The 55,000-nt window shown below is 44.2% G+C and overlaps 1 protein-coding gene across 3 annotated transcripts; it reads right to left on the reverse strand.

Moving 5' to 3' along the window:
• Positions 1-13,487: 13,487 nt before the first annotated feature.
• On the reverse strand, positions 13,488-36,487 carry sema6d (semaphorin 6D). 3 transcript variants are annotated; one of them, XM_084044013.1, is made up of 20 exons: positions 36,281-36,487; positions 28,645-28,816; positions 27,636-27,747; positions 26,670-26,730; positions 26,424-26,486; positions 26,199-26,300; positions 25,963-26,053; positions 25,259-25,378; positions 24,833-24,921; positions 23,930-24,147; positions 23,183-23,314; positions 22,185-22,340; positions 21,853-22,026; positions 21,444-21,584; positions 21,126-21,203; positions 20,868-20,926; positions 20,311-20,367; positions 19,531-19,713; positions 18,065-18,306; positions 13,488-17,969 (listed from the first exon to the last, which is right to left on the reverse strand). In XM_084044013.1, the coding sequence occupies exons 2-20, from the start codon at positions 28,766-28,768 to the stop codon at positions 16,833-16,835; spliced, it is 3,339 nt and encodes a 1,112-aa protein (XP_083900139.1). In that variant the 5' UTR covers positions 28,769-28,816; positions 36,281-36,487; the 3' UTR covers positions 13,488-16,832. The 3 variants fall into 3 exon arrangements, with proteins under 3 accessions (XP_083900139.1, XP_083900140.1, XP_083900141.1); XM_084044014.1 differs by lacking the exon at positions 20,311-20,367; XM_084044015.1 differs by lacking the exon at positions 19,531-19,713.
• Between the last annotated feature and the right edge of the window lie 18,513 nt (positions 36,488-55,000).

A 55,000-nucleotide genomic window follows, 5' to 3' on the forward strand; every position in this document is an offset into this window, starting at 1 on the left:
TATTGTCGCTTTGGATAAAAGCGTCTGCTAAATGACTGTAATGTAATGTAATGTAATGTAAAGGGTAAAAATAATTGAGTACAAAAGAATATATCAGTCCACCGCTAATAGGAAGCATCATAGATGACAGGGAAGCACCATACCATAGAAGACAGTGAAGCACCATAGGAAGCACCATAGAAGACAGGGAAGCACCGGTAGTAGTAGATAGGAATAATGTCAATGACATTGAAATCATGTCATTTTAGTTCTGCCTGGCTCTAGACTGGAGCAGACGGCTCATCGTGGTCTTGAACGCGCCAGGCTGGCTAAAACCCTGGTTTAAAAGGTTGTTTCAACCCAAAGATAACTTTTTTCCACACGGTTGGAACTACAGGCATCTGTTGCTTAATGGGAAGCACTATAGGATGCACCATAGAAGACAGGAAAGCCCTATAGGAAGCACCATAGAAGACAGGAAAGCCCTATAGGAAGCACCATAGAAGACCATAGGAAGTAGTGATCAACCGTTAATGTTTTTTCAGTGGCCGATGCCGATATTTAGAGAATAGGGAAGGCTGATTGCCGATCAAAAAACAATTATCCTTTATTTTATTTGGCCCAAAAAAAAAGCCAAAAATTCAACTGCTATCGATAAATTATTGCCGTTTCATCGATCCATTTTAGGCCGATTTCTTTATCCTTTTTTGACTTAATGTCTATAAAGGATAAACATAATTGGGTATTCAAAAATATATATAAATAAATAAATAAATAAATACACCAGGCGGTGCTTCAACATAACTATGGTTTCACAAGACGCTAAAATGGGAAGCCATGACTACTGTAGTTTTGGAAAGGGGTGGGTGAGAGGCGGAGTTTGGCAGTGAAGTTCAGCGCATATTGCACCCAGAACTGGCTTATAAACTGAAATAAAAAATGTTTTTTTGTGCCATAAAAACATAATAAAGTACGTTTTTTTATAGTATAAAATGGCACCTTTAATGTAAAAAACAACAGCAACAACAGATGTTTAGTTGAGATTTAAAAGCATTAAGTTAAGATTGATTGTGTTAATTGTGTGAGTACTCATTACTAAGTAATGTTAAATGTAGCAGGGAGTATGCCCCACTGTTTTTGCCTGTTGGGCTTGAGTTTCCCATATTATGATTCGAGCATATTATGCAGAAGCAGTAGCTAGGTGCTGCTGTTTTTGTGATCTTCTGTGTACAATATTTCTATAAACAAAACAAGCCACAACCAGGGGATGTTGATGTGGATGTTGCCAAACAAACAAACAAACAAACAAACAAACAAACAAAGCAGCTAGGAAAACAAAGACAGACTAGCTAACTTAAGAAAACAAAAGCCTGCCTACCCAACTACTCTACCCAATGTCAATAAATACAGAATACTGAGAAGATGATGAGGTGATTGGTGATTGGAGGTGACTGCAGAGAAAGATAGAGAGACAGGGGAGGACGCAGCAAACCAGACACAAACACTAAACGATGTGTAACATAACACACACGCGCACGCGCGCACGCACACACACACACACACACACACACACACACACACACACACACACACACACACACACACACACACACACACACACACACACACACACACACACACACACACACACACACACACACACACACACACACACTAAATGCACTTAGCACACTTTACAATGAGACCATGTATTATCTGACCTTGCAATTGAACAAAGCCTATTAACAACCAAACATCCCTGTTAAACGACAAAGGAGCTTAGCAGACTATTTTCCATGCAGCCTTTAACTGCATTAACTATTAAGCAGAATGGGCTATCCTACAATGGAGGCTGACACCTTGTTTACGTTCCATAACAATCAATCTGTTTAACATAAACAAAGCTCTAAGGCCTAACGAGAGCACAGCGGACAACAGCCTGTGTTTATCTGGCTCACTTATCCCTTTACTTATCCAGTCACTGATGAATGTATACCCATGGACTCATTTACTTTGACAAATATTGATGTTGCTTTGTGTATGTAACATGGGGATAATGGGATATGTTGATCAATATTAATACCCACTGTATTCAGAGATAATGCTCTGATTTGTTGTTGTTTGATGTTTATTTGACTCATTTCATTTGATTGTAACCTCTATTATACCCATCTGTTCCTCTTCAGCCTTGTGTGTGTAAGACTCTTGAGAGGAGGAAAGGTGATTCAATAATTTGAAGGATTTGTTAGAACTCATCAGATTGTATTGAAAGTGTCACAATGCTTCCAGAATGCACTTCTTCTTTACATCTCCCTATTATACATGCACCTCATTCCACCCGCACAGCGTTGCCAAGCTGTTTTCTCATCTCATTTCTCTTTCTTCCAAATATTTGTCTTTTTCTTCTTTCCCCTCCCCTTGTTTTCTTCCTCATACTCTCTCTCTCTCTCTCTCTCTCTCTCTCTCTCTCTCTCTCTCTCTCTCTCTGTCTCTGTCTCTGTCTCTGTCTCTCTCCTTCTCCCCCTCTTTCGGCTGTCTCTCTGTAGAGCTACGCTAATTAAAGCCGGGGTCGGTGGCAGTACGAAGTCTTCCAGCCGAGCAGAGGAGAATGGCCCTAATTCCAGCTCTCAGGATGGCGCTCTGACACACAATAGCCCTGCCATCCTCTCTGCCCCCCACCGATTCCCTACTGAAAGCCCTCTCCTCAGGCAGCTTTTTAATAGGCCTCCCCTTGTCCATGCACGCACATGCACACACACACATATATGTGTACTCACACATAGAAGACGCGCGCACGTACAGTATACATACAGACCCAGACGTGCATGTATGCAGTGGCGTACACGTGGATTATGTGCACGTGAAAAAAGACAACGCGCACACAATACATCAACCCCCTGTGTGTGTGTTTCTGTTTCTTGTGCTCCAGCCCAGTGCACTCTGGGCTTTTTGAAGTGCTTCACGGGCCATGTCAGCCAGATGACAGCCTTTTTACCGTCCCCTTCATTCAGGCATGTGACAGAGCTAAAGCTGACACTCTGGCAAACCAGTATTGTTGGGATTTTTATTTCTGTCTCTGAATGTACACAGTTCTAAGTTGTATAAGCCGGCGAGGACATACTATACTGTATACTACTAACTGAAGGGGTCATCAAAATCAGTACGGTTCATTCTGCAATCTTAGATTATGGGGTATTGTGTGTGTAATGTGCACATTTTGGCCTGAGTGTAGCAAGAGGAAATGACAGGGCATGCACTCAAACGGTTAGGGTTCATTGCCCAGGGAACATTAACCCATTAAGACCTGAGGCCGATTTTAAAAATGTTTTCTAAATGTTTTCTAAAATGTTTTCTAAATCTAAATCTACTTCTAAATATTCAAATATTATTATTATATTATATATATTATATTCATTTTTCAAAAATAGCAGATTTCCAAATAAATCTAAAATGACACAGATGCGTTCCCGGTCTTAATGGGTTCATATACTGTAGATTCACGACAATCTACCAGTAACATTTTTTAAGTATCTTGTCGTGTGCAAGTGAATATTTTGGCCTTAGAGTGGCGCTAGTCGAAAGGTAATGCTAAATCAGTACTGTTCATCCTCCAGGGAACATGAAACTGCACTAGCAAATTCCATGGCAGTCCAGCCAGTCGTCTCCAGCCAGTAGCCAGTAGTCTCCTGCCAGTTGAGAGTGAAGAGGTGGACGGACAGACAGCGCCATTTTTAGCCCAGCTAGCGGCGGAGCAAAAGAAAAAATGAATTGCCCAAACTTGGACGTCATTCTAGAATCTAGAGCGATGTGAATGACGAGCCACGTGTGGGCATGTGTTATTGGAGCGGGAAGGCGCTGTGCCATATCTTGTAAATCCAGGCTATTGGATGGCTGTTGACACGGTTTTGCCCCGAATGATAATGCTGCTGCGTGTTGGAAAGAGAGAGGGTGTGTGTGTGTGTGTGTGTGTGTGTGTGTGTGTGTGTGTGTGTGTGTGTGTGTGTGTGTGTGTGTGTGTGTGTGTGTGTGTGTGTGTGTGTGTGTGTGTGTGTGTGTGTGTGTGTTGGGGGGAGGGCGGGGATTGTGTAACACTTTGGCAATCAGTCCTTCCCTCAGTTTGGTGCCATCTTCTCCCCTTCGGCACTTGTTTTTCTCTCTCCGCCGCCCTCCTTCAATCCCTCCATCTCTTTTGGATCGGAGGTGCTCCTTCACAACACAAAGGGACAGTGTTCAGTGAGGACGGGGGGAGAGAGAGGACGGGGGGGGGGCGAAGAAGGAGAGAGCTACAGCGGGAAAGAGAGAGAGAGAGTGAGAGAGCTGAGCTCATCCGCTCCGCTCTAAAGCCATTATGTATTGATCAGTTTATGTGGGCAAGGGCTGGGACGGCAAGTTTCTGTTAGTTTCAGTGCGGTCGGGAAAGCGAGGGGCCGAGTAGAAAGCCGTGTGTTGTTTAGCAGGCATCAGTGTTGATCTGATTTCTTCCCACTAATGAACCGGGTTGGTGGGGGAGGGCTATGGAATACAGGCAGAAAATCAGGCAGCTGATACAGCAGCCGGCCTGTGAAATCTCTCTTCGTTGATGTGCATGGACCATAAGCCCATTGATCTGTGGGTAGAATTAATTTGCTCTGGCACTAATGCAGGAAGGAGCAAACTTCATGTCGTTAGCCAACCTCAGATCCAAGCTATGTTCAATTAAGCCAGCGTTAACAGAGGCACTGTTCTGCACTCATGACTGTCTTGCACAGTTTGATCCATAGGACACACTTGATCACACACACTGAATATATTGTAATTCCTTTGCCTTTCTTATAATGGCAGGCATGTTCTGATCAGCTTATAGCAGATAATATATTTTGCATCAGAGTTTCCTCTGCACTGACATACTGTCAATACGATTACGATGGGTCTCAATTGTCTGCTGTATGTGTGCATCTCTCTCTCTCAATGTTCAGTATCTCTCTGGAAGTGCTAAACTCATGAATCTTCCTGGAAACATTTTTATTGTGTGAAGGCTTTATTTGCTATAACAAATTGTTATGACCCTGGCCTAGGGGTGCCAGAGAACATAACAAAAACCAGGGGAGACAGTTTACAAAGCAAATGAGTGTTTATTAAATAATCCAAAACAAATAAACAAACAAAGACTAAAGAGTAAAGTCAGTAGTGTACTGCTTGTGTGCATGAGTGGATTGTGTAGTGTGTGGGAGGTGTGCCGCATGTGTTAACAGAAATGTTGACAATGGTGGATAGTAGATGAGCTGCTAAATCAAATTACAGTAACTACCAAGGGACTGGAGAGACAGGCTTTTAAAGGTTTCATGACATTCAGTTTTACAACACATTGAAAGTATTCATCATGGTCCTTCAAACGTGTATTAAAAGTTTTAACTGAAAAATCCACTCCAGTGATCCATGGCAGATTTTTTTCTCTCTGATTTCTAAAGCCTTTTCAACAGCAATGAAAAAATACATCTTTGCCTGCGGGTGTCGCTGTTGAGGGATTTTGACTGTCAATCTTGCTCTGCCCTCCCCCCCAATAAGAGAACACAGAAGGGTGAAGCACACACAAATCATAACCAAATAAACAAAAAAAGGTGACATAACTAATAAGCAGGGAACCGTCACAAAATGTAGTCCAGTCTGCTTTACTGGGTGTGCATCGGCCCATGCACTTGTCAGAAAGCGTGCAAGTGTGCAATGTTTTCTCAGCTAAACTAAAAGAAGGTGCTACCCCCTCGCCCCTCTGACTATAATGATATAGTCAGAGGGGCCCCTCCATAATACTCTGATCCCCCATAGGTCCACCATTGCAATGGGAATATGATATGTGAAATACTAGGCTATGTTTGTATAGTACGTTGCTCCATATGGCATAAGTCTTAGTCAAGTGTTTTTTCATTATTGCACCATCATGCTCCTTCATCTGCAGCATCAGCCCCAGGCAGGCCTAGGCTACACCAGAGGCTGCGTGTGTGTGTGTGTGTGTGTGTGTGTGTGTGTGTGTGTGTGTGTGTGTGTGTGTGTTTGCGTGTGTATGCCTTTGTGTCAGGGGCTTTCCCAGACTCAGGGCTTTGCAGGTGATGACGGGCCTGCCGTCTGAGATGTGTCTGTTCTCGTCGCCCTTGGGGGGTATAGGGTGTGTGTCGGGGTGTATCCCAGGGTGCGTGTCTGGGAAGATGTGGTTTCTCCCAGTGACAAAGCGCAGTAATGGCAGGCTAGGCTTTAGTCATAAAGCAACTGAGATAATCTTGGTTTACCAACAAAGCTCCCAGAACACCCACTATGTGAAGGGCCTGAGTCAGGCTCCAGAGTGGGAGGATGAATAGAATGGAAAGACATTTTAGTAATGGGAAAGAAAATCTCTTGTGATTTTCCAAGGACATGGGGGTTATGTGGTCATCAATTGGACACTGTTCTACTGATAGACCTTTACCTGTGTCGTGTCCCCTACTCCTTCCTGAAGCAAGATTTATCACACTCGGTGGCAGATGTTTACAGTCTCACTAAGTGAATGTGTGTGTTTGATAGACCTGCCGGTACTTGCTCCCTATTACACACACACGCACACACACATATATGCACGCATATACATGTGCATGCGAATGCACACGCACCTGCACACGGAGTACAGCACACACAGAGACCCTGATGAGCTGATGAGAACTGACAGCTAAGCACCTCTACCTGCAGGTGTTGAAACACAACCTCCATGCTGGAGTGCATATTAAAACCCCCCACAGTGAACAGATACCCATCTCACATCTGAGCATCTGTGTTTTTAACCTCCCTCCCTTACACACACACACTCGTCCCCCCCCCCGTCCCTTTGTTTCAGACGTGTTTGCTTTATGGCCGGCCAGGTCAGCAGTTTTGCTGGTGAAGGACGGTAGCATGTCCTTCTGAGAGCGGCCGTTGGCCAATCCGCAGGATCGTCCTGTGCAGCAAAAACAGTGTTAATTTAACTGAAAGTGTACAAATGGACTGGGAGTTATATGGATGCCCCAGGTTGTGCTGCTGTGCAGGCATGCCATAGGGATGGCTTAAGTCCTTTTAGATGTTAACTCATCCCATGGAAATATACAGTAATATAGCGAAATGCGCGTAATTATGTGTGTCAGTCAGTGAGCGAAAGAGCAAGCAGAGAGGAAAAGGGTCGCTGGGTGCGTTCGCTTTTTTGTTCGCCGTCAATGTTATAGATAGAGCCATTAGGCTGCGGATCGGCCTAAACAAACCCCCCCCCCCCAGGCCGGGAAGCTAAGGGCTAGGGCGCATATTTATTTGTGTGTCAGAGAGCAATATGCAGCGCATTTAGCTGTGTGGGATTCTGTGTGTGTGTGTGTGTGTGTGTGTGTGTGTGTGTGTGTGTGTGTGTGTGTGTGTGTGTGTGTGTGTGTGTGTGTGTGTGTGTGTGTGTGTGTGTGTGTGTGTGTGTATTATCTTTGTTTCTCGTTAGTCGTTTTCTCGTTTTCACTGTAATGGTGTTCTATCAGGCCCGCCATGTATGATTATAGTGGAATCCATGTGTATGGTCTGCTGTTTAGTGTTCTCTATCAAAACCACACACACACACACACACACACACACACACACACACACACACACACACACACACACACACACACACACACACACACACACACACACACACACACACACACACTGTAATGAGGACATAATGAGGGGTTGTCTTTAGTAGAGCTTCTTTAGAGCAATTATATAATACACCAAAATCTCTCTCTGTTGTCAGTTTCATGGCTGTAGATTGTAGAGCTTGGTGGAGCATTAGTAAGGAAGAACTGGCAGAAGGCCATTAATATGCCAAGCACCCCCCCACCACCCTCATTAAGAATGTTAGTTTATATGGCTTAACCTCAATTCAACTGCCTTTACTTCCAAATGGAAGGGACAGGGAGTGCCTCTCCTCTAGAATTCACTTCGCTGCTCATCTTTGCAGTCACTCCTCAGTAATGTGTGCCATAAGCTGCTATTTAGCATAAAGTTTGGAACAGTACAACTTTGTAGTTCCAGTAACAAAATGTACAGTACCTTAATTGACATTATATTGTACACAGTAAAATCCTGTGAGCGTGCACAAATGTAACCAAACGGACCCTAAATTGATACATTTTGCACACTCTACAAATGGACAAATTAACAATGAGGATTTTACTGTGTAAGGATCAAATGCGGGCTATGTGGTCTCTTAATCAGGCTGTATTCTGAATGACCTTCATAGTGCAGTGGATGTATCTAGAAAAAGTACTTCTCGGAGTACAGGTCAGGTAGGTTATTGTGGGCCAGCAATGTTTGGAATTAGCCAAGCAGGATGGAATATGAAAAATCGGATGGATCCGTCTTGATCACTTGACATAATAATAGATAATAAAGAGATAATGTGTACCGATTTGCGTGATGTTTGGACAAAATTTGTAGGAGTAATATAAAATAAATGTTTAGCAAAAATCAGCCTCCTGCTAGCGCTATAATAGGGCAATGTTAAAAGGGTGACATTTGTTCCTCAACGTAGTGCGAATTTGGGTTATTCACCGCAATCGGACGCTGCATTCATGATTTTATTTTGTTCAAAACGGGCCCTCCTGCAAACTTTAGAGATGTCAGTCTTAGTCAATCAGGATGGAATGTGAAAAATCAAATAAATCCGTCTTGATCACATGACTATAGAGTTCATGTGTACCGATATGCGTGATATTTGTATAGAATCTGAAGGAGTAATTTAAAAAAATAGGTTTTACATAAGTCGGCCTCCTGGTGGCGCTATAAAAGGCAGATGTGAAAAATGCAGGGCAAAGGTTTTTCCTTGGCCTCTAGGAAGTGTGCATACAAGGTTTTACACAGATCGTGCAGTTATAGGTAAAAACACAAATTTAAAAAAATGAAGAGGCATTTCTTCATGATTTGAGGCATTTTGTTCAAAACAGAGCACACCTCCAATCTTAGGATCAGGATGGAATATGAAAAATCTGAAAGACCTGTTTTGTTTAATGACAGTAGACCATACCCGGGGATGTGCGCACTCAAATCATGTGCAGACTTTGGGTTATACACACCACCATGAGGCTGATTTGAAAAATGTAAGGTGGCATTTCTTCCTTGGCCTAGTGGGGATGTGTGTACAAAGTTTCACGGAAATCGGAGGCTGCGTTCATGACTTTTTACCAATGGACAGAATGCCCCCGCCCCCCAGTTAAAAAATCACTAAAATCACTATAACGATAGAAAGCAATACATGATTTTTTTTAACACTCATCTTTTATTTTTTTTCATTACAAACTAATAAAACAACCCATGTTGTAAAAAAAAAACTAAGTTGTCCTTTAACCAAACTAACGTACCTTGAACATAAAAATACTAATTTAAAATATCTGCCTTATCTCTAAACAAGTGTGTAGCTGTAGCGGACAGGCAAATTGACAATTTAATGAGGCACAGTGGTGTGTTTTTCTCTGCCTGGGTGTTTGGTATTTTGGGGACTCACTGTGCACCGATGTGGGACAAGAGGTGCAGTACTGTAGGTGGTGTGTCGTGTGTTTATTGTTGGAGGCAAATCCAAATATAAATCTAAAAAAGAAGACAAACCTGCTTCATATAGGTGTCTGTCTCACTTATTTTTAACATGTTTTTATGCATTCGTCTAAACCCACACGTGACAATGGATAAATGCTGGCATTCAACAAAACTGTTGTGCGTCATCATGATGCACAGAGAACATTGAAGGCATATTATCCATATGGGTGTTTGGCTCATTGCCAGAAATCATCAAACTGTTTAGGTGCTTGGTGTTTAAAACAGGAAGCAGATACATGGATGAAGAATCTAGTGAAATCGAAGCATAGTCATGTAAAGAGTTTACAACCCCATTTTATATACAGTATATTAGAAATGTATATCAGACAACATTTACCTGAGCAACAGCTCAGGTTACACTTTGATTTTGCCATATGTCCATGCGGATTCTGTAGGTCATCCGTCCACATAGTTTATTTGGTGACAATGTTTTGGGCGGCGTATGGAACTGGGCTTTCTAGTGAGCTTCTCATAAGCTATTTTCTCAAAATAATTGAACATAATGTGCTCATGCCAGCCTGTTTGAGGTGCTGTAGATTTGTTGTTTTGAGGACATCTGTTTGGTCTTGGAAAGAATTAGGTTTCTGAGGCTTTTCTTCCATGGTACTGTGGAATTTACCAGTACGCTGTTGGGCAGGGCACAGCTCGTGAAGGTAATGAATTGTGATCATTTAATTGTTCATTGATTGAATCCACCTGCGTTACACCCACAGACAATATTTTCAGTTGCTTTGCCATCCGGTCCAATGACATTGCCCCATCTGCTATGCCATTGTCTGTGCTTTGCACGGGTTCACCTGTTTCCCTGAAATAGGGCCCTAAGTGTAAAGCTCTGTTAGCTATACCGAACTAGACCAAAGGAGTTTGAAGTTGAACCGGCATTGCGAGCCACACACTCTCCCTAGAGGGGCTAAAAAAATATTATTTAAAATATATAAATTATTATTAGTGCCATAATGGGGGGGCGGGTGTATGTATATTCAAAGGATCAACGCATATTGTAAGCAACAGCAGAATCTAAATTATGTAGTAGGCAGGGTACCGTCCATCAGAAGTTCCAATCTGCAATCTCGCCCAGTACATTTTGCGATATCTTGTGACTTGTGTGCAATTGAAACATTTGGCCTAATGTTGGCGCTAGAGGAAAGGCGATCTGGTCACCATCCATGAATGAATAAATTGCAAATTCCATGGCAATCCAGTGATTCGTTTTTCTTTTTTTGGGGGAGTAAAGAGAACAGACCAACCTACAGACCAACACAACTTCTGGGCTGCACTAGGTTGGTTTACACACACAGGATTTTAAGTGTAGGGGATAAAGACATATATTATGGATGATATGAATTTATCAACCAATGAATGTAACTGGTGCACAGGTGGATTGTGTATTTACATGTTATTGTATTTGTTTGCACATGGATACTTTTTATTGATTTAGAGTGTGTATACTGTAAATACTGTAATCTGTTATTTTGGGGGATTATGACACATTGTCTGTATATTGTTTGGAGAGAGAGAGAGAGAGAGAGAGAGAGAGAGAGAGAGAGAGAGAGAGAGAGAGAGAGAGAGAGAGAGAGAGAGAGAGAGAGAGAGAGAGAGAGAGAGAGAGAGAGAGAGAGAGAGAGAGAGAGAGAGAGAGAGAGAGAGAGAGAGAGGGGGGGGGGGTCAGAACCTTCTCGTGACTGAGGCCTGTAAATGTAATTGCACCTTCCAGCTTTTAAGAAAAGGACAGGAATTAATGTATTTCCAATCTAATCATGAGCCTGGAATCCCTAAACAGATGCCGAAGTAGCCTGGCACAATGTCACTGTGTGTATGTGGTTTGGGTAGAGATGTGCACAAATAGTATTCAAAGTAATTGAATTGTGTCCTCCTGTGTCCAGATGAGTGACCTTCATGAGGTCACACACACACACACACACACACACACACACACACACACACACACACACACACACACACACACACACACACACACACACACACACACACACACACACACACACACACACACACACACACACACACACGCACACACACACACTCTCATATACCAGTAACAATACTAAAGTGTGGCCAGGCGGATGGACAAATGAATGCAAGTGGCTACAGAACGACTGGCTGTGTTTACACCGCCTTCACAGATTCAAAGAGCCTGTTTGATAAAGTGAGAGTATGGGATATACATTACAATGGCGAGGGCCAGCTTTTTGTCCTGTGCTATTCCCAAACCAAACCCGGAGGGAGGGGAGGAGGAGGGGCAGAGAATCTCTCATTCCTGGGTTGCTAGGAGGTGCGAGTTTTCAGGAGGTCCTGCTGAAAGCAAATGAAGGAGCACTTGTGTCAACATTGCCATGATGGCAACGGCGGGCCACAAAAGGCCCCTGCCCCAAACCCCCACTGTGGTTGTTTTACGTCTCTGCAGTAGAGCCCTCCCTACTGGCTCTGCCTTCCTTCATACGTAAATGCAAGGAGATGAAAAGCCCCTTTCATGTCTCTCCTGTGTTTTTGGACTTCAGATGTTTGTCCTTGACATCAACTTTGAGGTGTTCCTCATGCTCTTTGAGGAGTTGCGCTTGTTAAAATTTGATACTGGAAATACTAGTTTTTACAGCGTGACTCTCTGTAAGAGGTGAGATTGTCTAAAAAGTGGTCTGGCTGTGTGTGTATGTTATGTCTGTCTTTGAGTCAGTGGCTAATCTTGCAAACTCCTGGACCGAAAGGGAGGAAGGAAGGCCGGGTCGGGTGATGGATCAGGCTAAAACCTTGCCCAAAAACGTCAGATGACTGACGTCATACACTGGCCACATGAAGTCCCAGATCTTCATGGGAGCCACGTACGCTGCTATTTAACCCAGTCTTGCCGAGTGACGGCCAGCTTCATGCATAACGTCCTGTAAGGACAATTTGGATGCACAAGTTAATACTCCAATTAAGTCATGGCTTGTGTGTAATAGCATTTGTGCAATCTGGGAACCCTTGATATGTTTTTGCCTCTGGGGGCACCATGCACCTCCTTTTTCGTGTATAAACGAGAACTCAGTTTGGCTCAGATTAGCGTTTGTGTGATGGCTGATATACTCAAGCCATGCAGTATTAACAACTAGAACAGAACATGTATTTTTGCTTAATACCTGTGCAAGAAATTGCAGCATTAAGAAACAGGTAAGCAAAGCTGCAGCACTCACGTGTGAGGATTGTCATTCCTCAGTTGGCAATGTGATTGTCTGTTCAGCGAATCATAACCAAGAATAATGTAATAAGCCTTCCCACTACCACCTCTGTGTTATTCTCTCAGTGAGAGCTGACCTTATCACAGCCATACTACAACCCTTTATTTGCAGCTGCGTACACACTAACAGCATACTATGATGTGTGTGTGTGTGTGTGTGTGTGTGTGTGTGTGTGTGTGTGTGTGTGTGTGTGTGTGTGTGTGTGTGTGTGTGTGTGTGTGTGTGTGTGTGTGTGTGTGTGTGTGTGTACAGTATGTGGTCAGAACCTCCGATGTTGAGCACAGAGCAGTAGTAGTCGTCCAGATGTTTGGTCTCTACGGCAACAAACGACTTTGGAAACGTTCCCACATGATAACTGGAGTGGTTGAGTCTCTGCTGGCCTCAAACATCAAAATAACCGATATCTAAAAATAACCCTGTGGCTCATAATCGTTCCACAGCCTCTTAAATTCTCCGATATACTCCGTTCAGCTGGGCACAGGACATGCACCAGGCCCAGCCAGGTTGTGTTCAGGAAGCCTTTGTTAATTCTTATACTCTGGATACATTTACAAAGATGCCAATGATTTTTCTCCTGGCACAGGAAATCTGATGTCGAGAGACATCAGAGACACGTGTGAAATAAGGGATCTAAAAGAATCTTTGCTTCCATTTAGATCCAGCCTGGGCAAGAACGCCACATTTTCTGTGCAGTAATATTTTATTTCAACTTTACATGCCGTGTTAAAAAAATCAACAAAAAATAGAATGAAAACAAAAGACCATTATTATTTACACATTCACAGTACAACTTTACAACATTATCTACACGCTCAAATACTCTGGAGAACATAATATACAGCTGGCCTTGCATCGCCACGTTGCACAGTATTTCAAACAAAAGTACACACTGACAAAAAAAATCTGGTTTTATCTGCACATACATGGAGCTCAGAGTGAAATCATAAAGGCTTCAATTGAGATTGCAACAGAAACACCCAGTTCATATTGCAATGTACAAGGCAGTTGAGCATAGCCGGCATGTGTGTATGTCTGTGTATGTGGGTGTGCCTGCGTGTGTGCACGTAAGTATGTGTGTTTGTGTGTATAGGAACAAGCCCAAACACTGGTTGATGATTGGCAGAAAGTCTTTACATACAATCATCACTTGTAAACAAAATGTGGCTTTGGGCTCAACAACAGGCAACTGACACAAGTATTATAGATATAACCCAAATCATGTACCCATGTACCCATTACTAAGGTTTTGTTCAGACTGCAGGCAAATCTGATTCGTTTCTCAAATACCATCTTTAGGACTCTGTCCATACTGTTTGCAAGAGAAGTAGGATTTGTGTATTCAGATATCATAGACACTACTTTATCTGGATTGGTTGCTGTGATAACTTAATGATTTATTCAGACTATTGCTGTGTCGTGAGGTTGTAGATTGCCTATTTATGGCGAGAGACAGTCATACGACAAAATATATATCAGGCTTGAGTGTACCGAGTGTCCAGACTGAGACGCATCTTCAGAACTCAGATTGGAATAGTATTTCAAACCACCTAGGAATGCGTTCACGTTTCAAATGCCACTAGCAAAAGCTTCAAAGTATTCTTTTTTTTTTGTTTTACTTGATTAATCCGATTCCAATCTGGATAGGGCAAAAATATGATTTGGGCTGCCAGTCTGAACACAGCCTGAGAAACAGTCCCTCGGTCCTCTATCCTGGCTACTGAAGACAATCCCTGTCACTGTACAATCCGGGGGAATTACAGATGTTGCATGACCACTGCTGACACATGGCAATAAATGGCTTTCACGTGAATACTGTGTTGAGCCTAATTTATAAGTCACTGTACAATCTCCAGGGGAAAAAACATAATTCAACTAAAACATTTTCGGTGGAAAATCTTCAGTATAAAATTTGCCAATAGTATGGGTGGCTGTGTTGAGCAAGGATGTGCTGTGCTGAGAGGACTACTCCAGAGACTGTCAAGTGATACATACGGTGCCTCAACACCCTGGTCATGAAAATAATACATTCACTGCATGGCACCTTTATGTGGCAAATTAACACCCTTCTCTCAACACCGGAGTGAATCAAGGCGTGAATTAATCAATGCCCCCCCCCAAACAAACGAACCATGCTTTACCTTCAACTAGCATTTGCAGGTGGAATGTTTGTAGGTTCATTTAGTCTTTGTTTCCACATTAGAGAGTGTGTTTTTTCCTTTATTCCCAACACACACTTTTATGAATTGCTATCAAATTGAGTATATAAAATTCCTTATATAATACATGACAGTAAGATACTCAGGACCAGTTGGGACATAGCCAATATAATACAGTAGATCATTCATTGGATAAGGCACACAATGCACAGATTCAGGTTCACTTGCCTAAAAATATGTATACTTCTATATATAGGTATGTACAGGATCTTGTCATTCCCAGCATGACTCTTTAGGACACATTGGTTAAGTGTTGTGTTGATTGTACACTGGCCACTCACAGGGAAACTGCACAGGGAACATGGGCTACAGAACCAGCAAGGCAGATGACAGATCTCTCAAATCCAGGCATTGGTCTTAATTTCTTGATCAAAATGAATATGGGAAGAGGCTGACCTGATGCTAATGTGTTCACACAGATGGCTTCTATCAGTGCACGTGTTCATTTGGTAGGCGATAAGACTGTCACCGTGCCTGGAATTTTAAACGCACACACACAAGAACTGATCCAAAGGTGTTTGAATTTTAACACGTGTGAGTGGGGTAGATGAAACAATACCAAGGCAAACCATTTGTTCATTCAAAACGCATTTAGGCTAATGTGAGAAATGTAATCGTTTTTACAATTTAAAAACAAAATCATTGCTACATAGAAGAAAAAGAGTCTCTTCAGCCATTATTATGATTCCTACATGGGGGAAGGAGAGGTAAAGGAAGAGTTCAGTCCTGGAGGAAAGAGGTTTCTACTGTGTCTAGCCAAACAATTTTATCTTCTAACAGTGCATTGGCTTGATGGGCAACCGAAATGGTGGGTGGGCACAACAATATACACAAGCTCTCGCGCACACACACGCACACACACACACACACACACACACACATATTCAAGTCAGGGGACATTCTAAGCAGGTAGAAAAATTAATTGAATGTGTTGGAGACTAAAACACACTCCACAAACAGCTTAATTTAAAACCAGTAGCAGCAAAATGGATTCGGTATAGAATAACAGTGAGTTAGAGAGCCTCTGTCCCAGCCGACATCTAGACCAACCTAACCCATGACTCAACAGCCCCTAAATAGGAGGGCCACACTTAAGTTGTTGATCAAGGTTTTAAGGTAGATCCTGTGGTGTGGGGCCACCATTCGTGATTGCAAGGGTGTGCGCCAAGCTGTTTTCCAAACGACACACTTAATACACACATTTCATTTTCCCCTTAACTGTGATTCTGTCCTGCGTCCTATCGGATTGTGTTTTATAGTCTCATCATGTATTTCAATAATGTACTGTATATTATAATTTTAGTCTTCTCTCCTCTCCCAAACGCCTAGCTGACACACCTCTCTGTACAGTTCACATTAGTGGGAAGACAGTGCTCAAAGGCAGTGACAAAACAAGAGCCATTCTTCAAGTATTCCTATGTGGGCATCATACTACAGACTCAGCCCCACATAACGGCCCCCACTGGTGTCATAAACCTCGTACCAAATACAGAACAGGCTACACGCAAGCCCAGAGGTGCTGTAGGCCGGGGCACAGCAGACACCCTACTCTCTGTCCACGGGCTGGGGCTGCCATGACAAGGGACAGAGATTGCGACATAAGAAGCAAGCCCCCCATGGAGTATCTTTGGCCACTTGTGTGATTTTCCCTTTTTTTTCTTGTGTGAACGGATGTGCGATTCGATGGGGGTACACACCTCAGCACACAGACACACACTCTAGGCCCCTACCCCATCCTCAGGTTTCCCTGAGCCCTCGGGGCTCCTCTAACTCAGAAGAGTCTAGTCTCAGAGCTCGCTCAGATGTGTCCACACTCCTAATAGCTGTACTTGTTGACAACTCTCATCTGTGAAGTCTGTGGCGAGAAGCTGCTGTTGGGTTTCGGCGGCACGTCAGGCTTTAGCGATGGGGTCCGTTTGACCCCCGTACGGGGAAGTGAGCCATGCCCGCTATAACTGCTCTGTCGGGATAGGGAGGGAGGGTGCGGCGAATGCATCCCGTACCCAATTGCTCCGCCATGGGAGTCCAGTCTGGAGGGCGGCGCTGGGGCCATGTATCCCCCTCTGTTCATGCTGTGATGTCGAGATACAGAGACCCCCATGGTCACCCCGTTTGGTGACGTGGACAGGGAGTGTCTCTGGGAGGCGCTCCGGTGGAGATGGTACCCTGCTCGTTGCCTCTCCAAAGTACCGCCCATGCTCAGGCTCAGGCTGCCTGTCGGCGAGGTCGGAGTGCTGGACAATGGAACGTCGACTCTCTTGGTCGGGCTGTGCCTGGGCAGGGAGGAGGAAGGGGAGTACAAGGAAGCCTCCCGGCTGGGAACCTTAGGGGGAACCTCCGTCAGGGCCTCCATGGGCTCTAGCATGAGATGTTGCCTTGGCCGGGGCCCCCCCGCTCCGTCCTGGAGGATGGCCTTCGGGTTGGCCCCGGCATCGTTTAGGTGCTTCAAAAGGTCATTCAGGGTGTTCCTCGCATCCACACACTTCTTCTGCTCTTTACGGCTTCCTTTGGAGTCAGCGCTCTTTGACTTCTTTTCAGAGGAGCACTGCAGAGTGTCATCGTCGTGGTTGCCACTGTCGTGCGTGGCATTGGGCAGCACCACAGCGCTGGGGATGTGGGAGTGGCCCAGCGCAAGGTGAGGGTGGTGGGGGTTGGATTGAGGAGGCGGCGGGGAGGAAGGGAGGAACTGCGGGCTCTTGGCAGTCGAGTTGGACTCCTTGCGAGAGCTGCTGACCTTCCCATGCGGCCGCTCCCACTGGTTCATGATAGGCTGCAGACCTTTCTGCTGCAGGACCGGTGTGGATTCGGGCGTGGGCAAGGCAGCCAGCTCAGGCGGCTGGCAGCCATCCCGCAGGATCATGGTCTTGGTGTCACCGTTGGGTGCGTTTATATCCTTGCCGTTGCTCAGCAGGTTGGTGTACAGCTTGGGGGAGTCGATGTCAGGCTGGTACTCCTGGGGGACAACAAAAGGAGACAAAACAAGGTCACTTCCTGTTCCACCATCAGTGGCAACAGTGACATAACAGGGTGCTGCTGTGGTGGCCGTACCTTCACAGGGCTGTCGAAGAGGCCGTTGAGCTTGGCAAAGCTCCCGGTGGAGTCTGAGCAGGACGGTGCCGACTCAGCATCCTTGTGGACGTGTCTCGGCTTGCGGAGGAAGGAGTCTCGGTAGCAGAAGACCACCAGGCCGGCGAGCAGAGCGCCCAGTAGGAAGGCGGCAAACACACAGGTAATGAGGATGTTCATGTGGACCATCTGATTCGCGTCCCCCGACTGGATCTCCCAAATGCCTACAGATTGACAGGGGATTGATTAAGCCCACGATGAAGCCCGTCTTGATAGCACCTCCCCTGCAGAAGTGTGCATGTTTGTGTGTCAACTCAACCATGCATGGATTTCTGCCTTTACCCCCTTAAGGTAGCCTGTGAGCCAGAGCCAAAATGTTTATACTGTATACTTAGACATTAATATTACATTAAACCCAGTTGAAGAAGACACATGGTGAAAATTGCCATAAGCCATTTGGTACCCACATCCAGATCACCATCTATAATAAGTAGTACTATGTTAGTTTAGAAGGGAATAATTTAAGTGTTGCCTCGTTCCACTAGAGACATCTTGTCATGCATTTAACCAGAAGAAAAAAGTTGTTAGGTGTGCAATCCCTTTTTGGGACAAGAAAAAACAAACCGTTCCCCAAAAGATCAACCACAGGAGGTTTGTCAGATGAAAGAGGCACAGTGTTTGCCTTCCAGGTGTAGAGGAACCTTCCAGCAGAACTGGAGGTTTGTTAGTAACCACAGACATTACAAAGAGTTAGTCATCCACGGTGCAGTTGAAATTGCAATGTGGCGAAGGTGAAGCAGAGCTGGCCAATCATCTACCATCCTGGGTAAACTGTTACCACAGCCAGGATGACAGGAGCTTTATACCGGCAGGCAGAGAAATTAGGGCCAAAGAAAAGATGCAAGAAGAATGCTAGAACAGCCACTGAAGGGTGTAATGTTAGACAAACTAGGAAAGCTATAGAAAATAAGTTGAAAGAAGGAACATAAATAAATAATATTTTCACCATGGATAATAAAAATACACAAATAAAAATATAAGTAAATCAAGATGCAATATAACAAATGAAAAATCAAAATGATATGTAATAGATACAAAAAAGTGAAGTCTGCCGTATTATCTGATGGTAACCCTTAATAGTTGCCTGTGTGTGTGTGTGTGTGTGTGTGTGTGTGTGTGTGTGTGTGTGTGTGTGTGTGCCTGTGCCCATGCCCATGCATGAACGGTGCATGCATGTGCACCAAGTGAGCATTTTAGTGGTGGCGTGTGTGTGTGTGTGTGTGTGTGTGTGTGTGTGTGTGTTTATTCAGATGCATGCGCTGTGCATACATGTACACTGAGTGTTATGTGCATTTGCATGTGTGCGTGTCAGCATTTGGAGTGTGCTTTTTGGCAGCTATCAGATAGGGCTCCATGCAGCTAGCAGGCTGCCTCCCTGTGGGCCTTACCCTCGTGGCCCCTTGAGAGAGAGTCTAAAGAATGGGAGGTGGCTGGGTCATCCTGCTGCACAAAGCCTGAGCCGTAGAGCTCTGGACCGGGCCCAGGGATGGGGCCCTGAGTGGGAATGAGTACAGGGGGGTGTATGGGCCCACTGGGCTGGCCAGTGACTGGCGGTGATGATAACTCCATGTCTGTGGTGACAAACAAATTGTTAATAAAAAACCCGACGCGGACACGGGGGCAAAGCACAGTGTTGTTAACATCCCCGTTAGTAGGCATGGCTAATGGCCACTTTTAGAAAGAGGTTAGTGTCCCAAGAACCAAGACAGGTCTTCACTGAATACGTTCCGTCATCAGAAGGCTGTCATCACCATTAACCTTAAGCAGAATCTAGGCTATTTTTGGCTAAAGAATTTGGCATTCACTGATCAACGGAAGTACAATTTTCGCTCAGACAGTTTGAAAGGGGAAAAGGCCCTCGAAGATTGAAAGAGAAGTTGATATACAACAGCGATGATATAAGAAGAAGGTGGGGGACCAGTAGTCATGCAAGAGGAATAAGGAGGTGGCACAGGAAGTCATGAGTGACAAAAGGAGGAGTCTTGTGTCAAGGTAGGCCTGGTGGATCTGTTTTCGGTAATGACGAGAAATGACGATGACGATGAGGTGTTGAGTAGGCGTCATTGTTGAGAAGGATGAATGAGAAAAGGGGGGAGAGGGAGTAGAGAGACAGGGTAGCAATGCTGAACTCAAGGAGAGAAACCATTTGAGTAAAAGATCAAACTAACCAGAGGTTGGGTCGCCAAATGATTTGTAATCTGGCGCTGATGTAGTAGCCAAAAATGCTAAAAGAATTCAAAAAAGGACAAGAAATCAGTATAACGGAATCATAAAGGGGAAAAAGTAAAATTAAAGAGTGCAGTTTATTTGGATTAACTATAAATAGGCAAAGCACTCGCTGTAGGAGACGTTTTTTCTCCAGGCCTGAACACTGAAGCCTCTGGAAGTCCTCTGGTTCTGATCAGTACTAAAGTTCAGCCTGGGCCATGTTCAGCTGGTACAAACGAAGGGACCAGTTGGATCATAAAAGTTCATTGTGTTTACACTAATATAGACCTCAGCATCTTGTACCAGCTGAACATGCCCCTAAGGTGTACATGTCCATGTTTCTGTCTTACAAGGTGGCATTAGTTGCATGTGGCCATGTACTGTATATGTAGATGTACAACATGTTAATACTGCACATAGAGTCATGTAGGGGCAGGTTACTGGAGTGGTGTTGAGTGTGCGGGCTTTTCTTGTGTGTGTGAAACTAGATGATGGGACATGGAAGTTAATGCCCTACCATGACAGTCTCCTAGATGGGCGGTGTTTCCAAACTCGACATCCTGTTCATATCCAGCCCTAAGAGAGAAAACGACAGACAGAAAGCAGACAGAGGGAGACGGAGAGAAACAGAAAGAAACGGAAAAGAGACATTAGGTAATTCAAGCTGCGAGACAACTTAGGATAACACTTTATTAATCCCCCAGGGGGATTCTTCCCATTACGTTATCTACTCTTTGATGCAACTGTATCCTATCTCTGTGGGGCTAGTACTTACAGAACACCAGGCTGTATCCTCTCACATGCGGCATGAGGCTTCCAGCCACAGTAGGGGTCTCTTGATGCGATGCAGGACCTGGATACACACACACACACACACACACACGCACACACGCACACACACACACACACAGAAAACACCACCATCAAACACAAGGTGTAATAATTCGGGGAGGAAAGCCATTAACCTTTGGCTGACTGAACGTTAGCCTCCAGGCTGAAGGTATTATTGTTATGACTTTCGCAGAAAAACAAAACAATAAAAAGGCGCAAGTGTGGCACAGAGTAACCTCTGAGGTGTTTTGCAGTCACTCACTTGTGGCAGGAGGAATGCCTCTCGCAGCGACTGAGGGGCATGCGAATGACGCAGCTGGAGAAAGCCACGTAGATACTGTGCGTGTCTTTGTCCACGTGCAGGGAGAGGACACGCTTGTCGTCCTCTCGGCTCGAGAGGCACCTGGGGAGAAAGAGAGAAAGATAATAAGCAACCTGATCAGGGTTGAATCAGATAAGTCTGTCTACTGTTTCACTCTCAACGACTAATCAGATGTTAGGAGGAATGGATCACAAAAAGCTTTTCCACGGTTTAACAGGGTTGTAACCTCTGGCACACGGGCATGCACATTTACACACACAAAGAATTACTGACTAACCGGAAAGGAAAGGAACGAGAAGAATAGAATCATGGCAGGCAGAGAGTGAAACGAGGTGGATGCTTTTCGTACTTAGCCGTGTTGAAGACGTCCATCTCTTCCAACAGCAGGCTATCGTTCAGGGATACAGCGGAGGTCTTGGCCAGAACCTTGAGCACCACTCCGGCCTCTGAGCCAACGAACACCACTGTGTAGTTTTTGTAGGGCCCCGCTGTGTTGTCCACTGCCAACGCTGTCAGCCTGTACCTGCAAAGCCAGATGGCTTAAAGTCACAGGCAATATTTTTCCGCGAAAAGCAGACACGGCCATTTGAATAATAAGGGAAAACACATGGGCCCTCCGGCTACGAGAGGTCATGAGATCAACCTTTCTGGATGCGTTTGTATATGCCTTCCTCCTTTTACCTGACACGTGTCTTGGTGAACCAGGGCTCGTCGCCTATGGAAGGAACAGCTGTGTCCATGAGGGGGTGGGACTTGATGAACTGCAGCGTTTCATCCGGGAACTCAATGGAGGTCTTATAGGACTCAGCTGGAGCGTGACCTGCACAGCACCCAGGCCTGGGGCACAGGACACACACACAGAGGGCAAAGGTCACACAATGGCCTATACTATCACCCACCAGGGACTAATAAAGCGTATTGAAATGGATTGAAGCACGGAGAAAGGGGGTGGGGGAGAGGCGCAGGTGCTTGATTAGGTCCACAAAAAGGCCCCCCAAATGGAAACATAAAATATACATATATAGTTATCCCCATCAATGATTTACATGGGTAATGAGGCGCCGCATGGACTTTGTGTTTTGGTCACAGGGCAGGGCTGCCGGCATATGCGATGACTGTACACACGTTAAATATGCAACGTGTCTAATTGTGACAGATTCATTATTTATTCATCAGCAGATGGTGAATGTGTTTGATGGGTCATAGCTAATAACCAGTCCTGTCTCTGATGACAAAAACGATTTGATTTCGTTGGGATTAACCCGGACAGAGAAAGGTTAGGGAGGGGTCAGATGACAGGTGGCTTGCACATAACATGTCAAGTGTCATCGTGGGTGTTCCCGATGCCTGATTTATACTTGGCAGCACATTGTGTCGTGCACTGAAAATAGACAATCTAAAAGCTCACAACGCATCGCATTGTGATCTTGTAGATTTGCTCTTTTCTGTGCGACGCTGGTGCACAATTAAGTATAAATCAGGCTTCAAAGTTGCATCTAAGGTCGACATTGACCATACTCACACGCAGGCCATTTTACTTCATTTGTATTTTGTACAAGAGCAAAGAGCAAGAGCAAAATGACCAGCATGTGAATATGGTCAATTGCTGTTTTATTTAAAAGTTGCCGGGTTAAAAGTTATAAGCCAACTTGGCATAGCACCACCTAAATGTTGTCTACCTGGGCTTGGGCAACTTGTCCTCTGGGAATGGGGTCCACACAGAGTCAGCAGTCTTCTGCTCCTTGAAGCGACCCTGGAAGACCTTCTCTATGTCGACCATTGAGAACGCACAAACCGCAGATCCTGGAATACTGGGGGGGGGGGGGGGAAACACAATGTCAACACCTGATGCCAGTGATTGAATTACCATTGCTGGGACTGGGCATGTGAAATACTGTCCATTGTTATCTGTTGTATGTTTTAAAGTGAGGATGAACTTTGGTACAGCCATGGGTTAAATAGCTACGTGGCCATGGTATGGCCATATAATTGACAATAAATCAATTATGTTTATCTGTTTGTCATCCTTTGCAATGTGGGGAACAGCAGTAGCACTTTCTTCCCTCTCGCCATTCACTCACTCTACATAGGGAAACAGGTCTTAAAATCACACTATTTTGACACATAAATGAACAAAAGACTAATCTCCAATATAACATTCACACTTTAGATACTCTGTGTGTAATAAGGTTTTAAAAATGCATTTAGTTTTAGCTGAAAGAGATACTAAACAGCTGCTCTTGCTCACCTGGCCATAATATGGCCAAATTATTGACAATAAATCAATTACGTTCATATGTTCCTCCTTTGTTCTGTGAGGAACCGCAGAAAATCACACTATTTTGGCACATAAATGAACAAAATAATAAACCCCAATGCAATGTTCACACTTTAGATACTTTGGGAACATGTGGAAAAAAGCTCACCTGTTCATCTGCGTGGTGAACACGCCCACCAGAGAGGGGACTCCGTCGATGTCGATGATATCGGTGATGGACTGAAGCACGTCGAAGTAGAAGAAGGACTCGCCTGGGACAGAGCAGTTGAGCCTGGCCTTCACGAATGACGTCCAGTGCTTTTCTAGCACGCGTTGAGACCCACCGACGTCATTCTTGCAGATCCTTGCCACGCGAGAGTACACAGCCTGCCGAGGAGCCGGACAGAGAGAGGACAGTTCAGGACAGAAGGCTGGCTGCGAGAACGAACGGCGCTTAAAACGCTTTCAACATCGTAAATAATGCATCCGTCCACCCTTTGGTCCTGCTGCTCAATGCACACGTTAAAGCATGCACACTCCCGACTGTGTGCAAGGGAGCAAAAGAAAACGCCATGCCCATTAGCTTTGACTTTTCTTCAGCCGGCGTCTTGTGAGTGTATTTGCATGAGTCATTGTGCACGTTGCCAAGCCATTGGGTATAAATGCGTGTAAAACAGTTCGGCTAAGATGGCTTTAATAATTCACCAGTGCAAACCTCCATCAGAGGCCAGGTGTCATTCCCAGCATTAGTAGGGATGAAATATTTATTAGGTGGTAGTTGATGGAGGACACTTGCTTCTTGAAGCCTGATCAGACCAACCATTCTCTGGATGACACACAGTCAAATCTAAAGCTGGACACCGCAATAGAGCAACCTAATGCCCTCTGTTCTGTGTGTGTGTGCGTGTGTGTGTGTGTGAGAAACAAAGAGTACAAATCCTCTTAGGGCATAACAGTTTGACAGAAGCAGAACATATCTGGAGAAAATTAATTGTTCAATGCTCCCACGTACATTCTAAAAAGACTGCGTGGGATTTTTAACTCGCGATTACACCAAGATGGACCGCCTTACCTTGCCCAGATTGTTGTGCTCCACTGCGATCTCACGGTAGAAGAAATACACATAATTCCCATACTCCACCGCATGAAGGAAATGAGGCTCTGCAAGACAGAGAGAGTGGGGGGGGGGGGCAAGGACAGACTATGACAAAGTGTATTTTTGCATCGTCACCATCACTGTGCATTCTGCATATTTCAGTGATTTTTACAAGTCAGTATATGACTGGGAGTGACCTAGATCGCCTGGGAGAGAACAGGACATGTTCCCAGGGAGAAAAGACATGTGGAAGAACTCTTACTAACAGCAGCAAAACAACCACACCTAATGCCATGCACAATAGTTTTAACTAACTATTTTAACTTGTTTTTTGTTTATCGCTAGCTGAAAGATAGACAGGATAGAGGCAGAGTTGACTATTTGATGGAGAGTCTCATGTACCTTTCAGCCACTTGGAGTCATATTTGATGGTCCGGAGGGCTGAGCCATCCCCCATACTGCGATAGATGACAGCATCGCTGGCCTGGAAGTCTGCCACTGTGGCCGAGTAAAGCTTCCCATCTGAAAGAAACAACGGTCATCACAAACTTGGATATATGTGTTTTGTTAGGCCTGGCTCACACAGTTAAACAATCGTTTTGTCGCTGCCTTATGCCTTACGTGAAGCATAAGGCCATTTCAATTAATTCCCTATGGAAGTCACATAGTTTGATAAAACTGACTTGCCTTAGGGGAGGGGGGGTAGAGCGATAGAGCCGTGAGGCAAGTCAGTTTTATCAAACCATGTGACTTCCATAGGAAATTAATTGAAATGGCCTTATGCCTCACGTAAGGCATGAGGCAGCCACATAACACTTGTTTTAACTGTGTGAGGGGGGCCTTACAGATAGGGCCACGTCATCATGACTGCAGGTTTTACACCTGATTTATACTTAGTTGTCTTGCACCAAAAATAGCAGATACACAAGCTCACAATGCATTGCACTGTGATGCGTTGTGAGACACGATCCGCAACTCAGAATAAATCAGGCTTTAATTTGTCTAATTGATGAAGGCTTTGCGGTTGCCAATGGGGGCATGAGTGGGTAAGCATTAGCTGTGCTTCCCAAAGGGGGAAAAAGTGTGTCTGCACTTGATCAGCTTACCAGCAAAGAGTGCAACGTTGGTCTGCTTGGCATCAAATGGGCAGCGTGCCAGTCCACTGATCTCCTCTCCGTCAAACTCCAAGTTATCCAGCTGAAAAGGAGCACAATACGCAGTGTGAGATGAAAATAAAACTTTAATTGCACATGCATACAGATAAAACAAAAACAAGAAAGTCTGCCAGAGTGTGTGAGTGAGTGAGTGAGTGTGTGCATCAGAGCATTCTGCGTGCACTCACCCTATAGTATCTGCATGTGGGATTGAAGCCATTGGTACCGCAGATAAAGACCAGGTCATCATTTCTTGGGACCAGCACTTTGATGAAGTTATGGCACTCGTCCTGCAAAAACAAAAAAAGAGAGAGAGACAATTTACTTGCCTGCCAGTGCTCACTGTGCACATCTCTATCAGTGTGTGCTGAAATATGCAAGAGAGGAGATGGGTGAATGAGTTGGCTACTTACTCTGTGTTTTCCCTTGACAGCGCACATCTCTCTGTCCGCTTGGCCAGACCGCCACGTTAGCTTCTGGAAGCAGCAACACAGAGGACCGTTAACACACAACCATGACCACAAACACACACACACTTTTTACTTCCACTCTCTCGTTTTATAGCCTGTCCAATGTGTGATAAATGGCTCTGTATTTTTCTATAGAGCTCTGAGAGTGTTTGTGGACTGTCAAGAGCAGCTCCTGGACCAGACTCTTACCCTGTACGGGATGATCTCATTCCTGTAGGATTCTCGCAGACTCACTAGGTACACCTGGTCTCTGTGGGCAGACATGATAGAACACACAGCTCACTGACTGCAGAGTACTAGCAACAACATGGCAACGGCTTTTACTGATTATTAATGTTTAACCCATTAAGACCTGAGGCCGCTTCTAAACATTTTCTAACTCCTAACAGTTTTTCGGAAAAAAATATAAAAAAATAATTTTCACAATTTTTCAAAAATAGCAGATCTACAAGCTCATAGCGCGGCACTCGGTGCCGCGCTATGAGCTTGTATATCTGCTATTTTTGAATAGCCAAAGAAATCTAAAATGACACAGATGCGTTCCCGGTCTTAATGGGTTAACACTTCAAAGAGTACCACGGTCTGATGTCAAATCCACACCCTGGGTCATGAAGAAATTCTCCCATTAAAAAATCCACACATTCATACACGGACGGTGGAGGAAATCTTACAAGGCACCAACCAGCTCATCTGGAGCAGTTCGGTGTTAAACTCTGAGAGTGTACAAATGGATTAGTTCCATTTGTACTCTCTCAGACTGAGAGAGTACAAATATGTAACTGAGAGTCTCAGTTACATAACACTCAGGATTTTACGGTGTAGTGTCCAGTTGTTGCCCGGTACATTATTAGTGTTAGTGGTCAAATTAATCACGGTGATCATAAATATCAAGACGTGTAAAGATGCCAGGAAAGCCCCTGACAGTGCATCAGGCCTGGGGTTGATGGACATCATCCCCGGATGCATGCTCGCCATACACATTAGACAGGGTGCCTCCATGCCACATATCCAATAACACTAAGAGCTTTTTCCCTTATACCATCATTTAACTGCCAAAGAGTGAGCAAATGCATGAGTGAGAGGGAGGAGGGGAGAAAATGTTAAAGAGAGAGAGAGAGGAATGAGAGAGGTGTAGTGTGGGCGTGTTTCATTTACCTGCCAGCGATGAACAGAGTGTCCTGTATCTTGGTCATAAGTTGAAAGTCGAGGCGATGCTGTGATTCGTTCCCAGAGGGCCTGCCTCTGAACACTGGGTACTGCCGTGCGTCTGGACCACACACACACATACACACAGTTATTGGGAGACTCAGATTGTGATTTAATGCTCTACACTAGTTGGTTTTTAATAGCCAAAAATCATTATTTTTTATTAGTAGTAGTAATGGCACGGAAACATGAAACACACACAGTTCTTACTGGATCGCTGACTCTGAAGTGTAAACGCACAACAATTTTAATTTAATCTTTCAATAAAGGAATTAATGCTACTGCGCCGTTACTGCTCAGTTACTAAATTAATGCTGTTTGTGTGCGTGTTTGTGTTCATGTGAGAGGTAAAACAGCCTAGATCAGCACATCTCTTTAAGCTCTCCCGGTGCCTCAGAAAGATTAAAAAAGAAGCCTTTTAATATTACAACTGACAATAGAACACTTAGATTTTATTACTGCCGATATGCTACGCTCAAATCTGCTTTCCTGACAGGACTGGAGAGAATTGACTGCTGATATTTGTCTTAAATTGTACAACTAACACACACTATGCACAACTACAGTATATTGACTCTTCAGTTGCGTTTGTATATACTGTAAATTAAAAATATAGTTGTGGACGGACAGACTTTAAGCAGGGGAAGGGAAGTATTTTATGGTCCCCGGGGGAGGGAAAATTGCTTTCACAGCTTCACCAGGTGATGGCTTAACGTTTCTTGGGACACTTCAACACGTATACTGGGGGTCGATCTGGCCACCTTCCAATTCCCAGACGTCCTCTATACCCACTTATCTATTGCCTCCCAAATGAAGTAGCTATAAAAATCTAATTATAATGCCAATCCCAGCTACTGTGCATGGAATTGTGTAAAGGAACATTTTTGTGTCCACATTTTTCACAGTTGAAAATACGTCATCTTTGTCGTGCAATGCGATCAGCCTTTAGTGTACTCACAGTGTGCATCGACGACATCGAGGGGCGTGCTGTCTTCAGGGAAGCTGACTGCGAAGATTGTGTGTGAGGCTGTCAACAACAGCATCAGCAGCTCACTGAGCAGAAATACTGCTCTCTGACCCATGGCTGCTCACAGACGACGCTTCCTGGTTCACACTGATGGAGATGTTACCTACACACACACACACACACACACAATACTGTCATTAAACAATTGAGCTAAAACTGTAAATCCAGATGACATACTATTTAATTGCATTCATCTCATCACCAAAGCGTTAGACATAACTACTCAAGCGCTATATAATTAGTCGTACAACAAAACATTTGTGCCATTTTTCAAACCGTTTTGCCTATAATGACATGCCCAAAATAGGGACACTAGTGGTTAACAGCTACATAGCATCAAATGTAGTGCCATTTGGTTACCTTTGGGTTTCAAATGTATACAGCAACACTGGGGATTTCACTGGGTACACGTTTTAACGCTAGCTCTCAAAATGACCTCTAGCCCCAAACAAAAAACAAACAAACAAACAGCACTTTCTCCAGAGAGGTGTATGAAAGGGTTCACATTTATGTCCACTTTTCCAGATTTCCTTGTGGGGGCATTTGAACTGTGTGCGTTAGTGAAAAAAACACAGCATACAAGCTGCTGACAGAGCTCTTATAGGGAGAGCTTGGCAGTTTCCCCTCTACCTCTCCCAGCATCTGCTGTCCGAGGGAAGGTCATCCAACTGACCAATGGGGTGTCTCGGTGTGGGTTGTATGCAGCGGAAGTCCACACTGTCAGAGGCATGGTGGGCCTGCTGTCTCTGTGCATCTGTGCTATGATTGGTTCACTCTGGGCCAAGGCTGAGAACCACTCAAAGCTTTGCAACTTCATCACAATCACCACCGGTGCAGTTGTGACCTTAGTTGACATCTATTAGTGCTCTGTTGGCTCTTACTACCCAATTCTTTCCTCGGGGCTGTGTGGTTTATTGAGGTTCCAGTGATTCACTCAGTTTTGTTTGTGTTGATCTCGTCAATTTCAGTTGTTTTAATCATACAGAGATGTACTTTAATTTTGAACAGATGAGTCTACACCGAGTGTTATTTGTGCTGTGATACACCAGCAGCTAAATTGGCAAAAACCTGTATTGTGGGCAAACTGGGCATGGGGTTTGGCGTGTGTGCGTGCATGTGTGTGTAAACCAGTGCTTTAGAGACAGGCTGTGCTGTGTCTGTGCATATTAATGAACATTGTCCAGTCAAATATTTATAACCCAAACAAATTATTAATGCGGGCAAGGCCTGAACGGATATAAACAATTTACCAGGAGACGACATGCAGGCAGAGAGATAGATTAGCTGGGAACACACTGGGATACGAACGTGCGTGCACATGCGCGCACACACACACTTACATAATCACAGTAATGCAAAGATTGATGCATGCACACACACAAACACACACACCAATATTGACACGTTTTTCAATTAGCCCTAAGCACACCTGCTCCAGTGCTGTCTGTGAGCCCAGGCTGCCAGGCCATTAGTGCTCTGATTGATCCACACAGGAAGCATGGCAGATAGGCAGGCAGCTGCCCACAGAGGTAATCTATTAACTTTACCATATACATAAGTGCAGCCGACTTTCTGACTATCTGAATGTGTGCAGGTCTAGGACCTAGTCAATGGTCCACAAGCGGTGACTGTGAGACAAGTCCAGGTGAGCCTTGGGATTGTGTGAGTGTGACAACCACAAACTTTTGATTGAGATATATATATATAGAGTGTGTGTGTGTGTGTGTGTGTGTGTGTGTGTGTGTGTGTGTGTGTGTGTGTGTGTGTGTGTGTGTGTGTGTGTGTGTGTGTGTGTGTGTGTGTGTGTGTGTATGTATATACTGTAAAACTACAAAAGTATATCAGTAAATAAAACATTTCCCAATACAGCGGCAAAACTCTATAAAATGTATAATAATTAACCATAGTCAACCTGGTGTCCCTATTTTGGGCATTCATTGATGTCGTTTTTGTATTAATTAAAATCTTTAAAATATAGACACCTATGAAGGAAGGTGTGCCTTGGTGTGATTTTGACTCACATGTGCCAACATTTTTTAAACCACTGGCCTAAGTAACAGCAATGCCTGAATCCTGTGTTTAATGTCCATGCTAGATGCTAATAATTCTCATTTGGTCACACAAGCGATGTGATGCGTCGGATAAATAGGAATGACAATGACACTCAAGCAGACACTCAAGCAATGACAATCGTAGTGCTGCCAGTGTGTTTGTCATAAACGGTGTGAAATCGCAGATATTCAGCACTTTGCGCGATAGCGAAGTGAGTGACGGAACTGTGTCATTATGACTGAGTGCAATGCAAGGCTTGGTCATGTCAGCACTTCACCTCAATTAGTCCACTTATTAGCTGAATTAAGAGTTTTGATGCTTCGCCATGATGAGCAAATTCCATGATGCGCAGAAAAGGTCACACACTCTGGCTGCAATTTCAGATGTCAATGAGGCGGCATAAGTTGCTGCACTCCAATTTTAGATACAAATGAATCTCTGGCCACAAACGTTCCGCATAGCTATTCAGAACAGTTCATAGATCTATACAGAAGGGCAAATGTCAGCAATTTCATCTAAACGAGAAGTGATGATGCCGCTCCACAACGGCACTCCTCAAAAGCATCACACAACATTTATGATTCGGTTCTGTCCAGAACCGAAAAATAAAATGCCCACAACTGAAAATGTGAAACACCTAGAATTGAAGACCTGAATTGAACCTGGGCACAAACATCTACCAAACACAACAATAGAAAGAGGGTGCTCCAAGATGTAAATAAACTAAGCATCACATTCGAGTTCTATAGCCTCATCATGCTGCCTGGGGCTGTGCTCAAAGCCCCAACTTGCATTTTATTCACAGGTAAATCATTTCCCTGGCTGTCAGGATTTAGCGCCCTATTTGTTACAGCTCTCACTCAAACACACTTTTTTGCTCACAAAACAATAAAAGAGAAAGACACTCTATCCAAAGGCAGAGGCTCAGCTCCGATCTCCCATGATTCCGTGCATGGTAATAGCTGTGCTGTGGGGGCGAAGGCTTCCCTCAGAAACGTTAATGCAAAACAGAAACAGAAGACATCCAGAGGTCAGCGATCTAAAATTACTTCTCAATCTCCAGTGAGCCCAGCATGTTTTCTATTGACTATTCCTCTGCACTCTCTGGTTCCTGCCTTCCAGTGTTTGTGTGTGTGTGTGTGTGTGTGTGTGTGTGTGTGTGTGTGTGTGTGTGTGTGTGTGTGTGTGTGTGTGTGTGTGTGTGTGTGTGTGTGTGTGTGTGTGTGTGTGCGCGCACGCATACATGTTTGTGCATGTGTGATTGTGTGTAGGCCCGGAGACGCTGAAGCTAGTCACGCAACATAGTGCCATTCAGCCTTCCTCCTTTCTGCCTCTGTTATTACAGGCTTTTCAATGTCCTACAATCACGAACTTTCTCTGCTGATGTTGTTGGCTCGGCCCCATGGTGTTAAACACAGGGGAGGGGGCAGGGGAGGGGCGGTTGGATTGCAATTCCTTTTGACTGGTGGGTACGGGGGTTTGTAGTCGACTCTGCTGGTTTAAATGGGAGTTTTTGTCCTGCATCCATGGCACAAGAAATGATTAGCTAGAGCTGCACCGTAAAATCCTGAGTGTTATTTGACCTGTGGGTGAATTATTTTGGTTACACTTTATGAGTTGCAAATGGATAAACAAACACTGAGGATTTTAATGTGCATCATCTTTTTGGGTATCATTTTGGTTACGGCAGGGCATATCATTGATGTCTGGCAGAAACCTTGTATCTCTGTATTTCTTGCAAATGAATGCCCTACTTCGTCATACTAGTATCACACAAAAGTAGCAAAAATAGCCGAGCTACAAGCTCACATAGTGCCGCACTGCGACACGTTGTGAGCTTGTAGTTCGGCTATTTTTGAAACATTTTAAGTGAAAGTGGTTAAGTGTGTCTGTGGGTTTTAAAAATATTGAGAATGTTTCGATCTCACAGGATTTTCATCATTGTCTAGCTACTCAATAAAGTTATCCTTGAAGGCAGTGTGCGGGCTCTACTTCTCTTAAATATTAGTTTCATTGGCCCAGCACCCACTGTCGATGTGCCGTGTAATTAGGTATGCTTTTATAAATATTGAACCAATGAAAAGTAGTAACAAGAGCTTGTGACTAAATAATAACTACACTGGAAAACAAGTTATTTTTTCCATTTCCTGAAAAGTTTTGGATTTTTTTTCCAACCGACAGCAAGGATATACTAGTTTGCCAGCCCCCCACCTCTTATTTGTCACAGCTGTGCATGACCTTTACAGGGAAACCCAACAGCAGGAGTTGGGTAGCAAACAACGGTACTATGTGCGATTTTATAACTCCCGTGTGAATGTGAAGGGTGAACGTAATCCCAGCTGAACAATAGCTTCTGCTCCTTGGGGCAGCTCAGCCTGTCATCCAGCACCACGCTGAGCTGTAAACACACAGCGCACGAAATCAGATAACCGAGGAGTTCAATTTCAGTCATTCCCCCTGATATTCAACTGAATTCTACAATGTATTCTGCTGCCTGGATTTGTACACGCTTGTCTGTTTCTCTGTTTCTAGGCGGATGTGGCGTATGACATTGCTGACCCAGCTCCCAACCGAGGTTCTGAGAAAGCAATCAAGATGCAGCCACAGAGGAGGTGAATCAGCCAGACGATTAAGGCTGCCGTCCACACAGGCCCTGAAATGATTACTACCCCTTCTCCCGCTTCAATAATAACCACTGCCCCTAATCACTCGCTATTTACCCAAGGATTGCTTCTGAGGGGTGGGGGTGGACTTGTTGCTTCAGAGCTTTGGCAGAAAGTGAGGGGCTGTGCCACCCTAAACCGTGCCTCCCTCCTTTCTTCCCTACCTTGGCAAGAGGAGGAGTGAAACAGGAGAAAGGCTGTTCTCAGCAGTAGTTCTGCTATAGTGGAACACAAAGGAGTTGAGCTGCAGGTGTGACTGGTGAACAAAGGGGCTTTGGGCAAAAGAACACAATAGGGCTCCACCCCCGCCGGTGGCCCTGCATGCTCTTGGGGGTTCAGGGGGAGCTGCTCTGGGGCTCCTCAAAGGGGAGAGCGGTAAGAGTAGTACAGTGGTGGGGTCACACAGGGCCCATCTGGAGGAAGAGTCGAATGTTGACTTGAGTTCTGCTCCGGGGCCAGATTTATTTATTTTTTATGCATTGAGAATTGAATAATCTGATCTCAGGTCAGCAGTTTGACAACCGTGCAGCTGTAAAGGGTTAATGCTAATCATTGGAGAGGTTAACGCAGGCTGTTCCGGGGTTACAGTCAGCTCTAGTGGGGGTTAACGGTGGTCGTTCTGGTTGCTGGGCTCTGACCCTGTGGTAAGTGAGGTGGAGTTTAGACACAAAAGCCAGCTGGACGGTCAACATACCATGGCTGGTCCACCTATCAGCTTAGTGCTGCTGTCAGCATCAACATAGGTTCTATAACTTAAGCTGGAGATCTATGACCTATGATCTATGACTAAAGTGGACCACTTTAGTTTTCACACAAAATCACACAAAATTAAAACAATCTGCTTCATGTATCAGTTAATGGAATGGATATCACCGTTTGTTATTTGCCAAGGCCACTCCTTGAACAAAACAATATAGGTGTTGTTGAGTTTAAAATGTACCCGTTTATATTATTGTACCAGTATGCTTCTTTTCCTTAATAATTAATAACAACTTTAGGGATAGTAGCGTGCACTAGATAGTTGGCACATTCGAACCATTTATTTTGTCAGAGACTTCATTTAACCAGTACCTTTTAAGTAGTACAACTAGGCTATTAAAATGCATCGATTTTAAAAGAAAATAAACCACTTAAATGCTAACTTTTTCTTTCACACACAATGTCAGATATTTTTTTTACATTCACTTTTTTTGTTCAACCAATAATTTTAATTTACAGTTTCACTAACGGTAAATAGCCTACCCTACATACGAATATTGCTTCCTTAGCCTAGGCCTACAGCCCACAGAACCCATTCGGGGCACCAGTGTGTGTGTATTGTCCTGGCTGGGCGTGAAGGCATTCAGGATTGATCCGTGGTAAATCTTTTCAACGTGGACACATTACAAAAGACAACAAAGCCGCAGCAGCAGAGTGACAACAGCGATGGCGCTGCGTTCAACTGCCTCCACCACTAATGCATGCACATGGGGCTGGGTTGGAGGAAACCCTCCTTCTATCGCTTCTGTGATCTTCCTCCAAAAAGCTTCTGTCTGTAGCGCATTCTTACAACCAATTACCATATCAATAATACAACATTATTGAATTCAACAGAATTAAGAGCTAAACGTGCTTTAAAGTTTACAGCGCTAATCAGTCGACAATGACATCCGTAAGTGATGGAATCAGTAACCGGAAGACTTGCCCCAAAACACGCTCGCTCCCATTTTTTTCCGCGAACCAGCGGTTATTGTATTCATGTATTGTTTTACTGAGGATAAGGTTTAGGAATACGGTTGAGGTTAAGTTTAGGAATAACGAATAAGGTTAGGTTTTGGCACCGTTTTCCTGAGGTTAAGTGTAGGAATAAGGTTAAGTTTAGGCATAGTTTACTGAGGTTAAGTTTAGGCATAGTTTACTGAGGTTACGTTTAGGAATATGGTTAGGTTTAGGCATAGTTTACTGAGGTTACGTTTAGGAATAAGGTTAAGTTTGTGAATAGTTTACTGAGGTTACGTTTAGGAATACCAGGTGTGACTACCACCAGATTTGCCCCAAGAAGACGACTGTGTTTTGGGGCGAGCGTTTTGGTATTCATGGCATCGGGTTCGACCTTCACGTCGTAGCCACTGCTGTGTAATGTTACGATGATGGGATGATGTGTGAGATCATATCAATGTTGTGCTGCTGCTAGTGACTCCTTTACTGAAGTGAAGCACACATTCCTCAAACTTGTATTGTGACCTGCATCCTTAAGCCAGTTGACACAGCTTGGTGATAAGTTAATGATAAAACAAACTATATTGCGAAATGCGAATAACGCAGAATATATTTTGTTCCAGGAATCCCCCGTGCCAGATTTGTGGATTCTGTTGTTAGAATCATGTTTCAAAAATATTCCACATTTTGCACTTTTTAAAGATTTCTTTTTTTTTAATGGCAGATCTACAAGCTTGTAGATCGGCTATTTTCAAATAGCCAATGTACATTATGTTGAAATCTCTGCACAAAAGGTTTTGACAGTCAGAGAGCTACTCCAGTGAATAATTAGACTTGACTCACCATCGACGCGTGTGCTTTGGTTTAATTGCATGATCTTATCTAACTGCTTACCATAAATCTTTCACTTTTATTTTCTATATCTATAATATTCTAATCTAGCTCATGACATGTGTCTCTCAAAAAGTATCTGTTAGAAACAATAACAGCCAGTGGGGTTTCGTGAAATCCTTGGCTTTTAAATGTACACAAAAAAACGAATCCTCAGGTAAATTTCAAAGACAGGAAGAAAAAAAATGATACGAGAGAGAGAAATACCCCCAAACAAGCATTATACACACTTAATCCAACAATCACACGGCGTAGACACCTACCTTATAAATGTATTCATGAGTAGGGCGATCCAAACGCAGGTTATTATATTCCTTTTGTAATCCATTTAAGGAGAAAACAATCAGCCTTTAAAAATCCTTAAATTTTCACGTTCCATTCGTTCCCCACTTTTCTTATCCAGTTGCGCACAGAAATTAATTCCGATCGCTAGAGAGGAGCCGTGTGTCTCCCTGCCTGACTGCACTGTGTCCGTCTCTCTCCGGGACTGATCTTCAAAGCGCTACAACACTACAGCGACCAAACTCCCCCCTCCCTCATCTGATCTACCAGCCCCTTCAACTACTATTAACTTTGGAAAACCAGAGGGAAAACATAAACATTAAGGGTGCGCCATTCTTTCAAAGATGTGCGCTGAATGATAGATCATATATATGTATTATTATTAAAAAAAAAAAAAAATCTGAATGGATAGGCTATGCGATGTAAGCACATACGATTTCAGACCAAAGCTATTTTTGTCCAACAACCATTACTCTTGTGTACATAGTAAAGCCAAGCGACGTGGTTCAGAGAAATCTGTTACCTCTCAGTCCTGTATAGTTTCCCTGGAACTGTTCATTATGGTGCAACAAAGCAACGAAAACTCACCTCATTTGAATTGATATAATGTATCCTTTTGTTTTCCCGTAAATCCAAAATTGTCTCCGTAGTGATCAACTTCTCTCCGGGTCTCTTTCTCTGTCTGGCAGAGAGAAAAACAAACTAATGCACGGCAAATGGTGTAATTCGATCCATACTGAGTCAATCCATCAAGAGAGCCCTCTGCAGCCTACCAATAAGCCGCTGCCTTTGGCTCCAGTCCCTCCCCCATGCATCTCTCTCTCTCTCCCTCCCCCTCCCTCCCTCCCTCTCTCTCCCTCCCTCCCTCTCCCTCCCTCTTTTCTCTCTCTCTCTCTCTCTCTCTCTCTCTCTCTCTCTCTCTCTCTCTCTCTCTCTCTCTCTCCTCCCTCCCCCCATCTCTCTCTCTCTCTCTCTCTCTCTCTCTCTCTCTCTCTCTCTCTCTCTCTCTCTCTCTCTCTCTCTCTCTCTCTCTTTCTCTTTCTCTCTCTCTTTCTCTCTCTCCCCCCACTCTCTCTCTCTCCCTCCCCCTCTCTCTCGCTGTGGCTTTTGGCAACTCTCCCTCGCTAGAGCGTTTTATTCCGTACTGCCTGGAGAGAAAAGAAAAGGCTGCCCCCCCCCCACCTCTCCAGAGTGACCCTGTGTTGCCCCTCTTCTCTTAACCCCATCCCCCACTCAGCTGAGTGCCTTGTAAAATCTTTTCAGCAGCTTCAGAGTTGTTGCTTAGTAAAAGAAAAAAAAACAACACACTATTTAGAATTGTTTGCATTATGTTATCTGCAGTTTTAGCACAGATCCAACCATGCATATCGTCATATTGTCTTTTCCACATCAGGATCGTGTAAGATGAAATCACATCTAGCTTTGTTCCTTACTGCCCCTGCTTGTTTTGTTTTTTTGCAAATAAAATATGATTTGAGACACAAATGACAGGACTTATGGAGATGCTTTGGCAATGTAAACATATATATTCTCATGCAAATAAAGCTAAACTGAATGACATTTAGATGACATACCACCACATTGTGTTCTGCTCTGTAATCTTAGTGTCCATGCATGTGTTTATGCATGCAAAGTACAGGCCTGATTGTCCATGTCAGGTCATTCCAGTCAGGGCTGCAAAGACACAATGGTTGCCCATTTGCACCCCATTAGAAAGACAATCCAACAGATGTGTGAGGATACAGCTCACCCACACGTGTACACACTCCTGACACCTCTCACACTATGAGTTGCAAATGTGGGATCTGCATCTGAATGCTTTCACAGGAAACACTAGTTTTGTGCTGCTGATCTGCCTGCTGCTTCTCGTCTGGTTGCCTGTCTATCTGAGTTCTATCTGTCTGTCTGTGTCCCCCGCTTCTCTATTTTTTTAATCCCAGGTTTTCGTTTGTCATATGCATGTCTACCTGATAGGTCCCTTTGTCCATTTTGTATTTATCTGCCTCTCCTTTTGACAGAGCATGCCTGTTTCTCCTCAGGAAGCCTCTCCTCTCTTTTGCATGCATTACGTCTGTCTATTGACTCTGTGTCCTGTGAGGACTGAATCAGCAGGCACATCTATCATTTTGGGAGATGGATAAATCAATATGTCAAAGTTTTGGGCACATATGGGTACTGAATGTGGGGTTGGATGGACAGATATATGGATGAGTGGATGTCCAGAGGTGGGTGGGTGTATTCGTTAGTCCCCCCATCCGCGCAATGGCTGTTTGTCCATGTGATGGCACTTTAATAGCGTTTAGTGGAAGAAAACACAACCATGAGCTTTGACACTTTTTATTCTGTTTTGTGAAACTTAGCACATTATTAACTGCATCTAAAGACAGAACAGTTTGTAGATACTTCACAGACCTGCAGGATTTTGTTTTTCTTTCTTATTATAAAAGCGGAGCTAGTTTATTTAGAGGTGAAAAAGAACAAGATAAGAAAAAGGAAAAGATTCAGTTCTCTGTCATTTAAAGGGGATATTTAGAAAATGTTTGGAGAGCCCCAGTTTGTGTATGAATATGGGAGTTGTGGGTGGATAGATGCTGAGTCTGTATAATAATAATACAAATATGGTAGTAATAGGACTGAAACAGATGGGTGAATAAAAAGGTCAGTGAATAACTTCAAGATGGACAGATGAAGGTATTGATGTTAGAAAGGGAGAAAGGATGGAGAGATGGATGGTGGGAGACAAGTGATATGCATGTAGGATGGGGGGTAGGATAGACAGATGACAGAAGGGCTGTGCATGTCCCATAGCCTGCTATGCTCCCTTGGGCCCCCTGCAGTGTGTGGGTTAACCCCAGGGGATGTGCAGGGGTGGGGCCTGTTGCATGTGAGGGCTTGGCCTTTAGGCTGAGCCTGCCATGGAGAAGGACACCGTCACTCCCTAATTTACTGCCTGAAATGTCACTACAGATGGTCTGAAGGTCTAGGATGGGAGCTGGAGTATTAAAGCTTAATTTATACTCCTTTGCGCGAGGGTGTCGTTTGCCAAAAATAACACATCTACAAGCTAACATGAACGTGTCGTGGATCTGTTCATTTTTGCGGGCAACACATTGTAGTGCGGATCATAAATCTGTCTTTAGCCTGGTTTTGTGTTCAGAGAGGGAGATATTAATACCATGTTCCCTGTCTCATCATTTCAAATTTGCATGCATAGTGTGGTGAGTTGACAAAGTCAACATATAAATGCGAGAACGTTTTTAGCGAACTAACTTTGACGTCACTAAGCTGTGTTGTCTACTAGCTCCATTTTACTTCACCAGTTGGTATTTCAACCAACAGGAAGTGGTGTGTAACTAACATCAGTCTTGCAGGAACATCTAAAGGCCCATACACACCAAATTGAATTGCCCTGACTACTACAGACGGACTGTACTGTACTGATTATTTATATTATTATTATTATTATCATTAGCGAAGTATTATTATATTATTCATTCATTAATCATTGAGTTAAGTGAACAGGACCTGAGTTGTCTCTCATAAACCAGCTTGATGTGCAAACAACAACATAACAACACTGGTGAGCAGTGCCAATAATATGGTAAACCCTCCCTCGAGTGTAATATTGCGATTATACAACAGTTACCATCAAAATAAAACATATCAAAATGTATTCATATTGCGGGACATTTCTCTCTCACTTCACAAGTGTTATCTCAATCCTGGGGTCCGTCTGACAGACAGACATGAGTCCCTGTTTATCTCAGCCACCGTGAGCCACCCACGCTAGACAACTTTTCTCAGACTGGACACATAGAGAAACAAAACTTAGCTGTTAGCTCAATCTCATTGTATTTAAGATATTCAATTGAAATTCTTTTTTTTTTTAAATGCCAGATTTAGCTAATACGGCCCCAAACTTCCCATTCAAACTGCTAGCTTAGCCTGTAGCCACTGCTCTGTGAAACAGATTTTTATATTTTTATTGTGTGCTGTCATGCTTGTTTGAGCACAGGTATAGAGCCTATATGTGTTTGGGAATGTTGTTGAAGGTTATGTTATTTCATCAGCTGACACCCAAGCCATACAACGTTTCTTTGATATCTCCAACATCTGATCTCCATAGTGTTGCTTCCAGTTGGAAATGTGTGCATTTTAACTCCAACGTCTGAACACTTGCTATTGCATCCGACAATGCAGTACGATGGTGTACCATTGCTAAATTAGAGCGACAGCAAGTCAGAGATGGAAGATAATGTACACAGTCTACACTTGCTTGCTGGACAACAAGCATAGGACTACAGAGTGATGTAGCAGCGCGTCAAACTGGTCAGCATGTAAGATGGTGTCGAAAGTGGGCGGAGTTAATGACGACTCTTAACTCCGACGTCGCTTTGCCCGATCCGTATTGGCTCTTTTGGCTTGGTTTTAAAAGTGTTCATTTGCAACATTGATGTTCTTGCGTCTCCCTCCCTCCCTCATAGACACATAGACACACATGCCCACCCCAACCTCACTCTGTTATAGACGGCGCGACACCGAATGTTCTTGAGGATCGGGTTAGCGACTAATGCAGATGCCTTACCACCGACGGTTGGCTGAGGACATACCCGACATTCTACAACCAATTTACGTCCACAGACACTTATCAACGGCCCAACATAGGCTTGGTGTGTCACTGCCTTAAGGCTTTCTCTGTTCAGTTTTCTGCTGCACCACTTACGCCTTCACACAAAGTACACACAGACACCCACACACACCCACACACACACACATAGACACACACACGTCCACCCCAACTCCCCTGAACCCCACTCTGTTATAGACGGTGCGACACCGAATGTTCTTGAGGGTCGGGTTAGCAACTAATGCAGATGACTCACTACCACCGACGGCTGGCTGTGTACATACCGGACATTCTACAACCGATTTTCGACCACAGACACATATTAACGGCCCAGCATAGGCTTGGTGTGTCACTACCGTAAGGCTTTCTCTGTTCAGTTTTCTGCTGCACCCCTTACGCCTTCACACAAAGTGATGAAGGCTGAAACATCCTTGTTCCTTTGATCAAAGGGGGAGGGTTTGAATTAAAAGCAAATGGGATACAGTCTCAAGGCACAAAACTGAATGCATTCACTTCCCAATTCTAAATTCCATTTCCATCATGACAAAGAAGAGGAAAGTGGTTTACTTGGACAGTTGTGCAATGTAATATCAATCAAGCCAAACAAAACCACTTTGATCATGATACAGTTTTCTTAGCAGAAAGAATGACGCGAATTGCAGTAGCAGCAGGGTGGTAACAAGGATGGCTGTGTGCTTTTCGGCTTGGCATTGACTGTTCTATCAGATGGTCGTCTCTATGGGTGGGGGCAGTCTGGACTGAGCCTCTGTGGTGACCCCTGATTGATTAAGAGGCCATTTCTGTCTCTCGGCTGCCCTGGGGCACCATTTGTCACCTGACTGTGCAATCCTGCCGAGATGGGTCTTGTCCTCCAATCTACATTAGACTTTTTCTCTGAAGCCCAAACTCAACCCAATAATTTTGTTAGAGCCACCATGTTAGAAATGCGTTCACTTTAATTGCCTGTGTCGTTTTTCAATACTCACCAAATGACATGTGGACACTGAACCATATACTATTCACAAGCCTTTACTCTTTAGTTTGTGCCTTATTTCAAAGAATGTAATTATGAACCGTATGAGGAGAACATTATTTATCACCCTCCAAAATTATGCCAAAATCTGTGAGATGCTTAGATAGATATTTAAAACTATTATGGGTCAAATGTTATGTTTTGCAGTTCATAATCTGTTTTTTTAAACTGAACTTCTCCATAGAGTTATTATTATTGGTTTGATTGAAAAGCTTTTTCAATAATATTTTAAGCCTTTATTTGATTGAGACAGGAAACACAGAGACAGAGTAGTGGAGTGACATGCAACAAATAGTCCGTCTGGTTGGGAATTAAATTGGGGACGGGGACCCACCCGCAGGCATTTGAGCCCATGTGGTACATGCCCTAACCAATTGGCTATCGGGTCACCCCATAAAAAGTGTAACTTTCAAGTGAGTTTAAACTGCTCATGACTTACCATCCATCAAATGTACTCCATCTAACGCCTCCGCACACGATTCAGCTTAACCAAAGGTCACAGAAGTGGCAAATAGTCAGTTCTGATATGCGGACAAAAAGTTGTGAAAGTGCCGCTGCAATTTGCAGTGAGTTGACCTGTGCTATGCTTGGGCACATTGATCCATCAGCCTTACTTATTTATTTATTTGTTAATTCATTTATTTTGTTTGAGACTGGAGAGAAGCAAATTTGTTTTGCCATAACTTATTTGGCACTTTGGGAAATGAATCAGTCTACTTTGACACAATTCTGAGGACTGTCACATGCGTTTACTCACAGAAACGCATGGGAAGGTATGAAATGAACACAGATACCCCTAGATTGCAGTAATAAGGCTTTTTCCTTGGGAAAATGAGAATGCTAATAATATTCATTGCCAATGCTGTGGGTAATTTGCAGCTAGCGATGGCTGCCATAACAATATGAACAGCCTGGTGATTGAGGGACTCACATGACATTTTTGACTTATTATTTATTGATCCTATTTCAGTTTCTATCCCAATGTTGTCGTCTGCGAAGTTGTGTGAGAGGGCTCACGTGGCAGATGTATATCATCCCACACGTGGTCTGACACTGACACGGCTGCCCCTCTGTCTTGTGCCTGAAATAAATAGCTGTGTAGCTATTGCCACAACCTTGACACCATTAGGACAATGTCGCCACCTCAAAAGGTTACAGTTCTCTGGGCACTCTGACACTCTAATTCACTCGCCACTGGCAGAATCCCTCTATTAAGCCTGATTTATACTTTGTTGCTCGCCGAAAATAGCGTTCTACAAGCTCACAACACATTGTGACGTGTCGTACGGCGGAGTATAAATTAAGCAGGGGTGCAGAGATTTTCATTATATCCAATAATGATAATAAATGCTTCCTCCCACATGCCATGCACTTCATTACTGCACTGAACCCATGCATTTTCCAGGTCAAATCCATCATTGGCTCTGGTAATGAATGCCCCCCCCCCCCCCCCACAAACGTGGCAGTCAACCGCATAGGTGATCCCACTCTGTGTCATCTTTCCATTAACAAGTTGACGTGCTAATGAAAAATATGACATTATGAGAGCGAGGATGTAACTTTATTATTGATGGCAGCAGACAGGCGGTGGATTTAAGCTGGCTGAAGTAATGGTGTGAATGCGAATTGGGGGGGCTTTAGGAGGTTGCTCTGTTCACACGCTCTCAGGGATAGGTTCCATTGCTGTCTCTGACTATCCTCATTGACAGATTGGAGCCTACTTTATACATCGTTGCATGACATTGTTGCTCACAGTGAAAATGACTGATACTCACCTAACAACGCAATGTTTGGTGTCACGTTTTTTTTTGTTGAAAATGAGTACGAAGAATATTCTCTCTTCTCATTTCTCTACAAACACACACACATGAACAGACAGGTGCATGTTGGTCTGCGACATGCTGACTGTATGGTGAACAGCTGTGTGTGGGAGCATGGCCCTGGGAGGTAACTGTTGCTCAGACCTCTCTGCCGGATGCAGCATTACACACACACACACACACACACACACACACACACACACACACACACACACACACACACACACACACACACACACACACACACACACACACACAGACTTGGGCAGCTGTAGGGTGGCATATGTGGGGCCCGAAGCCAACTGTAACCACCCACACTGAGCTCACTGTCTCCATTCATGATATTCTACCTCTGCATCCACAATGTAGCCTTCACCGATATGGTCTTCAACTATACATTCAAAACCTCTGGAATCCCCCCCAGACGTAATCTGCTCTAACCCTGGCTCCAACCAGACCCACCCTCCCACCCTAAGCCTAGAACTGCTGGCCCAAATATTTACCTATCCCCCTCCCCCGATATCCCTGCACTAGCCATAAGCCCCCAGCCTGAGACCCCTGTCACTACACCCTGGTGGCTAGCCTGCTGGTCAGGCCAGCTAAGTCCTCCTTGGAGTGGCGAGGCTATCAGGGACTTAAGGGAAAAGCCCTTTATCCAGGGACTTTCTCTACGGGCTGTGAGGGAGCAAATGTCCCAAGTCAGCAAAACACCATAAATGCTGCAAATGGCATCTTTTCTATTGGTCAGGGATGGCAAACAAACTTTCTGGATAAAGTGAACACATGGCCTCTAGTAGACAAACAAGGCTGGACACGTGGAAGCTATGGCATAGTGTAAAATTGACAGCTTTTCCTACATAACTCCATAGATAATTTTAACTTGAACTCATTCGTGGCCATCCATGGATTTCCAGCTGTATGAGTGAGTGGGCGGGCTTTGTGGGAAGTGACGATAAATGCTGATTAGCCTCAGAGGTGGACCAATCTGAGGGATTTAAGCTCCCAGGCCTCGGGAATGTCAATGGCCTCTAGATCCAGGCCAGGTGTTCACACAGTTGTCCGCTGGGGGCAAGGGCGTGTGTGTGCGTTTATTTGCATGAGAGGAAGCGACAAGAATGGCCTTGCCCGCATCACAATAGTAAGTACTGGGATTTGAAAGGAAAGCCCATAATAGTATGTTGGAATAGCATTGAGAATAGCGATGTAGGAACTCACTGGTCCATTCTCACCATTGAGTACTCAACTGTGTCCATGAATGCAGATGCTTTCAACTGAGGAAAACACATTGTGTGGGTATTCATGCGTTCACATGCTATCTCATCAGATACACACTCCCACCCTCACCGTTGAAATGAGTCCATTTGCTGTTTTACCACCTTTACTCACCTTTACTCAGTCCTTATCGAGCTTGTCCAGACAAGGAACAGTTATAGGGAACATAGTGACTTATGATTTTCAATAAAATGACGGTAAATGATGAGTCTATACTCATTTTGTTATTGCTTGACGTCTATGGCTTGCGAAATAGCTCTTTGCCTCTGGTTTTGACACACCCCATTGCCAACAGCAATGAAACAGTGAGCGGGAAGGGGAGGCAAAGAGTAATTTCTACCACAAGACTCCAAGACACCCCCTCATTCACTGGTATATAGGTCCATGACCAAGCCCAAATGAATGTGTACCACTCCCCTTTATTGTCACCTGTCCCTTTAATAAAGGTAGTATTAAGAGAGGAAGCAGGGAGGAGAGCAGCTGCAGAAGGTAATCCTGTCTCTCTAGGTCAGCCATCAAGACATGCTTCCGCATGTCCCACTGCCGTTAGCCTAATTAACACAAGCCACCAGGGAAATCTCTCCTCCTTAGTCCCGTGCTGCAGCGCATTCTAACCTCTCCAGCCAGTCGTCACAGGGTTAGTTAACGCTTTCCATCCACCCTCGACACTTAAGGCTTTGACCAGCTCCAACATGCACACATGCATGGCTTCTGTTTCACGACAACTCAGGGGAACAGAGAAACACAGACAGAGTGCATAGTTAAGCTAGGGAGGAGGAGCCACACTTACTCCTGGCCTTTTAAAGTTCTGCCGTCCGTCATTATAAGCCCTGGTCTGTGTTCTGGCAGACAGATACACAACCCATACCAATGGCACTATACTTTACAGACAGCTCAGTACTAAACCCCTCTGCCGTGCCACTCGACCGTGGCTGTAGTGCTGAGTGAGACATGGAGGAAGGGGGCTGTGTGTAATCTATGCACAAGTCTTTCCCTGTCTCAGGGCAAGAGGAATGTGACACAGACAGACAGTAGTGGACCATGGTTGACAGAATTGAGACGTGCTACCCATGGCGTCAGACCCCCCCCTTTCCTCCACCTATTTCCTCCACCTGTCCCTCCACCAGTGTGTCTCTGGCTGAAGGAGGGCGGATGGGGTGGGTTTGAGGCATATCGGGTGTCCTTTAAATAAAGCAGTTGTCAGGACTGGCTCATGTTCAGCCAGAAAGGGGCTGCCTGGTGGAAACAGCGAGGGCCTCAAAGCAAAGCAGAGCAAAGCAGCCATTTTTTTTACCCGTGGCCTTTAGAGACAGTTTTAATGGAAGTCTATTAAGTGCTCTGTAGTTATTGCATTGATTTCTTCTTCACGTTGCACCAAATAAATATTTTGATAGATTTCTCTCTGTGATTCTGCGGGATGCCACCTGTCACGGCCCGGGAGAGACAGGGAGAGTTTTATATTTCCCACATGTCAGCTGTATTGAAATGAAGTCCCTGGTAAAGTCGTTAGGCTTTGCAGGCTTGATGCCAATGCATTAGGGTGCATGCTTGTACACGCACGCACGCTCACACTGTATATATTAATATAGGGCCTACATCCACTTTCACATGACACATACACATACACACCCATACTCTCTCTCTCTCTGTCTCTCTGTCTCTCTTTTAAACACGCTCAAACATGCACATACTGTTGCGTGTTGCAGCCAGCAGAGATTAGAGGACAGGAAACCAGAGCACGCATGGAGCCTGAGAGTCAAAACAAGGGTGCTAGACTTGACCCTTGACCTGCCTGCCCATTCGTCTGTTGATAATATCAGGCGGCAGCTCAGGACTGTCAGTGTACAGACATGCACAGTAAAAGCCTGAGTGTTACAGGTCAATTTGGTTCCATTGGTACACTCTCAGAGTTACAAATGGACACTGAGGATTTTATTGTGTGCGAGAGACTCAGTATGGCAGAAAAAAAGCACCTACATCTCCTGCTCGAGCTATTTCCTTCCATTGGTTTTAACTGTAGATAGTGATGACTGTAAAGTATATGGGTGTAGGATAATTAATGGCTTCCATTAGATGGAAAACCCTTCCTCTGCACTTTTCCTGCTGGATGCAGCACTGAAGCAGCTCAGTGCTGTTTCACTCCTACCTAGGGCTACAGTCAAGTGGTATCCTGCATGTTAAATAAAGGCTTCCCCGATCTATGTCTCTCCTATCCCTCACTCCCCCCTTTCTCTACTCTGTCTCTCTGCATCTTTCTACCCCGCCACACACACACACACACACACACACACACACACACACACACACACACACACACACACACACACACACACACACACACACACACACACACACACACACACACACACACACACCCTCTCCCTCTCTTTAAATCAAGTCCTCCCTTTCACTTCACCCCCCACGTCCGACTCCCCCACCTCTCTTCACCCAGGCGTCGTTAATGCAATCACTGTTCTAAATTACAATATCCCTGTAATCTACAGCATATTACTTTTCCTTCTAGTTTGTTGACTAAGGAGATTGAATGAGAGCAATGAATATTAAGTTAGAATAGAGACAGTAGAAAACTGATTGTGTGTGTGTGTGTGTGTGTGTGTGTGTGCACGTGTGTGAGAGAGTGCGTGCGTGCGTGTGTGTGAGAGAGTGCGTGCGTGCGTGCGGCGTCTGTATGAGGTTAATTAAGGGCATGGTTTCCATGACGTCCAAGTGTACGTCATGGGGGTGTAACGATACATTTGAACAGCGATACGATACGCATAACGACACATGGTTCACGATACGATACATTCATTGCGATACAATACAATGATTTAAAATCGATACAGTAACTATTTAGCAAAAAAAAAAAATCTGTGTGAAACGTGTGGATAGTGCAGGTTTTTTAAGGGAAAAATGAATTATTATGGATATAAATAAGTAAACATGGTGATTCTCTGGCAAATATATGCACATTGTATTTGAACACAAACCCGCACCTTGACATGAACACAGAGAATGCACACATTTTATCGATAAACCAAGTGTAGTGATATGTAATGGAAAAGTAATTAAACCCCTCTTTCTCTTTTTTCTTCTTAAAATTGCTAAATACAACACATACAATACATTGATACAATGTATTATTTGCATTGCAGAACGATTCGATACGATTATTTGCATTGCAAAACGATTCGATACGATACAAAGTCAAATGTTACAATATTTTGCTGTTTGCATATCGATCGAGTAGATTCAAAACGATGTTCGATGCATTTACTATTTCGTTACACCTCTAGTAGTCAGACTTCAAATGGCCAGTCTATGACATCAGTCATCTATGCTGACAGAGCTATGTCAGTACTATGAATGACTGAAACGTTTTTTTAGCCGTGTGTGTGTGTGTGTGTGTGTGTGTGCGTGTGTGTGTGTGTGTGTGTGTGTGTGTGTGTGTCATCATTTGTTGGCCGTCCACCGATTGGTTGTGATATTGCCCTGACAACCAACAACAACCAATCAAACCCATGACTGTCCCTTCGGGCTATAGCATCTAGCTCCATGCTAGTAGCCCCTCCCCCGCGACAATCTCGTGTGTGCGTGTGCGTGCGTGCGTGTGTGTGCGTGCGTGCCCTGCCGGCAGGCACGCTGCTAGTAGTCACGTGACAACAACACACACCTACACTTTTTCTTCGCTCGTGACTCAAAATGAGGAGTTTTTGTTTGTGTGTTACGCACTGGATTGGAACTATTTTTGCAATATTATTCTTCACAGTTTACCTCAAAGAAAGGTAGGCCATAATCTTTTGTTGTTGTTGTTGCTGGCTGGGGTGAGGATCATGACGCTGCTGTCTTGATTTCTTGTGGTTGTGTGTGTGTGTGTGTGTGTGTGTGTGTGTGTGTGTGTGTGTGTGTGTGTGTGTGTGTGTGTGTGTGTGTGTGTGTGTGTGTGTGCGCGTGTATGCGCGTGTGTAGCGTGCGTTATTGTGTTTGCCAGAGGTGTCGTATATGTATGGTTCCTCAACAGTCTCTGTTTATTCCGTGTTGTTCAATAAAAAAGCATTTTAATCCGATCGACGGCCATTTCCTCATACAGTTACAATGTATCAGAGTGCAATACACCTCCCAACCGCTAGGGTCGCTTAGTTGAATGCATGGAGAAAATTCGAAGAAAGAGGCCACTGATCGAATTAGAATGCTTTTCATTGAACAATACGGAAGACACGGGTACTTCTGACGGCCCGTATATAATTGTAACATCCATGGCCATGTGGTTAGCACTTTTTGAAACCTGAACGTTTATGTAGATGTACGGGTTGTAATGGGGAAAGTGAAAAAAACAGGTTGACGTTCAGCCATGACGCTGATGACGGACGATGCGATCGTGTTTCCACAATGTGTTTCTTTTTTTCTGTATAGTTATTGTTTTGACAAGGTGTCACCTGAACTACTACAGTACTAGGCTAATGTTAGTTATAGTGTTATGTGCACACTACACTAGGTCTATGTACATTATGTGAAGGCCTGTTATGTGCGCAATAGGCCTACCTTTATTATTTGACAACTTCAGTTACTAGTTCCTTTGTAGATTTCGATTATTATTACAAAACTTACATTAACCACTTCACCTTCATATACATTTCGTCCATTCGAAAATAGCCGATCTACAAGCTCACAGATCTTGTAGATCGGCTATTTTCAAAAGATGTCATACATTTGACAACTTGTGCAATGGGATATTCTGCATAATGAGTAGCTCCTACTTTCTAGTTTTGGTACTTTAAGTACATTTAGATACCAATGTTTTTGTACTTTTACTCAAGTACATTTTTAATTCCGCACATTTACTTCTAACATAGTATTTCTACATTTTCTACATTGTAGTATTGATACTTTTACTAAAGTAAAAAATGTGAATGCTTTTTCCACTGACTGTATGTCCATGTCCAACCACAAGGTTAGTGCCAGGGACCAGCATAACATTTGTGGTCTAAAAATGTTGTAGAGCTGCAGGAAATTGCAGGAATGATCAGCACATTTCTTGTGCACACTGACAGTAGGCTAGCTTAGTACCTCCATGCATTCCTTTTCACATAGGTAACTTTAATTTTATAGTGGAAGTCAAAGATGTTAGCCAAATATTCCCATTTCTTCCCCAATTTAATCAATATAATATGTCCCCACACACTTATTTAATCTTGTCACTGCTGACACCTATTGGTTGGACTTCAGACTGCTTGGTCCTAAAACCACATGCCTCCTCCAATATGCCAGTGAGGAGTTCATGTGCATGCAGAGCAAGACCCTATTCCTCACAGTTCAACACCCCGACCAACCTGAAGGAGTAGTTTGTGCAGCGACCTCCCCGTCCGCCTTCCCTCTTTCAAACATAGGGTAGGCAGTTGTGTTTGTTAGAACACCCGGCCAAGCCGAATGCAACGCAGAGGATTCAAACCCCCAGTCTGCATGATGGTGGGCAGGAACTTTACCCCTGCACCACCTGAGTGCCCCTAACTAGTGTAATTTAAAACATTCTAGCTGCAGTCATAGATACCGGCAGATGAAACGTCACGGCAGTCAGAAATACCAGCAGATGATCAGTATCTGCAGTCAGAGATACCAGCAGATGATCAGTATCTGCAGTCAGAGATACCAGCAGATGATAGGTCACTTCAGTCAGAGACATACCAGTTGTGTCTCTGCAGTCAGAGATACTATGACAAGTCAACAAGCCTCCTCATCAGTAATCATCTTTATATTCTTCCTATCTTTCTGTCTCTGCCATGCTTTGCGGCAGAGACAGAATCTTGAGTGGGAACTCATTCGGTAAAAAAAGAAAACTTTGTTTTTGCCTCTGTGGGCGCTGCCTTGTTTTTTGTGTAGAAACAGGAACTCGGTTTGGCTCCTCCCCTTGCTTAGTCCACTTCCTCCTGGGTGCTTCTGTGTTTATTCTTACTAACAACAAAACCTCTATGTTTAGGGCAGTGGTGGCCTAAACATGTCTTGAGAGAATCTGTCTTGAGAGATTACTCTTGTCCTAACCCCAAATCTCTGATATCCAGCTTATTTTTGCATCTTGCTGGTGATGGAGCTGAATGGACTGACCTGTGGCTCTGTCTATGGACTGTTACACAATATGCCATCCATTTTCTGTGCACGCTGCTGGCCATAGCTGCTGTATCATCACCACCACTATGGGTACATGGAGATGAGAAAGCAGCTCTTGACAGCGGTTCTCCAAACAATTACCTACTTCATAGGCAGGGCTGTTGTCGGGTGAAAAGGCATTCCCTTCCCAGTGCCCTTTTTCTCATTTTGCTAAGAGGCAAATGTTGCTGACTCTGTCTCTTTCTCACATCACCATCAGCCGTGCCCTTGTTGCAAGCGGCGCTGAATAGAAGCCTTTGTGCTGGCCTGTCCTTGTTGTGGCAGACAAATAGTGGGAACAACATGCATTGTGTCAGTGCCGTTTAGTGATGGGCTGGCAGGGTGGGATGGTGCAGGGCCCGGAGGACAGGGGAAGACAGGCTGCTAAGAAACAGATGGAGAGATGGATAATTAAAGCAGCATTTGATTCTTACAATCCTATATTCCGTTTATGAGACTAATTATGTTCTTGAGCCTGAACATCCTTGAGCCTTGAACATCGTTGGGAGCCGATTCATCAAGTTGAATCGGGTCCAGACTTCTTACTGCAATTTGTCACATTCAAGCCAGTCTGCGTAGAGTTCAAATGTACCCACTTAGGCTGGGCTCAGACTACAGAAGTTTTAAAAATGTCAGCGAATTGGAAATCTGGTTGTGTCGGGTGTTGTGTCACACACTACATGATATCTTATAAGATTCTCTTATAACATTATCTTAAACATGCACATTCTACACAGTACAGGATTTTATTACGATTATTCGGCTTGCTGGAGCAACGCTGCACCTTGACATGCTGAGATAACAGCGGAAACAGATGTAAATAACGGAGCGTGTTGAACTTGCAGTGGCAATGGACAAACGGTTCTGATATGTCTGGGAGAACAAAACATGTTAGACAAAACATATCAACAAAGCTCAGCTGTCCAGTGCACCACAGGTTGTTTCGACCAATCACCGTGTCAAACGTCCTCTCTTTCACTGAATGCATATATCCCGCCATCACACTTAGACAGCAGTGATGTAATCATCCAGATGAATATTGAACATATCTGAAAATGATCAGGGTGGCAACGGATCTTCTATGTATGAATCGGGAGGCTTAAGATTGGATCTTTGAACCGCTCACACTAGAGGGTAATCTTGCCCAAAAATCGCTCCTGATCTAGGCTGTGGTAGGGAACGCCCACCCGATTGTCAAGAGGGACGTCCCCGACCGCAAATGTCCCCAATTATCCTGTAGTGTGAGCAGGGCATTAAACCCTATGCTTAGTTGACCGTATTCCCATTTGATCGTATTCCCATGGGGTACACTAAATATCTTCACGGAAATAGCCGATCTACACACTGAATGTTCCCTCAGAATGGGGATGCTAGGGTTCAAGGGGTTAAGCAGAATGGGTATGGGATGGAAGTACCACAGAAATAAAATAGACTGAGGTCTACAGGTACAAAACTATAACATAGGTATATAAAAGGCCTACATTAAAATGGAAATGCATGGCCTATATCATGCATTATAGGCCCTAAAGAACTTCACTGTAGCATGAAATTACAGACTTCCAAGAGAATACTCTGTAGTTAAGAGTTCAAAAATGCTTTCGCGCTACAACAAACTAGAAGGAGACAGGAGGGGTGCTTAACCACAGTGACAAATGTATATTATCTGTAGCTCTTGGATTCTTCATTATTTTATCTGAAACGTGCGACTTTGTAGGAGAGTTGCAGGCTCGTTGACAGTCTAATGTCACATATTATGGGGTTCGCTGCATGGTTCACCTGACCAAGTGGCTTATGACAAACCACAACATTCATGTTTCCGATGGTGTAGTCATTTCGTTTCCCTGAAGTTTGTCCCGGCAGTTTGCCACACAACTGGAAACCTGTAAACAGGCTAAATTCATACACTGCAGTGTCAACTGTTCTAAAATATTAACACATGTAAAGATAAATTATAGTTGCCATGGTGGGCACTGGGCAACTATACAAAAGGTATAGTAGCATAATTGCAAATTATACAACTCTACATCCCAATGGCTCAACTATGGCACACACAACTACTGGCATGATGGCACACATTTTTCAACACCCATACGCCCATAAGTTACTGGCCCTCACTTCACAAATTAGTTACGCAGTATGATTAACTAATTATGTATCATGGATGCAGGCTTTGAAAACATGCAATTTCATTGCCATCATGACAGGGGGAACGATAGAAGCTTACAGAGTAAAAACATCTATTTCTGTTGTCTCGTCACTGAGGTGCGGACAAGAGCATGCGCGACACACGCACACGCGCACACACACACACACACACACACACACACACACACACACACACACACACACACACACACACACACACACACACACACACACACACACACACACACACACACACACACACACACACACACACGGCCCCCTCAGGCCGAAATGTGAAATTTTCACATATGATATCTCATACTATAGCATGATCTAAGGGAGATTCCAGGATAAACCGCACAGAAGACCCAATGGCTTTTCCTCTAATGCGAGCCAATTTCCAGTTGAGTGTAAGGAGCAGCACAGACTCTAGGGGCAGCGTGTGGGGCTTTGCTGTACCACCAATTACTCCTTTAGATACAGTAGTGCAGACTCAACTCAGTGGGTAGAAATCCAAAGTGCTAAAATACCAGATGTCCTGGTTTGACCGGAATTGTCCCAGTTTCAAATTGGGTGTCCCGTGTCCTGACGAATATCTAAAACGCAGGTTTTTATCCTAATGATGCACACACATGTGCGTGTGCATGAACGTGTACATACATGAACGTATGTGCACCATAATGCGCGTGCATGAACATTTGAGTTCATTTAAGGATTCTGGTTTCTGTTTTTTAAAATGTAGTCACCCTATGCTAAACACAATTCGATTACCATTTGAAAAGTACATTTTAGGATTTCCAGTGAGCAGCTGCCAGCATCATTGTACCCATGTTTATCAGGATTTTCTAATACTGTGTTCTTATGCAGTCGTCAGTCCACATGGGCAAACTTTGCGGCTTGGAGTCACTCACCAGCTGCTTGATGAGCCCTGGTTCCACCTGCAAAGTCCTGATAAGTTAGTCAGCATGTCACATGGATGCATGTAAACCCTGTATGTGCAATTTCATCTCTATAATGAGTGTCTATATATGTGTGCATGTACACATTCCTGTGTCTCGAATGTGTCTGCTCCTATGTGTGTGTGTGTGTGTGTGTGTGTGTGTGTCTGCTCCTGTGTGTGTGTGTGTGTGTGTGTGTGTGTGTGTGTGTGTGTGTGTGTGTGTGTGTGTGTGTGTGTGTGTGTGTGTGTGTGTACCAGTCTGAGCCTGCGCTTCCATGCAGAGCCACAGCTGATGCATGGCCAATCCCTGCGACTTGAGGAGATATATCTGGGTGAAAAGTGAACCGGGTAATGAGCACCCTGCAGTGAGTGTGTGTGTATGTGTGTGTGAGTTTGAGAAAGAGTCTGACTCTCATGTATGTGACTCACACTCTCGCCTGCGGGGGTCTGGGCTGTGGTTTCAAGCCTTAAAACAGAAGGAGTGATTAGGCAGGAGAGGTAGACTGAGCAGTGTGTGAGCAGCACATGAGTGTTCTGCGGTGCCTGGAGTTTCCCTCAGTGAAGGATGCTCTTTTTTTCTTCTTCAGATAACGTTTTTTTTTGGGCTACAGCTGTCAGCCTATGCTCCTGATGTGGCAGACGATGATGGAGAGAAAGGAGGGACGATCTCATAAAACACAGGGATCAAAGCAGAGCACAGAATATGACAAAGCAACAGGACCA

The sequence above is a fragment of the Gymnoscopelus microlampas genome (assembly GCF_963454915.1).
Source record: "Gymnoscopelus microlampas genome assembly, chromosome: 1".
NCBI classification, from domain to species: Eukaryota; Metazoa; Chordata; class Actinopteri; order Myctophiformes; family Myctophidae; genus Gymnoscopelus; species Gymnoscopelus microlampas.

Bases quoted from the DNA above. Each gene is read 5' to 3' on its own strand.
- sema6d (XM_084044013.1), bottom strand. From the start codon at position 28,768: ATGGGTCAGAGAGCAGTATTTCTGCTCAGTGAGCTGCTGATGCTGTTG. The intron at 24,922-25,258 runs GTACATGAGACT...TCTGTCTTGCAG, and splicing joins TGACTCCAAGTGGCTGAAAG to AGCCTCATTTCCTTCATGCG. The intron at 20,368-20,867 runs GTAGGGCATTAA...GAATTCTTTTAG, and splicing joins CCATCTAGGAGACTGTCATG to CATTTTTGGCTACTACATCA.